We start from the raw sequence: 72089 nt of genomic DNA on the forward strand, positions 1-72089 counted from the left end.
AAGGACTGCTGTGTTTGATTCTTCCCCTCTGACTCCTCGTTTCCACAGCACTGAACATTGTAAGGCCTTTCATCAGGAAACACACCATTTATATGTTAGGAAGTGCACTGAATGATGGATATAAAGTCCATACGCCATTTATTAATGGATAATATTGATTTTGTTGTTTTGTGTACAGAAAGAAGTTGACAGCAGACTGAATAAAAAACAGAAATGGGCACAGAAACATTTTTGAAGACCTGTTTTTTTTAACTGGAAATTAGCATATGGTGTGTATTAGATTCTTGAAATTTGAAGTGTAATGAGTCCAAGAAAAATGTCTCCATGGAGAACATAGTCCTAAATAAAGGCTGACTCTATGTGAATGCTGCTATTTACAAGTGTCTACAACATGTTCATTTCAACCAAGTGAATGAGATCAGTAGGCTTCAATGCATCAGGGAAGTAAAAAGCGTGTCTGCGTCGGGAGGAGAGCACAGAGCTGTCTGTCTGTCTGTCTGTCTGTCTGCCTGACTGTGTGTCTTTCTGTCTGTCAGCTACATGACGCTCTTCTCAGCCGCTCAGTCTGTCGAGGTGGGAGCATCGAGCTCGTCTCTGGCATTCTGCGCGACGTGAGTTAGTGCGCCAATACGCACGGGCGCGACTCCGCCTGTCTCTTCTCTTTGCTCCTCCTGCTCACAGTCGACACCCAGGATTTGTCTGAGGCGCTGTTGTGCTGGTCGGCTGTGAGCTCCACGCTTCCTTTGATCAAAACAGTTACTGTGCTTGGACCTCACTGCGTGGACTGACTGATACAGGAGACTTTTCCATTCCGTTTCCGACTGGCAGTACCGACACTGATTTTTCAGCTTTTTTTGACAGTCACAGTAGAGAGAGACAAGAAGGGCAGGGGAGAGTTGTTCTGTGTACTGACAGAAGTTGACTGCAGACTGATGAAAAAGAAAAATCACGGACACAGAAACATTTTGAAGGACTGTTTTTATTGGATATGGACATGTAGATAAGAAAAAAAAAACAATCAGTAGGCTTCACTGCTTAAGGTAGTAAAATATTTCTATTCGGGGGGAGAACACAGAGCAGTCGGTCTTTCTTTCTTACAGCCACGCGACGCTCGTCACATCAACTCAGTTTGTCGAGGTGGGAGCCTCGAGCTCGTCACTGGCATTCTGTGGGCCGTGACTTAGTGCGCCATTACGCACGGAAGTGACTCCGCTTGTCTCGTCTCTTTGCTCCTCCTGCTCACAGTCGACAACCAGGATTTCTCTGAGGCGGTGCTGTGCCGGGTGGCTGAGAGCTCCATGCTTTCTTCGATCAAAACAGCCTCTCCTCAGCGGTGTCGCCGCAGAGGTGTACCCCAGAGTTATTGTGCTCAGACTTCACAGTGTGGACTGACTGATACAGGAGACTTTTCCATGTAAATACTCATGAAAATAAAGAAAACGCATTGAATGAGAAGGTGTGTCCAAACTTTTGGCCTGTACTGTATGTCAGACACCAATTGCCAAAACTAGCATTTTTTTAGGGCCGCTCACCTGTCAGATCCGGCAGACGTGACCGGGTGGGCGCGGCTGGCCTGCCTGATGCCGGCCGGTGGCTTTTTTTTTTTTATTATTCAAACAACATTTTCTCCATATAAAAAATATTTTTCCAAAAAAGTCTTGAAAAAGAGGGGTCGCCTTAAAATCAGGGTCGTCTTTTATGCGGGTTAATATGGTCGTCTAGAAAACTGGCGATTTGTCTCTTTTGTGAAGTCTCAGTCATACAGCGCCAAACAGCTGAGCTTAAGTTAGCCCACCTGCTTAATAAGCTAGTCATAATCAATCAATGGATTTAACGTAATGATGACCAGCACACGACCAATGACGGTAGGCTATACTTTAGCTGAATATTTAGTATTTTGTACCTTAGGTTTACATTAGGCTACATAATTGTCTAGGGGAATTTCAAGCTCAGATTTGAAACTGTTTATCTAATTTTATTGAAATATCTTATTAGTGGTCCACAATTTATTGTAACTACACAAAATGGTTTGGACATTCTAAATCAAGCATGAAGCTATATTAGCTGGATATTATTTCTATGGAATAACACTTGCAGTAATCTTGCATTTACCTTAATAGGCTATTATTAAACCATTGCCAATGACAAATAGCCCATTAAAATTTGTCTGCAGAACACAGCTATGTGGTAAGGTATTGAAGTTAGGCCATGGCAGTTACAGTCTGGTGTGATGACACCAAGCAGTCTTACCCAAATAAACATCATATTCTATTGTTGGTCTAGGCAGCTAGAGCAGGCATTGCAGGGAAGCAGCTCTCTGCTGTCTGCCAGCATGGAGGATGAGGGAGAGGAATCAGGGTTAGGGTTAGATCAGATGAATAAGGCAGCCGGTAGTTCCATGTGCTGCAGAAAGTGCCCTTTTTTTCACTTGAGCACCTGCCCCCCAAAATGTGTGCGCACACCACTGCATAAGACATCATACCAGGCAGTAATTAACCGACTGGGGTGTGTTTTTAAAATGCCAATCCAACACCGTTTATTTGAGAATTAAACATCCCACAGAACAAGAGTTCTTAGTCCCTCAACTTAATTAAAGTCAGTTTTTTCCCCACTTGCATGGGACAGAGAAGATACAGGTAATTTTATACCTGGAAGTAACAGGACAGGACCCCGTCTCCAGCACTCATCTCCAGAACAGGACCCCATCTCCAGCACTGTGTCCAATTCTCTTAATACATCAGTGGTTTAGAGTCTCCAGTCCACCTGTCCCTCAGTGTCTGTCCTACATTTTTTAGGGCATTTCTGACAGGACAGGCACGGTAGAGAGGGGTGACATGCACACAGATCGTCACAGTCATAGATTTGACAGGGTTTCTCCCTCAGCCCATATGCTCTTCCAAGGTGGTAGTGAGAAGGCAGAAAATATTGCTCAGTGGGACCCCAGCACACCCCCTGGTGTACTGTACAGAGGACATCCAGGCCTTTCCAATGATATCTCATGTGATAAGGTGGGATGAGGGGAACACCCACTTTCTATTGAGCCAAAATGGCAACTGCAGAAAAACGCACATGTCGTGAAAAAAGAAACAGGAAGTCAAATATTGTTTAGCTATTGTTTTTTACTTATGAAATTTATATATTTTCTTGTTAATGGCATTGATTGTCTGTAATTGATTATCTGTGGTTATTTGATTTTTTTTTTATTTAAAATTAAAATTAACTGTTTTTTTTTGTTTTTGTTTTTGTTTTTGTTTTTGTTTACAGTAAAATCCACTACAGTGGACGTACTGTAAAATCTAAAAATAAAAAATATTTTTGTGAAATTCTAAATTGTGAGTAGTTGTTTTAACTCTAAATAGACAAGAAATCACAAAAAAAAGTTAAATTGGAAGACACTTTTTTTCCTCGGGTCTTAGGAGGATATCCATGTTATTGCTGTTTTATGCTTTTTATTTATTTAATACATTTTCAATGTAATTTTTTGGCATTTAATGAGATGTGGGCCTGCATTGTTGCAATTGAGTTGAGTGCTTAGTTTAGACTGACTTGCACATCTGTAGGCTAAAGTGGATTTGTATTTGCACTTAGATTTTAATGGAAATTGGATGACATTGTCAATAATAGAAAACTACATTAATTTTCAAATAAATGTGTATGTAATCAACAGGTATAAGTTACATGACTATTCTTGTTATAGTTATTGTTATGGATTGTTTTTCATTTGAGGACAGTCTCCAAAGGTACGCAGAGCTAGCTATAGGACCGTAGCCCCATCTAGTGGAAAAATCACGCTAAGACAGTTGTTATGGAAGCTGAATTTCCCTCTCCCACAGGTCTGCTGCAGTCTTACCGTTTTGTTTGTTTGTTTGTTTGTTTTTTTGGGTACATAGGCACTAAGCAACCAGAAAAAAATGAATCAGCTATTTTTTGCAAAACTCTAGACTACACACTAACCTCAAAACCTTACATCAAACCAGCCAAACAACATACATCTCATGCAAAAGCAAAGAATTCTTGCAAGACTCTTTTAAAAACTTAAAAAGCACCAACCACACACTGATTGTAGAAATAAAAACACTCTGCTCTTTCTGTATGCAGGGCAGCAGTTTGCAAGTTTTGTCATACATGTAGTAAACACACACACACACACACACACACACACACACACCTATTAGTTCAGAGCTAAACTTGGTGAAAGGGAGCAGGAATAACAGTCAGCCTCTGATGTTCATATTTAGTTTGAGTGTTTTATTAAAGGTCTGTGGGAAATTAAGGCTTCATGTTCCATTAATGCCCGCTTTGCTATGTCCTTCCCCTTTCTAGAGAGTAAAGGGTACACATAGTGCTGTCACTTTTCCAAAAGTCAAGTTCGAATGAATTTGAAATGACATGCACTATGTTCAAATGTATTTGTTCATGTGTCCTCCATTTTATCTTGTCATTGTGGCAAGCATGACACTACCAGCTTTGTTTAGTGGTAGGTCGGTCAGACATGCAACAGGTCAAGTGAAAGTAAAGTCTTTGAGCGCCCTCTACTGGATCATAAAGCAAACTACTTTAAATGGTCCGTCACACCTTACAGACGAGAGATTTTGAAACAGGTAATTACAGTTCATATCTTTGGTTTGGGTCTGGTCCGTCGAGGCCCCCGGCCTCCACTGCCACCTAACTGGCACCGCACCCGACCCCAGCGGTTCTCCCTGTAGGTGGTGGGCCCGTAGGGTAGAGAGGTTTCCATGTAGCTTTTTCCAGCTGAGCCCAGCCGTGCTCCATGGCTTGCCCGGCCACCAGGCGCTCGCTGACGGGCCCTCCTTCTGGGCCTGGCTCCAGAAGTGAGCCCCAGGCCTCCTTCGGGCAGGGTCACGTCTCGTCTTCCTCGCTTGATCATGGGGTCTTCATGAACCATTCTTTGTCTGGCCCCTCGCCTGAGACCAATTTGCCAAGGGAGACCCTACCAGGAGCTCATGACTCCAGACCACACAGCCCTCAGGGTCATAGGGGCACACAAACCTCTCCACCACGATAAGGTGATGGTTCCCAGAGAAAGCAGCACAGAGAATATAATTAGGCCCCACCTGGACAACTGTCATGGGGAGGCTACAACCCCCCCAACAAAGAACAAATAGGCCTACTACAAAACAGTACTGGGGGGCCAGACACAATAACCTACTTCAAACTGACAAACCACAGCAGTGAACCCAGGGCATATATCTTAGCTTTAAATCAAGTCTTCACCCTAAAAAAAAAAACAGTAGGCCTACTCAGTGTTGTATGCTGGCTGCTACACTGGCCTGTTTTTATACACTGCTGTGATCTGCAAATTGGAAAATTGGTTTGTGGGTGGAGCTGCTACCTCACTACACCTACCTACCTACCAGGGTTGCATTCAGGGACAGGTGAGGAATGGGACTCCAAAAACCTATAAAGGACCATATTCCCTGTCAAAAATACTTAGCCATCATCTTTTCCTGCATGTTTACATTTCATCACATTAGGCGAATTACCTGTGTGCGTTGCTGTTGCTGTGTGTGAATATGAGAGTGTTAGTGTGTGTGTGTGTCCAGAAGACACAGAGATAAAACAGTAGGATATTATATACATCAGAGGATTGTTACAGCTGCTTTTGTTGTCTCCCCTGACACCAGGTCTCTCTCATTTCTCAGTTGCATATTCTCGATTCCTCTCCACACGTCCTGTTCCTGCCCAAACGAGATGTGAGCCGCAGAGGTGAGGAAGAGACACAACAGGCCCTTAACAAAATGAGATGTCCTTGCTTACTCCAGCCTCATTTTAAATGTGCCATTAATTACTTATTTATTAATTACTAATGCAGTATTTCACATCTGTAAGTTATTAGTCATTACGTCTGCCAACTTACACTACTCACAAAAAGTTAGGGATATTTGGCTTTCGGGTGAAATTTACGGAAAATGTAAAAAGTTCACGCTACAGTGATATTATATCATGAAAGTAGGGCATTTAAGTAGAAGCATGCACTGGTGATTTCCTCATCTCAAACAATTTCTTGAAACAAAAGCCAACAACAGTGGTGGATATACCACAACAAAAAATGTCAGTGTCAATAACTTGTCATGTGCCCTTGAGCATCAATTACAGCTTGACAACGACGTCTCATGCTGTTCACAAGTCGACTTATTGTCTGCTGAGGCATGGCATCCCACTCTTCTTGAAGGGCGGCCCTCAGGACATTGAGGTTCTGGGGTACAGAGCTCCGAGCCTCTACACGGCGACTCAGCTGATCCCATAGGTTTTCTATGGGATGCAGGTCTGGAGAAAGTGCAGGCCACTCCATTTGAGGTACCCCAGTCTCCAGCAGCCGTTCCCTAATGATGCGACCTCGATGAGCTGGAGCATTGTCGTCCATGAAGATGAAATTAGGCCTGTGTTGTTCATGCAGGGGCACAATGACTGGATTAATGATGTTATTCAGGTAGTATGGGCTTGTCACTGTACCTTTCACAAAGTGTAGGGCAGTTCTGTACTGACTAGACACAACTGCCCACACAGTAACACCACCACCACCAAAGGCTCATCTGGTGACAACAGTGGCTGATGCATAGGGCTCTCCTTGACGTCTCCAACATCGTTGGCGGCCATCATTTCTGCTCAACATGAATCGGCTTTCATCAGAGAACAGCACTGAGGCCCACTGGTCCCTCGTCCAGCGTAAATGCTCCCTGGCCCATGCAAGACGATGACACCTGTGCCTGGTGGTGTGGTCAGGTACCCTTGCAGGTCGTCTAGCACGCAGACCATGCTGATGTAAACGGTTTCGAATGGTCTGACGTGACACTTGGGTGCCTCTCACCTCCCTTAAACGTGCCTGGAGTTGAGTGGCATTCATCATCCGGTTCCGCAGGGCACTGTTCACAATGAAGCAGTCATCAGTGTGGGATGTGGCCAAAGGACGTCCACTTCTATGCCTTTCTGTGACTCTTCCAGTCTCACTGTATCTTTGTTGCAACCTACTGATGACACTCTGTGACACTCTAAGCTCAGTGGCCACTTCCATCTGAGAACATCCTGTTTGAAGCCTCGCAATGGCGAGGTGCTGCTGATCAATTGTTAGGTGTCGTCTTGGTCTCATGATGTCAAAATGTGAACAGCATGATGAGGAGGACTGTTTAAATACCAATTCTAATTGAACCAGGAAATTTATTGGTTGATTCATGGATAAAACACCTGTTGTGAATTTTGCCATTAAGCTCCTTGTTAGAGAACAGCAACTTGTGCAAAAAGTACTGAAACACTGAACAGTTGGACATGTGCATTCAAAAGTTAACAGAAGGTTACATTAAGTTCACCTGTAAAGGTTATAATGCATTATAGGTTCATCCTGAAATTTCACCCGAAAGCTGAATATCCCTAACTTTTTGTGAGTAGTGTATGTTATCATACAAAATTTCAGTTGCTCTGAAAGAAATAGGCCTACAATAAATCATCCAATATCCCCTCTGCAATCCTTTTATTTCCAATCCACTTTGTTGTGAAGCACAACAGGTTTTTATAAAGTGCTGTGTAAATAAACATTATGATGAAGATGATGTTGATCTGTCTGAAAGCTTTCAGACCTACAGTACAGGCCAAAAGTTTGGACACACCTTCTCATTCAATGCGTTTTCTTTATTTTCATGACTATTTACATTGTAGATTCTCACTGAAGGAATCAAAACTATGAATGAACACATGTGGAGTTATGTACTTAACAAAAAAAGGTGAAATAACTGAAAACATGTTTTATATTCTAGTTTCTTCAAAATAGCCACCCTTTGCTCTGATTACTGCTTTGCACACTCTTGGCATTCTCTCCATGAGCTTCAAGAGGTAGTCACCTGAAATGGTTTTCACTTCACAGGTGTGCCTTATCAGGGTTAATTAGTGGAATTTCTTGCTTTATCAATGGGGTTGGGACCATCAGTTGTGTTGTGCAGAAGTCAGGTTACTACACAGCCGACAGCCCTATTGGACAACTGTTAAAATTCATATTATGGCAAGAACCAATCAGCTAACTAAAGAAAAACGAGTGGCCAACGAGTGGAAAATTGCAAAAACTTTAAATGTGTCCCCAAGTGGAGTCGTAAAAACCATCAAGCGCTACAACGAAACTGGCACACATGAGGACCGACCCAGGAAAGGAAGACCAAGAGTCACCTCTGCTTCTGAGGACAAGTTCATCCGAGTCACCAGCCTTTTGAAGAAACTAGAATATAAAACATGTTTTCAGTTATTTCGCCTTTTTTTGTTAAGTACATAACTCCACATGTGTTCATTCATAGTTTTGATGCCTTCAGTTAGAATCTACAATGTAAATAGTCATGAAAATAAAGAAAACGCATTGAATGAGAAGGTGTGTCCAAACTTTTGGCCTGTACTGTATAACCTGATCTGTTACATTTAATTAAGAGTCTATTGTGATTGAATAGTTCTACTATATTACAATAGCATGGTTACAGCAAATGAATGTGCTGCATGTTACAGACAAATAATTTGATTAGTAAACTGCTGAGTGTCAGGCTCCAGTTGTTTGCTTTCTGATTCATTCTGTGCTCAAAATACATAACATAACACAACAGCTTGTTAGCCTAGTGTACGTTAGCTTCTTAGCTAATGTTGGTTAAATACTTGGTTAGGGTTGGGAACCTTTTAGCTAGCAAGCTAACAGTAGCAAATATGTTAAAAACAATCTCTGGTTTTGCTTGGCCTTGGATTTGAACGTCGGTCGCTCATGGCAAAGTCTGTGTTTGACCCATCCAGTCACTCCCTTTACACTACGTCACATTACTGCTCCTTCATAAAGTCATGCGTTTTTCTTGCCTTGGCAATACAAAATGGGACACTGACACACTTTCCTATGGTGGGTCTGTGGGTCTGTTACACGCTTTGCTATGGTCTTTGTGTGTGTCACTGCTCCCCACATGCACAGTGATCTGATTAGTTTCAGATTTTAAGTGCTCTTGCACACACACACACACACACACACACACACACCTCTTGGGAACACTGTCATTGATTGCACCTCCTGTAGGATCGCAAGTGCTGTAAGCCAACAGCTCCCCCCACTGACCCATTTCTGTCACTGCAGTTTATATAAAACAGGACTGGCTCTCCAAGCGTGAAGATGTACTCCTTCCTGCTGCAGATTGTGTTTGAGGTAGATAGTTACATGTCTTATAATACCACTTGGGTCTTATGTTTGTTTTATATAATATCTGTCCTCTGTTGCTGAGGTAAATGGGGTAGTAATGCGCCCAGGATGGGTTACACATTGCAAGTAGGGTGCTTTTTAGCACCTTAGGAAACGTTTTCGGGTAATTCTAGTGTTTTCAGGGCAACCTGTAATGTTATCTAGCTGTTTTGCCTCTATGTACATGTTATAGTTTACAGTTTTAAATCTTCCAGGTAAGCTGAGCGCTGCATGGTGGGATTAGTCACCTGAAAGGGGTCTCCTTGGCTGCATGCTGTGATAGGAGCACTGGACACCACTGCTGTACTGGGTTTGCTGTCATTGTGTGGGCTGAGTGTTTGCAACCCTGCACACCCATCTTTAAACCAGCCTACCCTGTTTTGAAGGCCTCAGCCACCATTATGTTTTAACTGGTAACACTTTGTAGTAAATTTAATTTCCCTGAGGCTTAAACTAGATTTTAACATTCAAAACATGTCTTTGTATTATATATGTTTTTTTGTGATCATATTTTAATTTGTTTCATTCTTGGTTTAACCCCCTTTTCTCTTATTCTTGCCTCTCTTTTCCCATTTCACTGATAAAATTGACCAGTTATTTGGAATCCCATTTCTGTCTTTGACAGTGAGTGAACCTGTGTGATCTGCTGTGATTGCCCATTGGTGTTTAGTGTTAATGTGGAGTTACACACTGGGTGAAATTCACAAAGTGGTACTGTTGGTTTTGCCCTCTCCACTATGTCAGACTGATCAAAGGGTCATTTTAAACATTTGACTCAAGTGTTTAAAATGATTTGAGGCTACATTATTTATTCCAGAGTAAAGGATTCTCCCACTGACCTGTGTTTCTTCACCAAAGTATTGCTTCATATTCTTCTACAAATAAAGTTTTCTTAGATATTTAATTAAATTATGTACTAATTGTCCCTGTTGCATCTTCAGCAGTCATCGTCGACCAGCGTTTCCCCTTTAATGATGTATCGATTTGAATCAGCTTTTATTGCTTTTGGAAAATTGAGCATCAGTTTGATCAATTTATTTATCAATTTTTTTTTCGACAGCCTCCTAGTCTTGAGAAAACATCTTGCACCTTGCTCTACTGTGTGCTTTGCCTTCCTTCAGGTAATCTGGCCAGTCTTAGTGTCATGTCTTGTCCAGCACCTTAAGTTATGTTTTCTAGGCTTCATGTTTATTTTGCAGCATTTCCTGTTTTATATTGTCTAACCCTCCTCTCGTTTCAGATCACTTCGTGTCAAGTTTCCCTCCTGTGAGATTGCCTGCACCGCCCTAATGTGTTACGCCTGTGCCTTGTTGTCTTCCCCCTCCTTGTGTATTTCGTCTGTGTGCTCCCTGCTCTCTGTGCCAGTTCGTTGTTGCCTTTTGTGTCTTCACGTTCCAGCATTTTTCCTCGTTAAGCCCTGTTTTTTTTTTTTATACTGCTTCTGGTTTTTGGACACTGCCCTTTTCCTAGGCCTCTGGATTTGTCTGCCAAGATTCTGACGGCCTCCTGTGTATGAACTCTGTTTGGAATTAAGCACTTGTGATTATACTGCCTGTCTCAGAGTAGTGCAATTGGGTCCAATCCCAGCATCCCAGTCTTGACACTTAGAGGAAAATACTGTCATCTAAGGTAGACCATCTCAGACATGTAATATTTCTCCAAATTCTGTGCTGTCATCCATTTCAAATGTAAATATGGAGTTATACCTCAATATGTAAGTGCTTTTATTGGAAGTATGTACTAGAATGTGTGCAAAAAGCTCTGTACTGAAAACTGTTTTAGGTGAGGAGCCTGTGCCCTCCAACAGCAGGCACTGACTGGCATGAGAAATTATCTGTGGCATATGAATTTAAGTTAGGTGATGCAATCATACTTCCTATTGCACGTCTGAGGTGATTTACACCATAAGGTTGCAGTGTCAAGCCAGCTTGAACAAGCAATAAGGCTTCTGAACATAACCTTCAAAATAAAGCCCACTCTCATCGACGTTTTTGGAGCACAACGAAGTACACAAAATGTAAATAAAGAATGCAAATGTGGAATCTGTCGGCAATAAAAAATATAGATTTATAAGTTGTTTGCAGTTTTTGTCAAATTTCTTTTATTGTTGTCTCAGCTGCATATCGACATATATACATAAATTATTTAGCGATACAAAACTTTTCCAGGGTCAATAGGGCATAGTGATTAAAACAATCTTGTGATTCTGGACTAAAATCAGCAGGATTTCCTTGACAATAAATCCCATGTCAAAGTGGAATTTGATGATGTCGTCAGCTGCAGGCCTGAGACACGCGAGCAGCAGCATCTGCAGTGTGTAGCTGATCCAACCTCATAAAATTAAATTGTTAAAAAAAAAAAATCCCATAACTTTGAGACTTTATATGAATTTTTAGCTTTTTTCTCATAAATTTGTGATATTTTCCCCATAAATTTAGAACTTTAATACCAGAAATTCTTTTTTTTTTTCTCTGAATATTATCCACCTGCCCCGGCTCTGAAGTTTTTTTTTGTTTTTTTTTCTCCCAACAATGGCCCTAATACGCCGTCGTCCAAAAAAAAAAAACTGTAGGCCTACTTATTTTGAAGGCAGAGTGGTTTTATTTCCGGTTTCGTTGTGATTGGCCGGCTAGATGCTGCTGCTGTAGTAACAGTTTCATCAGTATCGTGAGGTGTCATCCCTGCCGCTGAAATCATCAAGAGAACTCTGCAGAAATCACCCGAGGGTCAAGGTAGGACTGCGTGTATGTCTGTGTGTGTGTATGCATATTTCACATTTTCTCACAGCCGGTCATTATGTGAACGGTTGGAGCCATGCAGGGTGGATGTCCGAGGCGGATGCTGCCTTTCCGCTGCACGCCGCTCTCGTGTGAAGAGCACGGCTGACTCCTCAGTTGGCGTGCGCATCCTGCTCTGCCCACGCTGTTACATTTTAATATGCATACATCTTGTATTCAACCGGTTATCATTGTTGGTCAGCAGACAGGGCTATTGACATTGCGATTAATATTATACTTTACTATTATAGTATACATGTTAAATAATGAATTAGCTTTTGAATTTACACTGTAGGGGAGAACTGGGTGACACGAGCCACTTTTTACATTTGATGGTTTTACTGCAAAACAAATTTGTGTTTGTTTCAAATGGCAGTTACTACAGACCCGTTTACAGCCTACGTCATCGAAAAGCTGCGTGCATAGTTTGGTAACAGAAGTACTACTATTTTGCCCTGGGCCGGACAAGTTAACTGTTAAATAATACCGGCAACAACATCACGATGTTGGTTTGTTGTGTGTACGGTTGTCAAAATCGGTATTATACTATACTATTACATGATAGTATACATGGTAAATAATGAAATAGCTTTTGAATTTACACTGTAAGGGAGAAATGGGTGACACGAGCCACTTTTTACATTTGATGATTTTACTGCAAAACAAATTTGTATTTGTTTCAAATGGCAGTCACAGTTAGTTACTGATTCAGCGTGTAGCGTGTAGACTACACTTGCGCTCGGCTAAATTTTGTAAATGACTATCAAGTTTACAACTTTTAAATTAATAAACATTTTAGCATGTATCACACCTAAGTGCAGTCAGGTTTTAGGTGCAAATAAAAAATACTGGCTTCCGAAATTATGGCCAAATTTCCACTATGTAAAGATTATGAAAAACTTAGCTTCAAATCCTGATTATGACTAAGCTGCAGCAGCAACGCACCCTTAATTTTTAATATGGTGAGGAAAGTAATAAGTGAAATCTGAAATTACAGAAAAACAGTTGCAGAATTCATGTCTTTGGCTGGGGAGGATTTCTGACTTCTGATTTCTGTGTATCCATGGAAAATAAAACATGTTCTCTAATTATTATGGTTTTAGAACAATGACCCATCTAAAAAAAAAAAAAAAAAAAAAGGGGTCCTTTGGCACAATTTGCCCCAAGGTAGGGGTAACATGAGCATGGGTACGGGGTAAACTGAGCCCTCTAGGGGTAATTACTGCCTCTGTTAAATACTGATATAAAAATGACCCAAAATAAATTTGCGATAATCACGAATGTTATGGCCATCAGTTTATCAAAGGCAATAACTCACACTTTAAGTAAAACATTTTGTCTTTTGAAGGCATTGGCTCTTGCCTGTGATGTTGCCTCTGGGGTTTAGCATGATAAATGGTGGTGCTTTCTGATGAGCTCAAACCAATCATGACTTAGCTGAGAACTGATTAATGTAATAATTAAAATAAATAAATACAAACATACATAAAAAAAAACAATCTAAGGTTATAACTATGTAATATAAGAACAACCTATGCTCTCTTTTGCTTCGTCCAGTTTCCAGGCATAGAAATTACATTTTGGCTTGCTTAATACAAATGCAAGTTCTCTGCATTTTAAGGGTGTTAATCCATGAGGCTGGTCTGCAAGTTTCTTCATGTTTCTGGCAAGTCCCAAATGATATCATCAAAAATTTAATGGGCTTCTGCTAGGCTGGCATAAGCTGTTCTGGAAATTTCCCCTGTGTTTTGCTGATATACCTCTTGATTGTCATTCTGTCTACACTGTATGGACAAAAGTATGGGGCCGTACCTCTTCATTCATTCATCTTCTAAACCGCTTATCCGCACTAGGGTCGCGGGGGGGTGCTGGAGCCTATCCCAGCGCTCATAGGGCGAAGGCAGTGAAACACCCTGGACAGGTCGCCAGTCCATCGCAGGGCAGGCCGTACCTCTTAATCACTGAATTCAGGTGTTTCATTCAGTCCCACTGAATTCCAGTGTGCTGCTGTAATAGTAATGTAATAGGATGCCACCACTGCAACAAATCAGCTGGTGAAGTTTCTTCCCTCCTAGATATTCCACCATCAGCTGGAAGTGGGATTATAGCAAAGTGGAAGCGTTTAGGAACCACAGCAACTCAGCCACCAGGTGGCAGCACCATGTAAAGTTACAGAGCAGGGTCGCTGAGCGCTGAGGCTTATAGTGCGTAAAAGTGGCTGACGCTCTGCTGACTCAGTAACTGCAGAGCTCCAAACCTCCACTGGCATTAACATCAGTACAGAAACTGAGCGCCGGGAGCTTCATGGCATGGGTTTCCATGGCCAAGCAGCTGCATGGAAGCCTTATATCACCAAGCACAACGCCAAGCATCAGATGGAGCGGTGTAAAGCACGCTGCTACTAGACTCTGGAGCGGTGGAAACTTGTTCTGTGGATCGACCAATCACGTTTCTCTATCTGGCGGTCTGATGGAGGAGTCTGGGTTTGGTGAATGCCAGGAAAACGTTCCCTGCCTGACTGCATTGTGCTGACTGTGCAGTTTGCTGAAGGAGGGATAACACTATGGGCTGTTTTTTTCTGGGCTCGGCCTCGGCCTCTCAGCTTTAGTGAAGGGACAATTCTCTGTTTCCAGCTTTGTGGGACCAGTTTGGGGAAGGTCTTTTTCTGTTCCAGCATGACTGAGCCCCAGTGCACAAAGCAGCTCCATAAAGGCATGGCTGGCTGAGTTTTGTGTGGAGGAACCTGACTGGCCTGCACAGAGCCCTGACCTCAACCCCATCCAACACCTTTGGGATGAACTAGAACAGAGATTGTGAGCCAGGCCCTCTGGTCCAACATCAGTGTCTGAGCTCACAAATGCTCTTCTGCATGAACAGGCAAAAAATTCCCACAGACACACTCCAAAATCTTTTAGAAAGCCTTCCCAGAAGAGTGGAAGCTGTTGTAGCTGGAAAGGGGGAGCAACTCCATGTTAATACCTAAGAATGGGAGAAAGCTCCTGTAGCTGTAATGTGGAGGTGGCCCAATACCTTTGCCCACATAGTGTACCTTGTGGTCCTTTGCCACAAACTGAATGGACCTTCCTTGCTTGACACTTGACTTGCTGCCCTTTTTAGATCATCCAAAGAAGCTGAGCCTCTATTTGTCTTTTTTTGTACTGCCTTACAATCTTGATCTCATCTCTAGAAAATCAGAAAAAAAAATACACAGTTTCCTGTGTACATATGTAGCCTGTTTAAACTTCTGGGGCTACATTAAGGCAAAGGCTCAACTTACCCCAACATCACTGGTTCGTTTTATTCTGCAACCTCCATTTTGACAAAAGTTGCTCAGATCCACAATTACAGTAATTTTATGACCTTGTTTTGAAGCTTACACTGACTTAAAATAACATAATAATGTCCAAAACGTATCTATTTTAATTAAGATACAAGACTGATTACTTTAGTAACATGATTAATTTATTTGGCATGACAAACATTTTTTGGCTCTGGTTTGCTTATCACTCTCCATGTGCTTGAGTCCATGATGGATTCCATAATGTGAGCTATACTTTCTTAACTTGTGGTCACATGACTACTTTTGTTCATGGTTACCTAGATACAGGAAATGACTCATCTTTTCCACTGGCTTGCTGCACTCTGTTCTCCCCTATGCTATTGTTTATGTAGATTTCAGTGTTTTTACAGATGTTAGATGTTAGTACAGATGTAATGCTTTCATTGAATGATAGGCTAATAAATATCACTTATATCACACATTTTCTCTCTATCTGTCCACCTTCCACAGCTTTGAAATGTGTGGTATATGGGCTTTATTTGGCAGTGATGAGTGCCTGTCAGTTCAGTGCACCAGTGCCATGAAGATAGCTCACAGGGGCCCTGACGCCTTCCGCTTTGAGAATGTCAGTGGCTTCACCAACTGCTGTTTCGGCTTCCACCGGCTGGCTATAGTGGACCAGCTGTATGGCATGCAGCCCCTGCGCATCAAAAAGTTTCCTTTCCTGTGGCTTTGCTACAACGGAGAGATTTACAATCACCACACGGTAAGAATGTCTGCCGCCAATCTGGGACCATTTGCAGGTATCGCTTGTTTGAGAAATTTCCCAGTGAGAGATATCAAGCAGAAATGAACGCTTCTGTGGTGGGAGGGCTATATTGCAGTTTGTGTGATTTTTTTTCTAAAAGATATATCTTATATTTTATCCTTCACTATTGTTTTTATATATGGAAACATAAACCAAAACCACTTTTTTTAAGTGAAGTCTGGCAACATTTTGGTCTTAGACTTCTATCTCTTTGAGTTGTCTATATCTAATGTTTTGATATACATAGAGTTGTTCATATTATATATTTCTGGAAAATACTGTCTTGTTAACAACATAGAATGCTAAAATTTCTTTCAAAGGACACCTTTGTCCTTTGTCACCCTTGTCACAGTCCGGACTGTGGTTTACAGTCCTTTAATCATGTCATGTCACACAAGCTGGCCACAGGTAGGAATATGACAGGATTAAATTATTGCAAATGCAATAAACACAGCTCTGCAGTTGCATAAAGCTGAATGTTTGTTTGATGAACAGTTTAGATGGGACATTGGTCCTAAATGTTACTCCGGTGATCTCTAGATATGGCTTCCAAACAGATTTCTGGCCTTTTAAGGTTAAATTATGGGGAGTGCTGCACCTTGCCACAAAGAAAATGAATGAGCAAATATGGACTTAAACCTCATTTAAATAATCATTCTTTTGCAATTTCTCCAACTCTTTCACTCAGCTGAAAGCAGAGTTTGCATTTGAATATCAGACAGAAGTGGACGGTGAGGTTCTGCTCCATCTTTATGACCGTTTTGGCATCCAGAAGATGGCCTCTCTCCTCGATGGCGTCTTTGCTTTTGTCCTGCTGGACACTGCCAACAGGAAAGTGTTTCTGGGAAGGGACACGTATGGTGTCAGGCCTTTGTTCAAGTTCCTCACAGACGATGGATTCCTTGCAGTCTGCTCAGAAGCCAAAGGTAATAGTATAGTTTATTACCATGCCAAGAAACAGGCTGTTTAAGCCACTTTCAGGGTAAGAAATGTGATACGCCTTTTTGTATTTCATGAAGTCATTGTTATTCTGTCCACAGGCCTCACTGACATTACCCATTCCATGTCCACCCCAGCCAACATTGTTCCTTTTCTTCCTGGGCACTTTGAGGTCTTCAGTTTGGAGCAGAATGGTAAAGTGCAGTCCATTCAAATGGATCAGTTCCACTGCTGCACAAAAGAACCCTCTCATGCCATCTACGATACTGTGGAGAGACTCCCCTCAGGTGCAGGAGTAGTCTGTTTATTTCACCTTTTGTTTGGTCTGTTTGTCCTGGTGCACAGTGACTGAAATCTGCTACCTCCGCCTTAGGTTTTGATGAAGAAACAGTGAAAAGCAACATCAGAACCCTGTTTGAGAACGCTGTAAGGAAACGCCTCATGGCCCACAGGAGAATTGGTTGTCTTCTGTCAGGTAAATGTTACTGTACACTGTTATCAATATTTAAGAGCAAATGAGCGCATCTAACACTTTCTTAATAGAAAGTGCATTAGTATTTACATTCGTGAATACTTTATTCACACATTTAGTATTGGCCTATTTTAAAACAGTGCCTATAAAACAGTGCTTGTTTATTCATTTGATCAAGTTATACTCTTGTATATTCCATTTTATAGCAATTCTCTCTTTTTCTGTGGTAGTTGAATATGTCACTGATAGATTGTCAAATGGCCTATACAGGTTGGATAATAACAGCCATGTATTGATTATAAAAATAGTGCATTAAATAGTTTTTGCACGATATTGCTGGATCTTGGTGACTGTTTTAACTGGAATATGCATCTTAAACGTTTGTTCTGTCTAGCTGGTGGCTTTACCCAGTCAAAACATAAAGCTGCTACAGTGCCAAAGTGCATGTCATTAATGCACTGATGTTAAAAATTGAAACAGTCCTGATATAAGTACTCAGGGGCTCGATCATTGCAGATCTGTACACTATTGGTGTGCCTATATTGTTCAGTTTGCCACTAGATAGGGAGCTCTGATGCATGTTGGCTTCTTTGTGAAGAGGATATTTTTTTGGGTCACAGGGAATGGGAAGTTATTAAGTCAGTAGTAGTTCTTGGCAGATCTAGAGGAACAACAGAGAAGAAGCTAGAGAAACTGAGGGATATTATCACAACAGGAGATTGATAGACTTATCCACAAAAGGAGGCGTCTTAGAGGCGCCACATCTCAGGAGGCCCTCTATCTTTCCCACCATGGGGCCTCAGGTTTTCTATCAAAGTCCTTTAAAACTGTAACTGTGATTAAGGGCTTTGAATAACTTGAACTTGAGGAGGCAATGGGGGAAGGCGAGCATAAGTGAAAGAGCCGGCATCAGTGTTCTTAAAACAGAACTGAAGAATTAGTTAGCTTTAAGAGGAGCTGAAAATCTTAGTATAAGTAGAAGAATGAAAAAACAAGCCATGATAGCCTTTTGTAAAGGTTGGTTGATATCCACCCAGTGGGCCAATGGATTGTAAGATCAATAACCCTGCCAAATGGCGTGAGTTGCAAAAAGTGATAAGGTTTGCAAGGGCTTCATCAGTCCCAGGGCCTCAAGATGTACCTTTCCAAGTATATAAAGGCACAGTGGATGTTGAGAGATTTCTGTTGGAGCTAAAGAAGATAGAATGGAAGATGGAGGCCTAAGCACATGAAAGTTTCTAATTCCAACAGAGCAGCTTTACAGAGATAAATCAGTTTAGGCCTATTTATCTTTTTAACACAGAAGGAAAAATTTCTTCAGTGTCATTACAACCAAATTACTTGGAACAGAACTGGCTAATAGATGCATTTGCAAGGGCCAGGGGGCCTTTTTGGTTTGTATTCTATAACTCATGGGCCTGTAAAGGCCTTTGAGACTTTAAATTAAGTTAAAAATTAAGTGCTAATTAAGTGGTAATTAAAATTGAATTAAAACTTAATATGACTACCATAATGACTACAACTCCTTGTGCAAAAAGGCTGCTGATTAAATTGAATGATAACCTGAATTGGGCTTGGACAAAAGTTAAACCTAAGTCAGAGTCCATTAATTAGTACATCAGTTGTGAGGGGAGAACTGGTAGGAAAAAGGTTTTGCATAGACAGGGAAGCAGTTCCAGCAGCTCTAGAAAAGCCTTGCCCAAATGTCTAGGAATGTGGTTTGATTCAAATCTGAATTACAGTGAGCAGGTTCAGGAGATAAGGGACCAGCTAGTTATTGATATTGCAGATGTGGTGAGTTCAAGGTTGCCAGGAAAAATAAAGTTGTGGTGCTTGTAATTTGATCTGTTGCCTTCGCTAATGTGGACTTTGACAGTGGACGAGACACCACTATCAAAAGTGGAGAAGCCAAAGAGGTTAATTGGCTCAAAATCTATTGGACGGACAACCATAATAAATGTAATGAGTTTGATTTCATGGTCCTCAGAGGATGAACCCTGTGACCTTGGTGGCCTCAGTCTTTTCTTTAGCACCACCCTCACGTTAAACTTTAGATACACTTTGCACACAAGATTTCACAAAAATGTGATTAGTGGATTGCTAGGATATTTGGCGTATGCATTCATATTCCTTAAAGGAAGATTGTAGTGACCCATGACCCTTCCTCTAGTGCAGGAGCGGGGACCCCTTTTCCTAGCAAGGGCCTTTTCAATTTGTTGAACAACCTTTGAGGGTCATACAAAATTCCTGAGTTAAAATTTATCTCAATAATTGTGTGATATTATAACATTAATGATACGAATTTGATTGTTAAATTCACATGGTTTTTAATTGGTCAAACATCACAGTAATATTAATGTGGTGGCTGGAGCTGCTTCACATTAGCAAGGCGTCAGATGTCAGATGGTATTGATGATAATGCTGATAGCTGCTGGTTTTCGAGGTTCCAGTCAGTCTTGAGCAGAACTGAGTCTTAGCAAGAGTCAGTTTTGAAAAGAACTGCTCACAGACATAGGTTGTCCCAAAGCCTCATGTCTCATTGTCTGTTCGCGATGGGAAAATCCTCAGGACATACACAAAGTTTCTAGAACTGGAGCAGAGGGAGGTTCTTGTACCTAGAATTAAGCTTGTCATTGCTTTGCAGCTAAATGATTTCATGTTACAGGTCGGCAGGCACATTAGCTGGTTTCAAATGAAACAGTGTAGCAAATATGTTCAGTTCCCTTTGTTCATTTTGTTTACTTTGCATGTCCTGAAATCTTACATCAAATACCCGAAGGAGTTATGCACACTCACCAGCATATTCAGATGTTATAGCAGGACTTTGTTCTTGCAAAGCAGGAAAATGCACATTGGGCAGCGTTCCCCCTTTCCAGTTGCACATGCCCCGGCTTTAATTTAGCTTTCAAATGATTCGGAGGAAGAGAGCTGATAAGCTGGTTGGGACCTTGGTCACAAACTCTCCTTCTGAGCTAGTAGCTTTTTAGCTACTAGCTCACTCACCACAAAACCTCCCTTGATCAACTATAATAGATATCAGTCTTGTGGGCTAAGAGTTTTTTTTGACATTTTTCCCCAGTTGATATAAGGTGTCGATGCAGTGTGGCTGACCTTATGGTGTAGGCAGCATGCATTGTGGATGCCATGCACTTCAGTTCACTCCTGTTGAGACTAAACTCATTTATAGGCAAGTTGAGCAAGTTGCAAACAAAACAAGTGGGAAGCCTATTAATTGTGTATGGCACCCCAATTGGCTCACCATGTAGAGTGTGCACCACATGCTACTGAGGTTAACTTAGCTGCAGTGGCCTTGATTTGACTCTGGCCCAGTCTCTTTGCCGTCTCTCTCAGAAGTGCCCAAGAAACAAGCGTTGTTTTCTTTATTCTGTGTATTGTCGTTCCACGCAGTCTTATGAAAGCATGAAGTTTGTGTTAATGATCATAATTCATTTTACCTATTCACCAGGTGGACTGGACTCCAGCTTGGTTGCAGCTACTCTGGTGAAATTGGCAAAGGAGGAAAAGCTGCAATACCCTATCCAGACATTTTCAATTGGGGCAGAGGACAGCCCGGACATCATCGCTGCCCGCAAGGTAAATATCTGAAACAAGCTTTGAGGTGATAAAAAATTGCTTATCAGAGCATTCCATCACCTCAACACCCTTGCACTTTTCTTGCAAGAAATTTTCTTGTGTATATTTCAAAAGGATATTCATCTTACCTTACCTCGCGATCAGGAAAGATAAATGCTCTCATGACGGACTTGTTTGACCAAAACTAATTGAGTAAACTTGTCTCTGTGCCTGTGCTCTGCCCTCTGGTGGTCATGATGAATGGATACAGGTTTTTGCAACGATGGCTGAGACCTTACTGTATTTCCAAACTTTGAGACAGAGTGTTCTTTATTGTGGTTGAGTGAGCTGGTTCATTTCAAGAAATTACAAGAAAAGGGAAAGAATGAGGGTTCACCACTAAGCAGAAGGTGCAGGCAGCCAAGCAAACACAATTCATTTCAAAACATAGGAAAGCTACGCGCTCCAGCTCCTTTACTTAGGTTTATTTTAAGCAGTCAACCAATATTTCAGGCAGAAAGTTTGGACAAAATCTTCGGGCCCTCTCCAGGATTTCCATTTAGAAGGCTCGAAACGCTGGTTGATTTGGTTTGCAAAGCAGGAGATAGAGTATAGCCATGGTTACAGCCTAACCCTAACTTTTCAATGCGACTTTTGTCATCCGTTCATGTTAGGATGCATTAACTGTCATGTCCGTACGCTCAAGATCAGATCTTGCTGAGGTATGCTGAGGTCGCCTGGCTCGCATTGAATTTGGATCTCAGTGAGGTGTGAAGAATTTATCAGTACATACAGTGGAATATATGTGCACAGGAATATATTCAATGACTGTCCAATCAGGCAGGTTGCACTGAAGTGTGAAGTCTGAAATCACTGTCACTTTGTCATGTTTTTCCTGCATTCTGTTGTATGAAGCGGTTGTGGTTGGTGCCTGGGAAATAACAGGGGCTTGTTGCATTTCTTTAAGTGAGATTTCTTTGTGTTTGTGAGGTGGCAGCTCACATCAACAGCGAACACCACGAGGTGAACTTCACCACTGAGGAAGGCATCCGAGCCGTGGAGGAAGTCATCTTCCACCTGGAGACCTATGACATTACCACCATACGTGCCTCTGTTGGTAAGTTAAGCAGTAATTCTCAAAAAGTCAGCAACAGTGGTGACAACCGGAAGGTAGACACCTCACCTAAGGCTGGCAGAAGTGGATCTGTTTCTCTCTGCTCTTAGCACTACAATATTAAATGTCTGCAAACTGGTGTATTCAACTTTCTATGCAGCACAATAATCATAGCTAGCTTTAAGGCAGACTAACAAATGTCAAGCAATACAGGTTTCCAAGGAGTAAAGCTGCACAGGTGGTGGTCTGACAAGTAAAATACTTTAGACAAAATTTTAGACAGCACAGAATTAATTGACTTAATTTGCAAACAAATGTTAGAGTCCTGAACAGGTCCTTAGTTTCATTCAGCAGTTGCCTCGCATCTCCTGCATCGTTCCAAGACTGAACCAATAGCCATCAATAGGAAAGAGTCTTTTCCTGACCCATGAAGTATACAGGTATACAGACAGCCTGATGAGCAGCAAAATGCAAAATGCAAAGCCCTACCTGGTAGGTAATATGGCATGATCTATCAATATTTAGGGTGTGATTGCAGGACTCTGGGCAAGACCCTGAGACCCTGAGGAGAGCTTTTCAGATTCCTAAAGGGAACAAAAAGAAAGAAAATAATTTTTTTTATTTAAATATTTTGTAGGTTGAGTGCAAGAGAAGACCCACAAAATTATGTAGGATTTCTCCCCATTCTCCTTTTAGCTTCATTTAAGCTGAGATGTTTTAGTACTACTTCACAAAGTAATTTCTGAAAACAGGCATATATTTCCTTTGCTTTGCAATGGACGTACTAACTTGACTCGGTTCGATTTAACTTAACCCATTAAAAGCTTTGACTATGCGTCGTCAGTTGCCACGTTGCCATTGGTCGACGTGTTCACTGACCTGACAAAATGTGCTGGGGCACGCTGCATTCCATTTCCTCCTGACTGACTCCTATGAATTACCGTTGAATCCACTGAGATTAGTACATTTATGAGCAATAATGTGCCATGAAGCACTCAGAGCATACAGATTTTGACTCCAAGCAAGCATTATAAAAAGTGATTCCAGTCATAAGCACATTCTCAACCAGGAACTAACCAGTGAATGGTCATGGTGTAGTGTTTCGCTTGGAATGAAAAGTTATACATATGCAGCTTTCAAATGGCGAAAAAAGAAACGCAGCACTTTTCAACCACAAAGATCTTTCTCAGGACTGGAAAAAAAGGAGCGACCACTATATAAATAGAGAAAAAATGTAACATTATTATTATCATTATTTTTTGTAGTAGTAGTTGCATTAGTAGTAGTATTTGTATTATTATTGCTTGGCAAATGGGAGAGGCTCAGAGAGAATGCCAAGTATATGAATAATATGAATAATACATCACAAAACATCATGTGCATTAAGCCCATAGAAAAACCATAACACATGATATGAAATGGAAAAATTTCAAGAGCATGTGAATAACTGCATATGTAAATACAGCTGTAGAAGACCAAAGGATAGGTTTAGTCAGTAGGAGGAGACTGTGGAGGAGGTGTATCCAGCACACCTCATGTTGGAGGAGCATCCTGTCAAATAACTAGCAGCTAAAATGTCTAAAATGTCAGTGGCCCAGTTCTCAGCCGTCCCTGGATTATTAGAACGGTCAACCAACAGATATCAATAGACTAGTGATTTTCAATTATGATCATTGGGACTCAGCGTGCGGGGGTCGTGAATTGTCAGTGAATCAGACATAATCTTCATTTTCATGCTTACAAGGAATTATTTGGACAAAACAATGAACATATAACATAATTTAACCTTTCATTTACATTTGCATAACGTAGACAAATGCAAAGGGACTTAATTGTTTGACCAGAGCTATTAGGCAGCTTTTCACTCATTGCGTTTAGTGAATGGCATGTCCTTCTGATTTGGTCATTTTAGTGATACAGCACATGCTCTTACATGCACAAAAGTGGAGTGAATCTGGGCCTGAGGACTCTCTTTGTCTCTCACTTGTTTGATATGTTGTAATGGCCTCTAGATGCATTATTATTAGGACCAGTTTACTATGTTTTTTTTTTTTCTTGATCCTCTATTTGTTTTCTACATTGTAGCCATGTACTTGGTCTCAAAGTACATCCGGGAGAAGACGGACAGTGTGGTGATCTTTTCTGGAGAGGGCTCAGATGAACTAACCCAGGGATACATTTACTTCCACAAGGCAAGTCATCTAGAGTCACCAATCGTGTTTGACCAATGGCAGCTACTATTCAAACTAGGCTTCAGCTAATATGTATTTTGATATGCATGTATTTTGAAGGCAAATACAGATATTTCCTGGACGGAACCTTCTGATAGCTAATAATTTGTGCATTTATTCAGTATGTCTAAAATTGACAACTTTCATACCAAAAATGATAAGTGTTTCATATAATAGGACACTAAACTCATACTTATGAAATTCTTAGGCGGTTAGCTCCTTAAAGAGTCTATAGTGTTTATTTATACTTTTCATATCAAGGTTCAAGATAAGAATAAAGTTCTTGATCATGCATCGGTTGAAGTTTAATTAAATTAGTTCACTGAATTTGAGGACTATGTTCTGATTATACTAGCCCATGATAGGCTGACAACACCCACTTTTCAAATTCAAACCAGGCAAATTGTGGGCTTTCCGGTTCAAATGCTGCACATGGGTGGATTTCAGTAATTCTTTAATTAAGTGTGCTGATGAGGAACTCGTCCAGCTGTGATGTGCATCTTAAATAGTGTGAAATGGCCTGTACAAATAGAGTTAATGGACAAGAGTGGAAATGCAGTCACTTTTAGTGTCAACACCGAAAAAATCAAATTTGATTATTGCCTTTATTAAATATCTTTGACCATAAAAACAGCAACCTCAGTTTATTTAATATGGGTTCTTTAAAGCAGAGTCAGGGAGGTTTTATTGCAGGTTTTATACACTAACACTGCTGAAGAAAATCCTTCTACACCTGACCAAAATGCCACATAAAGGTTAGACTGATATACAGACTTTAACTAGTAGCGCTCAGAGAGTAACCTCCATCAACTTATTTTATAGTTTAAGGGCATTAGTGGCCCAAACTGGTACATCAGTCTCAGCTGTCCTGCCAGTGTAAAAGCCTTGTGTGTTCTTGCTAACAGAGCTGTGTTCCTCCTCCAGGCTCCAAGTTGTAAAGCAGCTGCGGAGGACAGCGTTCGGCTAATGAAGGAACTCTACTTGTTTGATGTCCTTCGTGCCGATCGCACCACTGCTGCACATGGGTAGTGCTGTTCACCTCATTCAGTCTGTCCTCTGTGGGACAACATGAGGAATCAAACAGTATCATTTACCCTAAGTTTTGGTTCAAATGTTCACATTCAACACACAAGACAGGGCTTTTGCTGCAGCTTTAGCTTGTCTCTCATGACTTACCTTGACTGAATAGCTTTTTCAAAATCGCCTTAATTAGAGCTTTTTGGGTCACTTATGGAGTTGAGAATGCTCATGCTCAGCATCAAATTAATCATTCATTGATCATACTGATGTTTCAATCCTGCTGGACCTTTGTCAAGAGTATTTTAAACAATTCTTACAACAATTTTAAATAGGTAATGCTCCAGTAATTCTATGTGCACAAAAGTGGATAATTCTCCTGTAGGAGTGTGGAAGAAAAAAGAACAATAGGGTTAAAAAGAAAAAAGAGGGTATGCACAATATATGGGGATGTTATGCACAATATAAACTGCAGTATTTGTATCTTGAGTGGACCATGAATACACCTATTTGACCCTGAACCCCTTAGAGCATGACATGCCATGTAATCTCATCATTCATTCCTTTGGGGACAAAGGTTGCAGATTAAATATCCAGTATATTTAGCTGCTGAATGTCATCAATATCACCACCTCTTTCTGGCAAAGTAATATTCACTACCTCCCTTCACTTATGGAGTTAAAACATTTGATTCCAGTTCCACTTCAGTGAAAAGATAAACTATTATTTATTGTTTTTAAAAGTAGATAGAGTACTGTCAGTCCACTCTCCCTTCTCTATTTCTACACTGTAAGGCAGTGAACAAAGTAGACAGAAAAAGCCCACTCTCGTTTATATTATAGTCCCAAATGTTGATAAAGGATTTCATAATTAACCATTTGAGTTATAGCTGTTGTACAAGAAAATGTGCAAATACAATGAGGTATTAAAGTGGTGTCATGAAAAATCAATTCAATCTGTAAATCAAATTAGAGGGGGGAAAAAAACAACTGTCCAGCCAGTCAAGCAGCAGAGCCTTCAACCTAGTCATCTATCCATTTAAATCCACTAGGTGTCAGTGTAAACTAGCCCTCCTCTTTGACTTCCAAGCTTTGATGTGAAACTTGAGGGCTCTTCATTATTAGACCTACAATGGAACAGCCAAACTTGAATAATAAATATCTGGAGAAATAACAAAACAAATTATAGAGTACATAAGATATAACCTATGCAAAGAGATCAAACTGAAGAACCTAGATGTCCTCCAATAATTGGCTAAGAAAGGCCAAGAACCTCCATTTATAGCAAACAGTTACTTCTTGAAGCTGATCCAAGTATATCCAGACACAAATAATAAAACCATTGTTGCAAGTCATTAAAAAAAAATCAATAAAAAGCTGGTTCTTGGGGGTGCCACATTGGCTCACCAGATAAGAGTGTGTACCATGTGTTAAGTCCCACCTCAAGCCATTTGCTGCATGTCTCTCTCCCCTGCCTTTCCTGTCTCATATTTTATGTGGAATTATGTGTTTGCTAGATGTCTTCCAGTCATCAAAACACTTGCATTTTTATTTGCATTTCTTTGTTGTAAATGCCACTCAAACTGTTGACTAAAGTTACTTATTATTTGCTTTCAGTCTGGAGCTCAGAGTGCCTTTCCTGGATCACAGATTCACAGCGTACTACCTTTCCTTGCCTGAGGAGATGAGAAGTCCTAAGGTTAGTTGTGTCATATGGCCATAATTTGAGTGTTGCACTGCATTCACACCAGATACCACATCACTGCAGGTGGCTGATATTGTCCAGAAGATAAAACTACTCCCAGCTGTCTCCCTGGCATGGAGTTGCTCCTTGGTGGTGCCGCTCTGGAGATAAAATCAATGTTGTTTTGTAACGGTTCTGTATGTTCTGCGTAACCAGCATGGAGTGGAGAAGCACCTTCTGAGGGACTCCTTCAAAGGTCTGAACCTAATTCCTGATGAGATCCTGTGGAGGCGGAAAGAAGCCTTCAGTGATGGCCTGATGTCAATAAAGAAGTCCTGGTATACCAGCCTGCAGGAGCACCTGGAGTCTGAGGTATGTGGTACAGCTTGATATGGGTTTTTTGAAGCTGGAAATGGATACTAATAATGTGGACTGAAGCTGCCAATAGCTGATGTTTTGAGCCAATATTTAAAGGCTGTAAATTTGCTCAATGTCTTGCCAAAAAATTCCAAAAGGTATTCAGAATTTTGTTTTTACTAGGGTGGAAAAGCCTTTCAAACAACATTTACCAGTTCTCCCAACTCATTTGTCTCCACTGCTGCTCTTTGTCCTAGTGCATTACAATTTCCAAACCAGCGAGGTAGGTGGAGCAGCACTGAAACTGGGGGTACTGTCACGCTCTAAGGACCGTACTTATTAAATTCTTGATGGTGGATTAGCAACACCTGAGGGCCACGATAAAACAGGAGGCTTTTATCTCTTTTTTTTCCTGCTCATATTCAAAGCACTCTGTGAATGTAACAGACAGCAAGAGCTCAACAGGCACAAAGAGCACACACATATTGCCAACTGGCAATGCATGTTACAAACTCAAGGGCAACGGAATTGCATTGAATCCAAAAAGTCTCCTATGTGATCATGACCTAAGGTGGTATGAAACAGGTTTTATTATAGACTGCCACCCCAGCTGCTACTACGTGAAATAGGCTTACTTCCATCAACTCAAGTCAATTCTGTGGTCAACTCTCTGATATAAAGATAATAACATAATCATCACAACAATCATAATATAATCAGTAGTTGTGATAGTCAGGAAGGAGCCTCCATAACATTGGAGATACATGATGTTGATGGACCAGTGTTGTCCCAATACATTGGCAAACCAATAAATCAATCTGAACTTAGCACACACACAAACACGGGCACACTCCTCGGTCCCATAGCATGTGACTATTCCTTTCTTTTCTATCAGGTGAATGACCTCCAGCTGGAGAAAGCTCACAAGACATTCCCCCACAACCCTCCATCTACCAAAGAGGCTTACTACTTCAGGCAGGTGTTTGAGAAGTTCTTCCCAGGCCGGGCCACCTGGCTCTCTCACTACTGGATGCCACGTTGGATCGACGCAACGGACCCATCAGCTCGGACCCTGTCCATCTACAAACCTGACAAAGACCAGTGATGGACTGGAGCGACCGTGAGAGGTTGACTGCCTGTGTGCCTGTACCTGATGTCAGTCACCAGTAAAGTAGCCACCTTAGCAACCTTAGCTGTACTTTTTTTTTTTTTTTTTTTTTTTTACTTAAATGGAGCTCAAGCATAGCAATACTTCCAATCCAATCCAATCCACTTTATTTATATAGCACGATTTTAACAAACACAAGGTTTTCCAAAGTGCTGCACAGCAAGATAAAACATAACTAGATAACACAATAGAACCACAATAAAAAGGTGAGGTACACAATAGGATAAAATAATAAAATAAAATAAAATAATTTAAAATAATTTAAAATGCACTGCCCGCACAAGATAGAAAACATGCACATGTACACATAAAATTATAAAATCAATACCCTACATGGTGTCAAAAGCCAAAGAAAAGAGGTGGGTTTTAAGAAGAGTTTTAAAATGAGACAGTGAGGAGGCCTGTCTAATATGCAGCGGCAATCCATTCCAAAGTTTTGGAGCTTCAACGGCAAATGCTCGCTCCCCTCTGAGCTTCAGCTTAGCTTTAGGCACTGTCAGGAGCAGCTGGTCAGCTGACCTGAGAGAGCGGCTGGGAGTGTAGGGGTGCAGCAGCTCAAAGAGCTAAGGTGGGGCAAGGCCATTCAAGGCTTTGAAAGCAAATAAAGGAATTTTAAAGCAGCCGATGGAGTCAAGCTAAAATAGGTGAAATGTGCTCATACTTGCTTGTGGCAGTTAAAAGACGTGCAGCAGCATTTTGTACCAGTTGAAGACAAGCAATGGAGGACCCACTAACCCCCATAAAGTGTATTACAGTAATCCAGCCGAGTGGTCACAAAGGTGTGGATTACTGTTTCAAAGTGCTGTCTCTGAAGGACTGGTTTAATTTTTGTCAGCTGCCTCAAATGGAAAAAGCTTGACTTCACCACAGCTTTAATCTGGCTGTCAAATTTAAGGTCTGCATCCACTTTTACCCACAGATTTTTTACAATTGGCTTTTGATACTGTGCCAAAGAACCCTGATCAACTAAGGGGGTCACAGAAGTGCCTCCAAAGACCATGACTTCTGTCTTCTTTTCATTAAAATTCATAAAACCTTTTAAGGGGGACATAGACCTGACTGTCATCCACATAGCAGTGAAAAGAAATGCCATGTTTCCTGAGAATGGAACCAAGTGGGAGTAGATAGAGGGAAAATAAAAGAGGGCCGAGCACAGAGCCCTGTGGGACCCCACATGAGAGAGGAGCAGTGGAGGACACAGAGTCATCAAGGCTGACACAGAAGGTCCGATGTGACAGGTAGGACCCGAACCATTCAAGTGCTGTGCCCCTGATGCCCACCCACTGCTCCAAACGAGCAATCAGGATTTCATGGTCCACTGTATCAAATGCTGCAGTCAAATCTAAAAGTACAATGAGAATGAGAATGACAATGAGATGAGATGGCTAGATGCTGCGTGTCACTTCCATCTAGATTACCTGTTCAGGATACCCTGATGTTTCTGCTGTTGTCTGCTGTCCCAGTTTGTCCCTATCTCCCTGTCTCTGTCTCCTTGTCTCTCTCTCTCCCCTCCCACCCAACCGGTAGAGGTAGATGACCGTCCACCCTGAGTCTGGTTCTACCTGAGGGTTCTTCCCGTTAAAGGGGAGTTTTACCTTGCCACTGTCGCCAAGAGCATGCTCAGGAGGGAATCTGTTGGGTTTCTTGTTTCTGATAATTTATAGAGCGTGGTCCTTACCTGCTCTACCTGTAAAGTGTCATGAGATAACTTCTGTTGTGATTTGACGCTATATAAATAAAGTTTGATTGATTGATTGATTGATACAAGGACAACACAGTGACCAGAGTCAGTAGCTAAAAAGATATCATTAAAAACTCTTAAAAGGGCTGATTCGGTGCTGTGCAATGTTTTAAAACCGGATTGGAAAATCTCAAGAATATTCTGTTCATTTAAAAAGTCCATGAGCTGAGAATAGACAATCTTTTCTAGGATTTTAGAAAAAAGGAAATTCAGAGATAGGCCTGAAATTTGCCAAAACAGTAGGATCCAGCCCAGTTTTTTTTTTTTTTTTTTTTTTTTTTTTTTTTAACAAGGGTTGCACAACTGCATATTTAAAATTTACAGGGACCACTCCAGAGGACAGACTGCTATTAATAACTGTGAGAAAAGATGGCCCAACAGTGGGGAGAACCTCCTTAAAAAGTCAGGGAGGGACAGCATTATCCGGAGAACCTGAGGGCTTCAAATGACCAACAATCTCCTGCACAAAGGGCAGGGTCACAGGCTCAAACATGTACAAAACAGCAGAGCAGGGGACAGACACTGAGCGACAGGAGGTGAAATAAGTGAAATAAGTGCTCTGGTAGAAGTGACTATCAATGAAGAAGTGAAGAAAATTTTCACACACAGCAGGGAAGGCCTCAATTCCGACAGTCTGTGTTGCATTCAGAGCAGAGTTGATAACTTTAAACAACACGCGAGGCTTGTGGCAGTTTACAGAACAATATCAGAAAAATATTTTCTTTTAGCCTCTTTCACAGTGGATTGGTCATGACGCCAGCAATCCCTCAACAATACTTCTTCAGACTCAGAATTTTTAGCTGCCCTTTGTCACACTTGAATGATTATTTAGCTAGATTTTTATTAGTGAAGTGCTAATAGTACCGTGGAAGGAGTTGCTCATCCATTTGGAAAAAGCTGATATTATTTCACTCCCTCCTAGTGGGAGGAGGTTAACAGTTAGCATTTCAGCAAAACTATCATCTGTATGAACTTGGCAATCATATGTACATTGTAGTTTTGGAAAGCAACTCTTGTAAAGTGATGCTAAACCTTTAAAGCAGTAATTGTGAGGAGCGTTAGCTGGGGGGGGAAATCAAAATCAACGGCAGGATGGCAGCATTTGGAACATCCAGCCAGTGTCCAGTACTCAGTAACAGTGAGAGGAAGATAGCACCACTACTGTCCTACAGAACAGCTGGAGGTTGAGGGAGTGAAATAATGTCCCATTTTTCAAAACAGGTGAACTACTCCTTTAACCTCTGAAAACTCAAAGTTTGTGTGATGCATTGTAGTTAGATGTCACCTGATCAGATTAACTGGTTACTAATGCTTTTTACTTTGTGCACTTGCTTATTATAGTTTTGAGGCTTGTGCTGTAACTATTTCTATGCCAAAAGCGAACACAGCGACAGTCGTCATTCAGTCACCGAAGTGTGTCTTGTAGCCAAAAGCTTGAGGGGACCATGTGGTGGAGTCTGTCATTCACAGCTCAGACAAACTCCATCCCAGGTTTACAAATTACAGACTGCCGAAAGCACTGTACACCTAAGATTGTCAAAGGTGGCTGATGATGTCCTAAAAAGGCCATTGTATACCAGTGTCATCACTAGGGTTAGACTGATGTATCAGGCTTTTTGCTTTTTATTTTAAATCCCATATCAGCCAGTCAATGTCGTCTACCTCTGCAACAGTGGAGGTTTTATTTGATTCAAAGATAATGAATACTTGCTATTGGCAGTTTGAATGAAAACATGTAGGCCTTTTAAACGACATCAGTCTAGCCCTTGTCGTCGTCAATAAAAGATATTGCTTGACCATAGAAGAATCTCTATTGGGAGTTAAAGTCTTAACACCCTAACTGGAACGAATTTAAATGAGTCTGTCAGCTTTCTCTGCTGCTCCTTCTTAGACAGCCTCATAAATTAAAGATCCTAATCTAGACATGACAGTATATGCGTTCAGACAGTTCCAATCACTTTAATTCATTTAAATTTGATCAGAAACTTGTCTGTGTGCAGTAGATGCCTATTATTTTATGTAACAATTTTATATAACAGTATGTGGTGAAGGAAACTCAATCATTCTCAGTCATTTATATTTGTACTTGGATGTAGGATTTTGGATTAATAAACCTTTAATAGATTATTTAGAGCTGCTTATACTAATGAGGCTAATGCATCCAACTGTTTGACTAATACATTATGCATTTTAGGTGAATGACAGCTTTGCAGTTGGGGGTGAGTCATTTGATACGAACGCTGCCACTGACACAGTCGTAACTTTGATGATATCCAACAAACTGCATAATGCCATCTCAGTTGTTTATTTATTTATTTATTTTTTATTGTCAACTGTTGGAGAGTACAACTGGCTATGCAAACTCACCCTTGCACATACACACAGGTATGCTAGGCATAACAGATGTTACCTGTGTGTGTATGTGTGACTGTGAGTGAGTGTGTGAGTTATATCGTGTGCAACTAAACGATACATACTAATGCACGAATAGGAATGTGTCGCAAGCTTTTCCTCTGTTTTGCTCTTTTATGTTGGTAAGATTTTCCGCCCTGGGGCTTTTCTTCAAGAACAATGTCTTTCTGTAGCTGCAAGCAACTGGATAATTCATTCTCTTATTAATCATTCGAGTGCCTCGTTGAGATATACTGGTATTGAGAAGATGTCGCTTCCCCCTCATAAGGAAGTAACTTCTTTTCCAGGATGAAACACTACTGGATTTATCATTTCAGAATCTGGTCACCTCATGTAGTTTCCTGCAGTGTATCTGTTTATGGGACATTCAGCCTGAGTTGGTCATGATGTTCCTATAGGATTAATGTATATAACTACCTATATCTGCTGAATTTTGTTTCCCTTCTGTATGACTGGAAAACAGCTTTTCCAAGCAAATATGTATTAGTGCTGATCCTGTCACTATTTTATTTGGCTACCTGTTTGATTGCTCGTCTTCTCCTGCTCAGCTTGTGTTCACATTACTGCACCAGGTATGTTTCATATATAGTTCATGAGAGACTGTTTTGCCCTGATCTTGAAAAAGGCTCTAGGACCAAAACTTAATCCAAATAAAAGAGGAATACATATGGAGCAAGTGAGTGTGACACTTTTTCCTAAGTCCTCTTCCAGTGAGTAGCACCCCATTAGCAACCCATTGCAGCTACTTGCAATGGGTTACTTTCCCATATATGTATAATGCATAATGTGAACGATGACAAAAACTGCTTATAAGTATCTTTTAACTAATGATATCTGGGTAAAGGGTGCATCTGTAGTTGCTTCATGTGTATTACTGCTAAAGAGGTCTTACACAATCTACAATCATGTCTGTAAGGTGTGTGGGTTATGTAGTATCTTCATAATCCACCAGAGGGCCCTTAACTAACTGTACTATAAGACTGGCTGTGGACAATATTGTGGACATTTTCAAGTATAAGGAATTCACAACAACTGGCATTCACAAAACTTTAGTTTAACTAATAAAGAAAATAGTTTTAATATATTTCAAGCCACGTTCACACTCAGACTCATATCATACCATTGTTTCATAATGTCTAGTTTGACAACATGACAGCATTTCCAAAACCACTTGAGAATCAAAATGTCCTGTCAGAGCAGTATACCTGTCTCAGAGTTTGTATTTTCAGAACAATCAGATGCGATTAAACAGTTATGAGGCACTATACAGTGGATTGGCAGTGCAATTTTCTGCATACCCAGGGGGTATGGCCTTGCTTTGATGGTCCACAACAACGGGAGTTTCTTTGTGGCATGGCAAATGGCTCTAAGAAAGTCACATATATGAAATTACATATGATTCTGTGAGAGGCTGATATCATTTTCGCCTCTCTGTGTATTCCCTGTCTGCTGGGACAAATCAAACTGGTACAGGTACAGCACTGCTACATCACTACAATGTGGAAACAGAATTGTTTATTAGACTAACAGCTATACATTGTTTTGAGAGAACAAAAAAACAGCATCAGGTACCCCTCCCCTGTATGAAGACTAGCTAGATGAGAAGCAGGCAGGTGAGGAGATGACTGTTTAACGGCGCTTGTCGTACGTCTGTATTGTGCTCCACTCATAGGAATCTGCAATTATGGAGAAAAGTTTGTTAATCAAACCATAAACTTTTAGTCATTACCCCATACTTTGTCATCTCTAATCTTTAATTAATTTCTGAAATATTAAAATATTAATAATGAAATGTTAAAATGCTGCAGAATGGCACACTGTAATGATTCTAAGAGCTTTTAACAAAGAGGAACTAAATTACCTGGCTCCTCCTGGCTCCTTTTCCCCATCAGTCCAACAAAGGAGTTGATTTTATGCCCTTAAATGAAAAGATATTGTGATTCTAATCACACACAGATAATAACAGATAATATAATATTATGTAATAACGGCAGATTGCAAAGAGTGGACAGAAGTGGTATATACCTAACTGTAACAGATGAAGCACTAGGCTTCCCAAAAACATTTTGTCACCATGATTTCAGCTCTGTGAAAGCCAAGCCCAGTGAATCACTGGCCTGTGTTAGGTTAAAAGTGATGTAAAGCCAAGAGTCCTTCCATTATTGAGCTGCTAAAGAGGGTGAGCCTGTAGTTGGAGGTTGTTTTTAACAATGTGAAGAATGCACATTGTGCATAAGCGCCAACCTGAGGGACAACTGCATCACAGGCTACTGTCAATCACAGTAATGGACTCTAATATAGTCATGACGGAGGGGATCGAACGGGATGTTATAAAACTGCAATGAGACCCAAGAGAATATCCATACCCTACAAATCCCAATATTTCAATGATGTTGACAGGATTAAATCATAAATGCATAAATTGTGTTCTTTTCAATCATCTGGACAATGGAATAAATACTTTTGCCTGATCCCATGAGGATGTTTATTTAAATTTGTCCTTCCCATTTCATCTAAGAAATTGTATCAAAGATTATATGGGTTTCTGCGAAGGGTCAGATATTTAGCTCCATCTTTCCATCAGAAGCGTAAACAATCCAATTTAACTCTCAGATGTCCTTGGAGCATTGATCGTGGCACTCCCCCCCAACCCCTAATGATGAGTGATTTACAGTCATGCCTGCATTAAAGGAATAAACTGGATGTGCACTTATTCCGCACTGCATTAAATGTGAATGTAACGTGGGAGAGTAATTTAGAAAATGCCATTGACAGAAAGGGAAAATCCCCTCCTCCTCATTTTTGCCTCTGTTTTATCTCTTTTCCTCTCTCACACATACACTTCTCCATCCCAACCACTTTCCTTGCTGACCATTACTGACAAATTATAGTGGCCTAGCCTTCAAAGCAAAGAAGAAACAATAATATCTACAATGCCTCAAATACACAGTGAGCTGTGGGGGTGGTGGTGGTGGTGGTGAATTCATTAAAATATGTGAGAATGTATGCTCCCTCCAATTTACTTACTCTTCCTTAACCAGTGACATAAATATGAATGTTCAACTCACTGAATATATTCGCACAATTTGAGAGGTATTTGCTGTGTTACCATGCTGGCCTTTAGGAACTGGGTATCTGAGACCTCTTGGTCCCTCAAATCCACACTCACTGGGAATATGCTCTTGTCTGGAGAGCAACACTGTTCAATAAACTGCAAATCCTGAACAAAACAGCTTCTTTTAGTGGCCAGTTTTCTGGTCAGAGAGCAAACACTCCTCTTTACTGCTACTTGCCTCCCTCTGGCATTTGTTCTGTTGCCTATAATAACAATCATCATATTCCTAATATACAAATTATGATGGAAACTCATGGATATTGACTTTATATTTCAAGTGTGGTACTTGCCATACACTGGCACACATTTTGATCTTGTTTAAGTCATTATAATAACAAGAAATCACGTAGAAATTGGTGGAACCTATGTGCAAATAATATCAAGGTCAAAATCACATCAGGGCCAATGAGCTGACCCACAGCTTGTTAAATTGACCACATAATATTTGACTTTTTACTTGGTCTCCAGTTAAATGTATATGAACTGATTTGGGAAATGTTAAGTGTTGTTAAAAGCAGAAATATCGCCATAGCCTGCTTTCCAGTGACTTTTGAATTAGAGGCGCAAAAAGAAGTGTATGAACGACTGAAATGACTGGGACTTACTTTTGCGGGTGATCTGTGCGTTTGCTGTTGGAGACAAAAGGGAGAACAGTGTTTTTAGAGGGTAAACGATGGGAAAAACAACGCCGAATAAAGGGGGGATGACTGCGTGGTGTTTGGATATGGCGTATGAAGGTGGATGAAAGGAGTTCTTACCCATGGAGCGCTTCCCCATCAGACCGATAAACTGGTGCGGCCGAGGTTTCCTCGTCATCCTCAGGAGGATTTCTCTGAACGGGTCGGAGGAAAGCCATCCGTCCTGCTGGAGAAACTCACTTTATATTGCTGCACACACCAAGCGGGAGCCTGCTTACACTGGGGGTCTCATAATCCACGCATCAGACATCATTTGCCAACAAAACTCTCAGACTCCTCCATCCATTTAATTTATGGGAAAGTGAAAATAAAGTTACTGAAGACATTAATATGTGACTAATATGATAGTATGTCACCAAACTGTAATCCTAGTGGGAACATCGGTCATAATTTGATTTGATGTTTTAGATCTAATTTTGTGATCTAATTTGCTCTCCATCATAGTAAGCCACACCTTGTTGTACCCAGTTGACACCCATGCCACTACAAAACTGTGCGTAAAAATGTCTCATTAGCCCGAAAAATATTAATGGGACCCCCCGCCCCCCCACCCCCTGAATATTCACCCTGCACCCTACACCTTACCCTACACGCGCACTCGCACTCACCTCACTAATCCTTCCGCTTGCAGTGAACTTTCACGAAGGGTTTCTATTTTTATCTCAGGATATATTTCTAGAGTGCGCATTAGTCTGACTGCGACGCGGGGCTGTTACGGCTAATGCATTAAGTTGCAATGATTTATCCGGGCCTATCCAGGTCTTTCTTCTAAGGCAATTCATCTGGAGAATAGCCCCAGCCTGCAGTTTATGGGCAGAAGAAAAAAAAGGCGCTTGGCAGGAGTCCAACCCGCAATGTCAAATGCAGGACGTGCATTCCATATGAATGGAGACAGTCTGGGATGCGCTAATAAGCATTGCATTCAACTTACAGCCTATTACCTTATGTCAAAACACTTTACATTTAATATAATTGCATATGAACTCCTATAACATGAGCGCCAACATGGTATTGCAAAGTGCCACCCGGTCCAAACTGAATTTTTATTTATTTATTTATTTATTTATTTATTGTTTTGTTTTGTTTTTTGTGGTCAAAGATCAAGCAAAATGCATGCAATCCCAAATTATTTTTGAAGCCATAAACCAGACCAGATGTTCCCTGATAACTTAGTGACTTCATAATTTATCACCCTGACCAAATACGGATATCATGCCAGTCATCAATTAATAATCCAATTTGTCAATTTTTGCTCTAATTTGATAACGTTACATGTATGCCCTAGTCTTGGGCATACATTAGATAGGTTTTAATGAACTGACTCCACTAATTACAGCACATCTTGGCAATTTTATAATCTTATACCTATCAGTAGCTACAAAGCTGTTATTAGGATATATCATGCATCCGGGGAGCAAAAGCCAGTGTTAATTTTTCCTAAACTAACGTAGCGCCAGGGTAAAACCCGTTTATAGTGACTTAAATGACATCTGTAAATAACTAACTGACGGAGAACACATAAACCTGTACGGCACCTGCATTTGACTACTGCTCGTCCAATAGTCAAGCTCTTCTTTGGGGCCAATTTCCTCGCAAAAAACTTGGGCGACGGCGAGAAAGGCCATTAAAAGTGGCAGCAGGAGTAGTTTCATGATGCCGAACCTCTTCTTTTTGTCGTCGAGGTTACTGTTCGATACACCTTTGTCTTGCAATTCGACCTAAATTATCATTAATTATCAGCGGCCAACAAAAAGAAAAGAAAAACAAAACTGAGAAGGGATGAGGCTCGAGCAGATAGAGTTGTACACTGTGCGCGCGCTGCTTCTTCCCGTTAGAACTGTGTTACTCCCGATGTCACTCCATGCCGCGTGCGTCAAAATGCCCAGCTACCCTCTCCGAAGCTGTCCGCGCGCTCTGCCTCTGCCTCAACTTCCTCTCTCCTCGTGACCAAAACGCCTCGCGCACGGTCCTATATAGTAGCCAAAGCAGTGTTGCTTAGTAACGCCATTACAGTACTGTGATTACTTTGCGCACAATACCGACGTACTCTGCTTCAATTACAGCGATAACTTTAGTCACCAATCCAAAACATGCCTCAATTTATTACATACCGAACTGACTTCAACCCTGTTCGTCATCAGTCAGAGCTCCATTTAACCTAAACGCCCATTCACATCGAGAACAAAAACTACAGAGGTAAGTATAGCTCTAAAAACTTGTAGGAGGAGGGTTGGGAAGTGGGAAATCACACCAGATGCAGGCTTCTGCCTACACCCGACTGTCTTTAAATGATCCTAAAACGGCATGTCCCACTTCCAACCATACTTTTCTTTAATTAGTCACCGGCCTCCTCTCACAGCAGTCTTGCATCTCCCGCTGGAAGTGCACCACTTTTTTTTTTTTTTTTTTGTAATGATTTTATGGGCTATTTTGAGGACAATAGAGAACATGACACGCCGGTTTTGGATGTGACAGAAAGTGTTGAGTAGTGTAACAATAAATAAATAAATAAATGAAAAAATAAATGCTGCTCCCACGGAGTATAATACGCCTAAACAAATCCTTACGAACCAGCCAAACACTTTGGCTACACATTAAGGCCTTTACAATGAATGCAAACTGCACCAAGAAGCTGTGTCAAAAGATACTGAAAAACTTTATTTTATTGATTTTAAGGAATTTTTCATTCCTACTCAGCAACAGGCAACCTTTATCAGGATTTCTGATAATACTAAACCCTGAGTTTCAAAGTAGCATTTACTGTGTGAATGCTGAGGCGGCTTCTCATTGGGGAGCTTGTATCAACGGTCTTTCCCCCATGACGTCAGTATGTAATGACGCACTTCACTTTACATAGCCTTTTTGCCTAACCAGAGTTAAGGCTTCTATTTTTTTAAAATTCTGAAATTACTTTGACATTGCTATTGTGTTATTTTTATATGGACTTCACTGAATTTTTTCACTCCATAAATCCTTTCAAAAACGGAAAAGTAACTTCCCAGTTTACTTTCTTTCACTGTTTTTACATGGTTTGAAGAAGTTGGGATGCATCTGACCTATGGACCTACAAAATGTTCTGGGATGAAATCCACTCGGTCTATATGTTCCTCTCATATCAAAGCCTTTGGTTGAAAAAAAGGAGAATGGCTACCTGGAGGTGTATGTGACCTCACCCTGCCACTGATTTCCATTAGAAAAGCTGTTTGCTTAAGAGAAGGGTGCTCGTGGTGGACACTGACATGCCAAGTTCAGTGTCCACGCAGCTCAACATGCACTTGATTGCTCGAGTGCCTTTATTCCATTAACAATAAATCCTTTTATTTACCCATGTGCTATTGGCAAATGCAAATGTTGTCTCTTGGGGGTAGGGGTGGACTGCAATCTATCTCCTGTGTGGGGACATATCATTCATCCATCCATTCAAATTAATCCAAGACACACTACCAATTTACATAAACACAGGAGTATTTGTAAAGGAAGGCTTATATTGATCAGCACTGTTATACACATTTGACCTTGATATCCATCATCTTGTGTGGAATACACCAGCCAAAAGCACATATGCAAATTGTATACATGATTATATCTCTTCCCTGCCATGCCTATAATTGGCAAATTCATAGGAGCAACAACCTGCATCAGCAGTTATTGTTCTGGGTATCAAAGAGCAAATCAGTCCTGTGAAACTTTTCTCTCAGGTCTTCTCTGAGCAGGAACTGTGGACGTTTTTACACTAATATTAATTCCTTATCTCTACCCAAGGGGATCCATGGCCACAGAGCCACTCTGGACTGGAATTTAATCATCCACACAACTGTGACAGCTCATCCAATTAACAGACGGAAGGGGGAGGTGAGAGGAGAGAGAGAGAGAGAGAGAGAGATGATGGAACTGTGGAATCTATGGAAGGGAGTTACCACAGACATGGAGGATTGAGAAGAAAAGACGTAGGAGGTAAAAGAGCAAGGAGACACACTGTAGAAGGGAATGCTTAGAGGGAAAGAAACAGATATGCAAATTATTTAGAGAGAGCTGGACAAATAGGACATGAGTCCAGAGAGACCAAGAGATGTTTGTGGTTGTTACCGCTGTGTGCGTAATAAAATCAGCTGGATTCCCTAGTAGGTCACTGTGGACTCTTTTCTGTATGAAATCCTGCATGCCCTTATCTAAAATTGATAAGGGCATCAAGGACCAAATGGCACTTTGAGATTACAACTGGAGACTTTATTTATATAACTGTCACATATGAGTTCAATGCGTGGGAATATTTGAGAAAAAGTTCATTTTGTGCATGGACTGAATCCAAAGCAGATAATTTGCTATCAGATATGGTGCTAAAGATTAATGCATTGGTGAATTAAATGGGGAAATCCCTGGAGTCGAAGGGGCTATAATCTGTAAACAAAATGCAAAAATCTTGTCAGACATTTAATTTATATTCATATTAAAATAGCTGGTACTAGATGCCAAATCATATCGAAGTAATGGAAAAATGAATTACTGCTAAATAATTAAAGGACTTAAAATGCCTACCTCCCCCAGGCTGACATGACTGAATTCATTTCTTGATTTTGGTGAATTTGTGGTGCTCCTAGCCATATATGCAGTGTAATGTTTTAAGATGTTTTAAAATGAAAACTAGTGAGAAATTTTGACTTGTCAAACTTCAGACTTACTTTCTGAATTCTTCTTCTAAAGGATTCATCGTCTGATGCCAATTTTTGGGGTTGACTGAGATTTTGACAGATGTCAAAGGCTTTGGTGGAAATGACAAGAGTGCCACTGTTTTTTGTTTGCTTGTTTGCTTGTTTGTTTTGAAAAAACAAACACACTGTTTTTTTTTTTTTGTTTGTTTGTTTGTTTTTACCAATGCTGGAGGTGCTTGCACTGAATGATGAAGAAATAGATAGATAGATAGATAGGTAGATAGGTATACTTTATTGATCCCAGACTGGGAAATTCATACTCACTGTATGTCACTTGTCATCTAGGAACTGCAAGACACTGGGTGCTTGTGGTGTAACTGTTGAGGTTTATCGAGACACATTTATACATGTTGCATCAGAGAGTCCAGGGAGATATTCCACCAACAAGAGTATGTGGTTCCACCTCCAGGGGGCGATGTAGAGCACTAAAACTTGTCTAAACTGAGTCAAATGAACAGTGGTCAATGAGACTTTTCCAGAAAATCAGCTCTCTAAATGATACTTTTTCCCCCCATGAGACTTAAAGGGATAGTTCACCCATTTAAAAAAAAAAAAGGTGATATTATTTTACTCCCCCCTCCCCCTTCTTTTTTTCAGAATGGGTGAACTATCCCTTTAAATAGGATAGGTTCAGTATTTATCTACTTTTCAAATGAGTGAACTTATCCTTTAATACAAAGGCTAACTCTAAGTCTTTTCAAAAGACAGATGCTTTACAGTGAGTGAGTTGATGTAAATGTAACAGGCTATCACGTCATGTACTCTGTGGGCATAACTGGTTGAGCAGATAGGGCGCAGCAGGGGCTCCGGCACTTCTTTTCCTGCATGAGTCCCTTGATGGCTGTGACAGATATGCTGCTTCTACACTCACTGCCTATAGTCTGAAAGGTTTTTTTTCCATGGCATCGACTGCTGTGCCGAGTCAAGATAATCTGTCCTCTTGAGTTTGGAAATTAATGACCATTTCACTGTAAGAAAAAAGGACCCTGTAGTGTTTAATAATCTTTGCATAATTTAGATATTATTTTTTTCAGAGCAGCATTACCATTATTCAGATTCTGATAACGAGACAGAAATATTTTGACTCTTGCCTCCTCTCCTGTGTTGCGATTATCGTATAGGTAGCTCCATACACAACAGCAGACATTCAGATTATTCAGTAATTTGTCTCATCAGCGCACTGTTAGTTAATGAGTTCCAAAGGAAGAATATTAAAAATAAATAAATAAACATCAAACAAACCAAGTACTTGCTTTTTCCTAACTTTTACAAATTCGGGAGGACTCAACTGAATCATCCAAATGAAGTCATTAACATAAAAAGATTTCTCTGTAGCCTCACTCTGATTTACATGCTCATGTGTATTCATCCAGGTCCAGGTCCAGGTCTAGGTCCAGGTCCACCCATTTGGGGAAAAGATGAAGATAATACATGTTGTAGTTTGATTTGTTCCATTTTAGACAGTGTAAAATGTCATTAGATTAAACATGCAGGCCAGCAGTACAGACAAAAAGGCAAGCTATGTGTAGAGCTGTGGTTAACCCTCCGAAAGCCCGGCAAATTGTCTTGATTTCTTTAAAAAAAAAAATGGAGACAAAGATAATTAGCAAATTAGTAAGAAATGACCTGAAAATAAGGCCTGAGAAACTCAAATTAAACAATGAAATAAAGTGAATTAAACACTGAATAAAAAAAGAAAATTCTCAAAAAGTTCCCCCCAAAAATTAAAAATTAAAAGAAACAGTGAAAAAGTGAAAGAACTGAATTTGGGGTTTCAAAGGGTTGATCCTTCCCTCCTAATCAAGCTGCCCAGTGGCCCCTGAGCACTTCCTCTGGCTCTTAAGAGGATCCCATGGGGGCTGCAGTAGAAGATGAATTTCATTTCACCATCATATTTATTCTCTCAAAGTTTGGTTGAATTTCTTCCCAAAGGATCCCACCTAAGAAGATTGTGGTTGTCAGACATAACCTGGTATAGGAGCACAAAGTGAGTTGATCTGATTTTTTTTCCCCTCTGACAACATAGAAATCAACAGAAAAGTCCTCTCTTTGTTGGTAGCCACGGAGTGAGTCTGGGTGGGTTTTCAATGAATTTCTGTGAATTTATTTCAATATAATCTCTTGAACTGACATTTGAGATACATTTGTAGCTGGGTTTGTTTTATGGCTTCATCAATGTATCCCACAATCACAAAAAACTGGCTCAGACATCCAAAAAAAAAAAAAAAAAAAAAGAAAGAAAAAAACACACACACACAATTGTTTGAAATGAGGGTCTGCGATGTAATGCCTAATTATCAGTCCATGATGTAAAAAGGTTTTACAGCCCCTGCCTTGCTCAAATGGTTCATCAGCTTAGCAGCTGTTGAAAAAGTGTCACTTTATCTGCCATTATTCCTGCAGCTGATGTTGGAATTCAAACCACACAGCTGGTCACAAACCTGCATTAAAAACACATGTAGCTGTCAAGTTCTATCAGTTCTCCCACCAACGGCTCAGTCAGTCACTTTGAGAGTGAAAACAACAGCTTCAGCTCAGTGTAACACTGATAAAGCCAGATGGCATTATATCTGGATAAAAGATTAAAGCACCACCGCTTGTGTGGTATTTGATAAAATTGGTTTTAAACTGATTTTGATTTTCATCCAAGCTTGCTCTGCTCTTTTTGTGGCTGAACGTTTTTTTCCTCTGCAAAGAGTTTGGTACCCTGAAGAATACTGTGACCTTCTGATAGATCTGCTCCCCTGAGCTCCAGCTGCATCTATGTAATGGATATTCACTTGTGGGTGGGCCCATGTGAAAGGAATGCTGATAACCTGACTGTCTGAGACACAAGGAAGAACAAGCTTTACCATATATTGAAAATGCTTGTTCTCCTCCGATAGATAACAGGCACAAAAGGCTGAATAATGCGTTTTAAGCCCCACCAGTGATGCTGAATTCAATATTTTAAGTGCCAAAGACAAATTTTGGTGTGTAGAGGTATCTTTGTCCTATCTTGGTTGCAGACCAGGCCCAATTTTAAAGACAAATGCAAACTATGAAATATGTCGCCAAAAAACCACACTGTTCCAATCTGAGAATTATTGAATGCTGGCTCCTAAAAACACCCACTAGTGATGATTTTTTTTTTTTTTAAGCAAAGCAACACAAAGCAAAGTGGTCATACTCGGCCTCCATGTTCTCTTAGGAGGTGGGGAGCTGTGGCTTGTTTGCAGTTTGTTTGCCGAGTCATTTGAACAAATTAACAGGGAGTTATTGTATGATGTACTTCACATCAACTTCAGTTACAATTGCTACCAGCCAAATGTCAAGTACACCTATAGAACAGGATGACGCATGTAGCAATGTGGGGATGAAATCAAATCGTGTAGCAAACACAGCTGTTATTCTTGTTTATAACATTTACCTTTGCGCACCTCTCTCTCTCACACACATGTACACACACACACACACACACACACACACACACACACACACACACACACACAAGCAACACAAAATGAAGAGATTTCATGTTTGAATGTGCCACCAAGGCTATAATGACATTTTATTTTCCTTAGACACTGAAAAAATGAAATCATACTGTGTAACTTACGATTTAGTTCCACTTTGCCATAATGTGTGCATCCTTCCCCTGCCTTTCTTCACCATTCCCACACACATGCACTTTAAAAGATTACTATCCCGCTACCAGTTCAGTGAAAGAATGAATCACCCTGGCTTTTGGAAGTTGCTTAGGGGTGATCTCCATTCAGTGGTGCTAAAAACCCTATCTAGAGGGAGTTTAATCAAGACAGTCTACCTGGGCTTGTGGAAGATGTCAGTTCTAATCGGTGCTCTCTAATCGGGCTCTGCAGAGCACTCTCTCATTGTCACTCTCATTTGCGACATGACCCAGCCCTCACCTCTCAACCCCTTCCCTCTGTACCTTTCTACAAGCATGCTGACAAATGAAAAGAAGAGGCACTAAAATGCTCCCATGGTTTGCACCAGCAGCTACGGATAGATCCTTAAGGTGATGTCTAAGCCTCAATAAACATTTTATGTTACTCTTTCCATTTGCTGCTCAAATAAAATGTCTGGAAGCAGTGCTCGGTAAGTGTAAAGTTGGGCAATATATTAATTAGGCTAGATAAGCTATAGGGTTATCTATGTTTTATTGTTTGCCTGTCGCAATTCAGCATTTCCTCAACAAACAGTAGCAGTAGGTAATAAACTGTGAAGTAGGGCTCAACCAATATGAGCTTATAAAGGCAGTGTTTTTGAAGTGAAGATGTCAATTTGTAATATTTTGAGCTGAAATTCTCTATTGGATTTGGAAACAAACAGACAAACAAACAAACAAACAAACAAACAAAAAAACAGGGAGGAAGAGCCTCTGAAGATGCATTTGGAAAACCATGAAATGAAAACTCATCATAAGAATAATTATCAGACATACTGCAGAATTCAGTTCATGTTAATGTGTCTTTATTGTCCCATCATGAAGGAAAATTGCGTCCAGTACATAAAGGAAAATATGAAACATAAAAGACCAACAGACACAGCTTCACCATGGTCGGAGTGCAAATTTGCATTAGAGTCCTGTGTTCAGCATTCTGATTGCGGTGGCAATGAATGAATCCCCCGCTCTCTTGCCCTTTGCGATGTCCAGATGGCAGCAGTTCAGTCCAATCAAAACACCTCATTTGAATCGATTCAGGTTCAAGTGTCCCCACAGACCATGGGTTTTTCAAAGTTTTTCAGCAGACTTTGATTAAGACATGGACGTGGAAGTTGCGCCTGGGGACCTTCATATGAAAAGATAACTTGGTTTGTGTTGTGTTAAAGTGTTTCAGTGTTGTGCTTTATATGTTTAAAGTGGTGAGATTAAAACATACTTTTAAAGCAAACTTACAAACATTGAATGAATGAATCAATGAAAATAATGGTGCACTTTGTAAAATGGAGGATAGACTGAAGTGAGCATTGTTTAGACTGAACTGACAAAAAATGTGCAGTAAGTACACAGTTGATCACTGACTCAGGCCAGTGACAAGAAACTGTGTGCGTATATCAGTGTTTTGTGTTTTAGCTGAGTCTCCTCATTACTGGGTCTGACAATCTGATCCCTTTAGACTCAACCATCAGTTTTCATGCTTATTCCACATTATTTGTTAGTCAAGTCTGAAGGGTCCTTCAGTGCACTAATTCAAATTATATTTCATTTTGCTGAGGGCCCCTGGAAGGCCTGCAAGGTGATGCTGGACCCCACTGCCACATAGAACCAATGTAGTGCTGATTAACTCGACAATAACATGGACTTAATCAAACTGCATTATATCCATTGTATCAGCTGGATCATAGACTGGGTCAGATCTCAGTTTTGAAGGAATACTTAAATGTTTTGAGCACAGCTTCCCCAGACTGAGACAAGATGATGGATACCATTTTCACGTCTGTATGTCCAGTGGTTCAGTTCCTGTGGGTAGCATTTCATGTTAGCTTAGCATAAAGACTTCAGGTCTATGTGAGTCGTTAGCCTGGTTCCGTCAAAGTGAAAAAATAGACCTTACAGCAAATTTGAAGCTATCTTATTTTCACAGTGTATCACATGTATTTGAAATGTATGTCTCGGCTATTTTTTCTTAAAAAACGAGTCATGTCAGGAGAAGTGAGATGGTGTAACTGTAACCACCAGACACATCTATCCTTCCGTGTATCGCAGTCATCTGCGCATCGCTGAAGGTGAAGGAAGATCCACCACAAATTAACCACAAAACCACTCATGTTCTGTTTCTAAAATTCCAAGATGTAGATTTCAATACACATGATACACTGTGTAATTAAGACAGCTTCAGAGTTTAAGTCGGAAAAAGGGTATTTTGCCCAAAATATTGGAGTGTCCCTTTAATAAACGGCCTCTGCCTCGCCCATATCGGCAAAAGGACACAGCATATCGGTCTAATCCTGAGACAACCATCATTACATACAAATGAGAACAAATGAAGTTACGCATCTCTTAGTCAAACTTGGGATCAAAATATCCCTTTGGCATCCCCAGCCAGGCTGAATGACTGTGCCACTCGGTGAAGTCACTCTGTCGTGTCTACTAGCAATGACGAAAAGGACGAAGCCCAGACGTGATCAATCACATTCAGACGGGGAATTACACAGGAGCTCCGCTGACACCACTGACACTACTACACAAGAGAGAAACAGGGGAGAGGGAGAGAGAGAGAGAGACGGAGCCAGACAGAAAGAGGGAGGGTGTGGTCTTCATTCATCCATTCCTGTTGCCGCAGTCTTTAACTGGATTACGTATGACAAGAAACCCCTTGTGTCTGTAGAGGGAAAAGTGGGCAGCATGTTGAAGCATTCCAGTAACAGTAATTGACATCCATCAATCACATTTTTATGTTCGTCCGCTGTTCGTATTGATAAAACTCACTCAATTAGACTGAACGAGAAATATTTTGTGCTTGCTGATGCGTTTGGAGCCCTGTCACAGCAGGCTGAAATACTGGCTGCATACCAAGAGGATGTTGTTGTCATATCTTGTTAATGAACCAGTCAATACTGATGCTGTTGCCTTAAAGCTTAACCAGAAAGTCAGTTTATGGAGGAAAAACTGTGTGGAAAGATCATTTTCACTTTCAATTTGAGTAAAATTGAACAAGTGAGAAGGTTTTCATCCAGTCGCAGCTTCATACTATAGTGAGTGAAATCTGAACAGCTAATCTGGTTTGATGCCACACCTTTGTCATCTGAAAAAAAAAAAAATGTTTTTCTCTTTTCAGAGAGCAGAAATATTTAAAGGTAAACACTGATTGTGTCCTTGGTGCCAAAGAGGGCAACACATCTGATATCTTAATTCATTAGCAACAAATTGCAAAGGCTGCAGTTATCAATCTAGTTAAAATGACGCACATCACATGCAGCAGGTTGACTCACTTTCACACTAATTACAAATTACGCAAGCCTGTTGCCCTTGCCTCTCAAGGACATCCAGTTCCATATCAGCTGAAGTATAGCTTAATCTTCTTTGTTCTTGCACCGCAGGATATGTATACGCTTCAGCTCATCCTTTTCTTTATGTATGCACAGGGCAAGATCCTCCTCTGGAGTATTTTACCTTGAATAGTGTGGAGATTTCTGTCAATATCTGATTAAGGACAATGTTTGTCCCTGGCTCCAGGGTTGTTGTATGTCCAAGATTTTCTGTCAAGACCTCTTGTTTGCATTCAGTAAACAATGCCATTTCCTAAAGGCCACAAAATGAATGTGGTTTCCAGAGGAATCGTTGCACCGGCTCTTTTGTGTTTTGCAACTTGTTCTCTTCCTCAGTTTCTAGACATGACACTTGCTAGGTTCACATGTATCGTGTAACATACTCACCTTGCTCCTGCCAGCCACCATTGTAAGCGAGGACCAGCACAGAGAGCGGCTGTCCTGTATAACAGCTAGGGGAGAAGCAAAACTACATCAAAATTGTCAAAACTGTTGAATAATTCCTTTAATAAATATAAAATCAGTTACTTATACAGGTCATGAGTTTCAAATGATAAGGTTATATATCTTGATGGAGTATGGTTGTGATGTACTGTTTTTTTTTTTTTTAACCAGCTTTTATAAGGATTATTATGTTTATTGTTGAAATATTTTAGCACAGACCATATCCTTGTTGGTTGCACAGAAATTCATGCTCAGTTCAAGGTTCATGTTTTAAAGGTTCAGTATTTTTCTTTTTTTTTCCACTTTTTTTTTTTACTGACAGTCAGTCATGGCTTACATAAAATGAGCTCAGCAGATTCAACTTTCAATTATATAGTGTCAACAGAAAATAGGGCTTCAGTAGTCAGATTTATTTTACAAGTTGAGGAGAAGTAAAAAAAATAAATGCTGTTCTTTTAGTGGAGGCCTTAGACATAAAGTCTGACATGTTGTTCAGAGCTGGCGCATTTCCCCCTGTATGTTGACACAAAAACTTCATTTCCTGGCTGCATGATGAGTGCGAGCGCTAGGTAGTTAAACAGGTCTCATAAAACAAGAAAGCTGCCTGTATTTACAGTTAAGTCAGTAGGCTGGGAGATGATTTCCCACCAGATCATGGGGGGAATGAGGGGTGGAGTAGATTTATAAGTAATTCTATTACCCATAAAAGTAATGTCATATTTTAGTGCTCATCTACGGAAATTACCATGTCTGTTCATTCATTATATTTATCACTTGGTGCTTCATTATAATGGCCATAAGATCTGACCATATTGTGGATGGTCAGTGTCAGATTGTGTCCTGTGTATCTCCACACTGAGATTCAGAAATAAGACAAACAAACCTATCAGCTTAGTTTGTTTGGCCTGTTTTAACTGTTCATTCATTTTAATTGTTCATAATGGTTCATTCGTGATATCCAGCCAAGCAGAGTTTAAAAGCAACCTGTGCATTTTCCCCCCAAATGTCCAAGCACTTTTGATTTCCAACCAACAGAAAAATGAAATACGTGTTTTGAATGTATCAGTTAACATCCGAATCTTTGAAAGATGAGATCATGAGCCAAGATTGATATTAAATTATATCTTTTATCCTAGGAGTATTCAAACTTTTCTATGTTCTGAAACCAAAATTTCATTCCCCCCCTGGACCCCCACTTCAAGTGATTATGGTCTCGAGACCCTGATATGATATGTGATAATTATAAAGTGATCTAGGTGTCATATTTGTCAAATAAATTCAAAGTGATGAGAATAATACATAATATTAAAATAATTACTGCAGCGATGTCTAGTAAATTAACCCTTTGAAACATATTCACTTGAAACAAATTCTTTCAAAAACATGCAGAGGAAAAAAAGATGACTAGCCAATTAGCAGAAATTACTGGAACATAAAACATAAATATTGAAGAAAGAAAACAAGAAAACTATATTTACAATTATGATATATTTAACAGTCAGATCAGTAAAGCTGGATCAGGTTTCATCTATTTAAGTGCTTTTGTGATCTATTTCTCATTTTGCTGGGGACCCCATGGAAAACCCTCAAAGACCCCTAGGGGCCCCACACCCCACTTTGTAAACCTTTGTCCTAAGCCAAAGTAATGACAGTAAAAGCTCTTGGCATGGTGCTTGTGTTTGCCTTCAAGCTGTTTAAACCAACAGTCATATGAGAGGCGGTAGATAGCAGCTGCATCCAGTTAGTGACCACACTTCCAGTTAGCAGAGCAGGAAGTTCGGCAAGTTCAACAGAAGAATTAATGGCAATAATTGTTCATGTCAATTTAACCAGTGTGATCATTTCAGAGAAAGGGTGAAAAGGAGCAGGAGGCAAACTACAAATATGATGCTCCCTCTGGAAGTCACATTCATCCTGTGGCCTTTAGGAAACACTTCCAAACTATCAGTCTACCCCACATTACTATTCATCACATCGATAGGTCGGTGTTATGTTAAACATAACGTTGACTGTGATCTCGATGTGACCTCTGCTCTTTCACTAATGAAATGCTTTAGCATTCCACTGATGGATTACTGTTGCTGGCAATGATTTCTCCTGCCTGCATGGCTGTGATATGAAAAGGCTAAGCTGTTTCAATACTCCTCTCCCACAGTGGTTTAATGATTCAGAACACTCTCACACCTGTTTAGTCCTTTGAAATCCAGAAGTCAATTCACAGTTTTTTTTTTTCCTGGAATATTTTACCTATTTATCTTTTTATTTATCTTTTCATCTTATTTTTCTTTTACTTTTCTAACGTTCTTGTATTTTTTGATAACTTTTATGTAAAAACAAAATAAAATAATAATGATAATAAAGTAGGTGGGGGAATAATTTTCTTCATCTTCTTATGTTTTTTTTTTTTTTTTTTTTTTTTTTTTTTAAAAATAAATTCATCACTATTTTCCCCAAGTGAATTTGCTCAGGTTTCAAAGGGATACATTCTTTTTATTTTTTTCTTAATTTTCAGGTATTTTTTGGATAATGTTTTTTTTTTTTTTTTTTTTTTTTTTTTTTGCTGTAGTTGTATTATTTTTCTTTTTCTTTTTCTTTTTTTTTTTACAATTTTTTTTTTTCCTAATTTGTTAATCACCATCTTTTTAAAAGAAATCAAGAGAATTTTTTTTCAGGTTTCAAAAGGTTATGACAAAACTGTATTTAGAATGAGTATCAATATTAAACACATTAGCCAATTACAAAACATTACAAACAGACTAAGTGCCATTACATGGTGTAGCACCTATCTCTGTAGGCTTATCACATACAGACAACACACTGTTGAGCTTCAAACACATGGAGCAAAATGCTACCATTCACCCCATAGTCTGCGTTAGTTGTAGCGTAGCCTGGGGTTCAATGTAACATTATGGGTAAGTGCAATAGTTATGACAAAAACATCAGATACTGAAAGCTATTTATGTAACACTCTAGTGGCATGTTAACAAAACTGGTGGTGTGCATGTATGTGTGTGTGTGTCCTCCTGTCAATCCCCCACTCCACTTCACCCTCACTTGTGAACAAGACGCCAAGATACTTGAACTCCTCCACTTGATGCAGTAACTCACCGACTTTACTGCTTCACACTTGGCGGCAAACTGCCCCAGTGTGTGCTGAGGGTCACAGCTTGATGAGGCCAGCAGAACCACATCATCTGCAAAGAGCAGAGACGCAACCCAGAGGTCGCCATACCAGTCACTCTCCACACCCCGACTGCACCTCGAGATGCTGTTCATGGAAATTACAAACAGTGCAGACAAGAAACAGCCCTGATAGAATCCATCACCATTCTCCATGTCAGCAACGGATTATGAAGTCTGTATATTTCTGATATATCTTAAATGAAGAAAGGACTGTACCATTTTTTTGACATGGGTGTTGAAGCCAAGGTGCGAATCAAACAGCACCCCTAGCTTTCTAGCCACAGGTGTAACATCTATTGACAGTCTGCCAAACATATTATGGACCACCTGAATAGAGTCTGGTGAGCCAAATAAAACAATCTCTGATTTACATGAAAATGATAGTGTATGTAATTGTATTTATGTACCACCCAAATCCAGACCACAATTATATTTGTAGTTAGACACTGTGTAGGCTACAGTAGAAATTCCATTCAAGTTGTAGTATAGCATACTGATCAAATATTCACACTCTCATATCGATGGCATGTATGGTTTATGTTATAAAATGCAAAGAAGGCAATGAAGCATCATCCACTTCCATTGTATTTATAATTCATCAGCTATACACACTAGAAATCCCATTGAAATGTCCAAATGCTTAGTATGACATGTTGATCAAACCTGCATACTTTCATATTGATGACATGTATGGTTTATGAGTTCTGAAATACATGGAAGTCAATTAAACTCCACCCACTCCATATGTATTTATATGTCAGCAACCATGTACAATAGAAACTCCATTCAAATTTCTAAATGTATGACAGTATGACATGCCTTTCAAACAGCATTTTGGCATTTATATTGTATGAGTTCCAAAATACAGGACTCTGGTTTTTAAATGCTCAGTATGACATGCTGATCAAACATGCACATTCTCATATTGATAAACAAATGAATGCAAAACTAATCAGCTTATCAGCTCAATGCAATCAGACATTTTCTTCAGGAAATGCTCTGTTTCTAGTTTTGGCTTAACCTTAACCCTTATACTTAAGTTTAAGTAATTAAAAAAAAAATCAGCATGGTTACTTTATCACTTAAAATGTACTGTCTTTAAGTTCCCATGTGCTTCAGAGCCGGAGTGTGTCCAGGGCTACCCCTGGAGTATGATTGGCCACCCTGCCTGGCCACCCCCACCAGAGCTGCCAATCAGTTTGTCCGAGTCGACATTCAAAAATATGCAGGATGCACTCTGGTTGCACTTCAACTCATGCTTGTACTATTTCTGCTAAAAAGGAGAAAACAAGGGTAAGTAAACAGTCGCTCACAATATGTAGTGTTAAATGATTTACAAATGTTTAAATTAAATTGATAAGTAAGTCGTATCTAGAGTTAGCACAGTGCGCAAGCTTAGCATAATGAATTGAGTCTATGGGAAACATTAGCCGGCACAAGTAAAGGTGGAAAAAAAAATACGTCACAGCAACCCCAAGCTAGACTAATAGACTATATGTCAGCTTCACAAAATACAATATCATATGTGTCCTGGCGAGGCTTTTCTAGAATGTACACGTTTAAACATTGTTTTCAGTCTTCAGTCAAAAAGATTTATTTCATACACGTGCAAACAAGACAGCCTGGGGTTGCTGTAACATATCATTAGAGGATGATATAATTGCATGTGATAGCTATCCTGTGTGTTTCAGTTTAAGGAAAGTGATTTTCTGACTTAACAATATTATTTCTAACCAAACAATATGCATGACTTCCTCAGGGGCAGACAGTGATAGGGAGAGAGAGAGAAAGCAGGATGAAAAGGATTCAAAACATTGAGACCTTTTTCATGGTAAAGAAAAAAAAAAGCTGCAGATGGTGATCAAGGTATCAGTCACTGCATCCTGAATCAGTCACACTCAAACTCACACACCACCTCTGCCACAATTGGGCTGGACTGTGGAATGGTCGATTTTAATTTAATCAGTAATAATGAATTCAATTCTGTTTTTTACTTTACGTCTATTTTAATACTCTTTATTGTTGATGAGTGGAAGTGTGGTTGTTTTTATGAGCTAATGGACAGTTGAATCTATCTGTGTCTAACTGTCTATCTATCAAATAGGAAGGAATAGACTATTAGCCTATAGCATAAGTAGTTTAAATGAACTGAATAGGATATGTCCACAATGTCCAGAAAGGCAGCAGGATGTCTTTAAAATTGATCACATTTGAATAAGTATTAGGCCTAAAAGTTCAGTTGATGTTATACTCGTATTGACATTTTGGGCTCTAGTTTCGCAGACCAGGCGAGGCGGGGGCGTAGCGCAGATGCGCTTCGCCAACTGGGTGTGGCCAGGCGGATTTTCCAAGTTTGGCACGCCGTTCTCGGTGGCGCAAGTACTCCGCCGTCCCTCCTACCGGCGGAGGGGAGGAGAGAAGGCATGGAGTGGGTTTGACACAGCCGATTCACATGTAACCAATCAAATGAGCCCCTGTCCTTGCCTTTAAAATGCGCTGCGCGAAGGCGTAATGAAAGTTTACACAGCTGACATGGAGGTCTACTGCCGCAGGCGGAGCGGAGCTCAGGAGACAGGCGCGGAGCGGAGACCGGCGAGCAGTGCGGACATGTCACCAAAACCTCACAGGCAGGCTTCCGGAATGTCAGGCACATGAACGATGCAATAAATACCGAAAAAAACACTATTCAATGCTGCGATCACAATCAGCACATACATATATCTCCATATCAACTGTCCCGTCACAGCTGATGTCAGATCAAAGGAGATTGGCACCGTTTGTGCTGATTGTGAGGTTTTGGTGATGTGCGCCAGGCAGCCAAACTTCCACTGCGCCGGCTCCGCTCCGCCTTGTGCTGAAAGTAGACGTGGTTTCAGATGGCGAGCTTTCGGCGCACCTCGGCGAAGCCTTTTGGCACCAAACTGTCACTGCACCAAGCCGAATCTGTCGGCACCTCCCCCCGCTGCGCCGCCACTCCCATCTCGGCGAACCTCCGCCTGCGAAACTTGGACACTGTCCGCCTCTGCCGCTTCGCCGGTCGAAACTAGCTCTGCGCGGGGTTCGCCTCACTGCGCCACCCCGCGCTGCGCCGGGAAACTAGAGCCCTTTGAGTAACTGATACAACTTTTCCCAGGAAGTTTGCATAATGATGAGGTTGAGGGCCCATCATCCGCAATTCAGCATTCTGCAGGTAGGCTAAATATTTAAATCATAATGGATCACCCTAAGCAATTAAGTATTGACATTTTGAGTAAATGATGCTACTTTTCCCAGGTACTTTGCATAATGATGAGGTTGAGGGCCCATCATCTGCAATTCAGTATTCTGCAGGTAGGCTAAATATTTAAGTCAGAATGGATAACCCTAAGCAATTAAATAAAAACAGTGTGTGTTTAAATAACTTCTTGATGCAATAATTGAATATTTCTTTGTGTGATCAGACACTTCTCCTAGTGTGTTGAGTTGACTGTTTGAGTAGACCATTGTGTCTACAGTGTAAAAAGGGAAAAGTTTTTTTTGTGTGTGTGTGTGTGTGTGTGTGTGTGTGTGTGTGTGTGTTGTGATGATCTGCAGTATTGTAATTCACACTGACTCCAAAGCATTGCTTTTGTAGACCAAAATATACAAATATAGACTATTTGGGTCTGTGGGCTCAAACAAAATGTAAGTCTTAATGACACAATGTGTCTCTCTGTTAAAAAAAAAAAAAAACAACTATTTGTGTTCAGGGTGGCTCAGATAATGCAGTTTTCTTACATGTTGTTAGAGTTGCAATAAAGTTATTCATAACTAAACTCCACTGGTTGTTTCTGTCTCTGTACGTTAACAGAGAGGTAGGCTATACCTATGAAACACCAGCGTTTATCTTGCTGAAACTAAAACTACTACTAGGTTACTAGTACTAGATACACCAGTATACTCTTCCGGAGCACAGATCAACCCACTCAAACAAACAAAAAACATTTTACTCAGTCAGATAAGATTTCTAAATGCTGGATGCTACACTATTCTGTGCATTATTTGGGTAAATAAAATAGTTCTATTATTCATACCTCAGCCTACCATTTATTATGATCTAAGACTGTGGGACATTTAAATAAAATGTCATTTCAGTGTGCCACCCTTCCACAGTCTGTGCCCGTAGCTTGCCCCTACAAGAGAAAAATTCTAGATACGCCCCTGTTCATTAAACAACGGCAGTATTGTGGATTTATGTTTCTTGTCTGTCAGAGGAGCAGTAGAGTCTAAGATAACTATACAAGTACTGTTAAACTGACCAGCGAGCTCTTCAGTGGTGGGAAGAGTTGTAAGAAAGGTGCATTGGTGGTAAATTTGACCACCAAGGCAGTGAGATCAACAACGGCAGACAGTTAATGTGTTGTAATTTTTATGCTATGTTCTATGTGTGCTAAGGAGTGACACATTAATAATTTTTTCCATTCTATTCTATTTTATTCTATTCTATTCCATTTAAAGAAATTACAAGGACTTATTTCAGTCCTCATATTTTACACACAGCCAGTTATTCACAGAGATGCCTCCCAACCTGTGATCCATTTTTTCCCAGTCCACATTAATTTGATTCCCTCTCGCCTTTAAGAAAACATTATAAATTTGTGTCTGGCACCATCCCCATCATTTCATTGTATAAACTACCGATGTTGATGGTGTTAATCATTGTTGCCACACAGGATGCCATCATCCAAGCCATTTGGGCAAGCGTGAGTATTCATTACTTAATGCACAGTGTGTATCCTCATCATTTCCCACGGAAGCTAAATGACTCACTCGGTCTCTGAGGCACAACTCAGGCTCTGCTATAATTTCTGATAAAGGGGCTGCTTTTATCCATTCCATCACGCTCTCCCATGTCATCGCTCGGCCTGGGAGGCTTATTAGATTAAAACATGTACACCAATATTTTATATCACATGAGGATATAAGATCATTGCAAAACAGAACAATTTCCTTTCACTCACATTCAAAGCTATTGTTTGAGGAAAAATAGATCACAATCCATTTCTTTCCCTTCTTTGCTTAGGCGCAGATGCTATAATTTCAGCTGCTGATCTCCACTAAATTTATCAGAATTACAGCCTCAGTCGAGTGGTGCATTGTCTACCGCCTCTTAAAGTGCTTTTAAGACCCTCATTCTCCAGAACAGGGTAATTGCAGTGACGAGAAAACGTGAATCCCCTGCTATTTTATGGTCCTTTTGAATACAAAATGATTCGTCCGTCTTTTAAAGTGAAACCTCAATTACACAAGTAATACATACATAATATGAACTGCAACATTAACCAGCAGTCAAATCATTAGCAATCCTTAATTTTTTTTTTTTTTTTTTTTTTTGGACTTTGTTATTGACACTTGCAAACTGGCAAAATTATTTCTTGAAAACTATGACACAAACCATCAAATAAATTAGGAGGATTGCATTAATATAGTTTACATGCTTAAAATATAACCTTTTGGAAAAGGTAAAATGAATAATCACTGAGCTAAATTGATGTTTTTGGCTTTTTGTTTATCTGCTTTATAAAAACAATTTAATGTTTTTCATGCTAATTTCATGAAATATTTCTTTGTATTTTATTTTGCTGCTGCAATAGCCCATTTCACCATGAGGATCAATAAAATGTCACCTACTCTGCTCTAATTATTTAATTAGACAAGCGCAGGCAGAGGTAATGGAACTACTGGTGCGGCAAACATACTACAGCAACCAGTTTAAAAAGATGTGGTCTTTTCCAGCAGGCTGCAGGGGAATTCAAACAGGCGAATGGGGTTTTAGCCAGAGGATGGCGCTAGGCAAAAGGTCACGAGTTCATCATTCTTTGGGTTGCATGAGTGTGCTCACCAAATGTCATGGCAATCTGTGCAACAACTATGAGATATGAAATTTGAAATTTTATTTTGGCCTCAGAGTGACACTAGAGGGAAGGTGATGGTGACACCAAAAATGATGTGGTTCATTCTTTTGGAAGCACAAGTCCAATCTGTCCACTTATTCCACTATATTTAGAGATATATATACAGGTAGAAGGAACAGACAGAGATTCTTCTTTCCTTATAAAATATATTGGTACCCCACAAATTAATTTGTCATCTTATGTGCAAACTTGATATTTTGGACCTAAGGTTGGCCATGAGGAAAGGGCATGAGGTCACCAAAATCGACAGGGTTCATCCTCTGGGGAGCATGAATGTTCTCCCAAATGTCATGGCAATCCAAACAATAGTTTTTGAGATACACTGCCAGTTGAACGGATGGATGTATGTATAGACAGAGCAACCATACTCTCTGCTAGTGGGGCAGAAAAAACACAAAATGTTAAATCGTAGTAGCCCTTTTATATAAATGCAATTTCTTGGCCCATCAAAGCCATAGATCAGCAGTGGCAGTTCTAGAGCAATTTTACTGAAGGGGCCTGGCTGGGGCCAGGGCTTTTGTCAGAGGGGCACATTCAACCCGGGGCAAAAAAGACAAAGACTCAAAATTATATCTGATTTTTTTCCCCATAAAACTAGTGATTACCCATTGTAACCAAACTGAATGGTTCAAAATATCACATTTGAGACACAAGTATAAGAGACAGAAACAGTGGAGACATCCTATTTTTCAGTGGAACCTTAGTACAGACAAACTCCTCACTTAGTACAAACTCCTGCTTCTAAAATCTTTATCAGGCAGTTTCATCAACATCATCATCACATCTTCATTACACCACTGTCTTCTTATCATCTTCATCAATAAATCATCATCATATTTACACTCTAAAAGCTTATTGTTACCTTGTAACAATAAAATATTGTTCATGGTAGTCGCTTCTTGCTTCTGACTGCCTCTCGTCGGGTGGTTGGTAACTTTTCGAGCTCGCTGTTTTCACCGTAGATCAACAAAACTGACCGCCGTTTCCAGCGGTGCAACGCTCTGAAGCGGCTTTCACAGAGCACGCGCACGGCGCAGACCGCGGCTGGCTCAGCCATTCATTGTGTATGTGATCACGGAGCGCAAGAGCGCACTGGTCTGCGTTTATTTTTAGAAATCTAGATGATTGACATCATTAGATATGCACTACTCTTGCAGTATAGTCATACATTTATTATAAAATTCCATGTGAAGTCACACACACAACAGGTAACAGGTGAAATCACAAGAAACGAGAAAAAAATACAGCCTTTGTTCATGTAACATAATTTATTAAGAAGTATTAGTTCAGCTAATTCATAAATTAAAAAATGGATTTGCCTCTTTACACGGTGCATCCGACGCTGCTGTGCTGTCCACCAGAGAAAAATTGCCTGCTGGAGGTGCTAGAACAAAGCAAGGCTCAACAACAATACACACAATGACAGGAAACACACTGCACATCATTGGAAACATTACAAACTCAAGCAAGGAGCACAAGTGGCAAAACAAAAGGTCCATACACTCTACAGTTACAGTTGTTTGTCTCCAATTTTATTCTGGATCACCTCATAACAATGTTCATCTTAATCGCACACAGACTATTTCATCGTCATTTCAGCATCAACTGAGGCTGAGACCAAATTTCAAACTCTAGCACCACAGCCTGTTTTAACTGAGCGGATGTGTTACCTGCATACTCAGTGTCCGTGGACACAAACAAAAAACAATCAACAATGCAGAATGTAGAGCTGTAGCCATTGTGACGTCATGCCGTCCGTCACAAACAAGTATCTGTGCAGGTGACTGTAAAGTACTGAGCACTGTCCCAGGTGTTGTCTATGCTGCGCGTGCGTCCTCATCATCTGGTTGACTGGTGACGTCACTGGCCGGAGCAGCAGAGGTCATAAAAGCCAGCTCGGCAGCAGGTGTGTGTCGCACATGCTGGAGTTGGTCTTCGGCTGGTCTGAGACCAGGTTAGGCTAGCCTGTATAGGGCTGGCCGCTCGGCAGTGTGTGTCCGCTCTCCAAGTTCAGCGGGGGGGTGTCCACATCTGCTGGATCTGCTCTCAGACTGAGCAAAGACCAAGGGAGTCTCGCCTCTCCCAGGCGGGCTCTCCAGCTGGCTCTGCTAACTGCACAGCAGGTGCGCCCCTCAGGCCGGTCTCCGGTGGTCGGTGCAGCCTGCGCAGAGACTATTAGTCCAGTCATTTTAGGAAAAAACCTAGGACAAATTGCAAGAGAAAAAAACTCTTGCAATTTGCTTCTCTTGCAATTTGTCCTAGGTTGACCCCAATTTTGGGCTAAAATTACTGGATTATGAGGGTCCACAGACTGGTGATGCTGACGGATGCAGGCTCTCTTCTGCTAGGAGGAGCCAATGCCTGCATCACGGTTGTCGTGGAGACGGTCCATTGGCCTGCTGAACATCTGGTCGCAAGGACCGTGCTGTTGTCCAGACTGCGCCACCATGATGTGCCAAGAACTGCTCCGTGGCTTCTGGTCAGGGTCACCGACATGAAGACTGCGGTCGTTGCCGTTAATACCATACCGCCTGCGCCTGCTCCTTGATACGGGGACGGGACCTGGGGTGTGTGTGTGTGTGTGTGTGTGTGTGTGTGTGTGTGTGTGTGTGTGTGTGTGTGTGTGTGTGTGTGTGTGTGTGTTGTGTGTGTTGTGTGTCTTGTCCTTTCCAATTTTGTTTATTCAGTTTCAGCTTTTAATTTAAAATGCTCCAATTCAAGATCCATTTAGGGCTACTGTACCTGTTGCCCAACGATAAAAAAAAAAAAAAAAAAGAATTAATGTATAAATAAAAAAAATTTAAAAAGTAACATGTCTTCTATTCTTTGTGGCTGCAGTGAACCAGTTTTCCCTCCAGTTCATTTGTCTCATTTCTTTGTCAGTAATAGGAAATAACAGCACCGTCCCCCTGACGCCCCTATGTTTGACACAGCATCTCTAAAGTGTCCTGTACAGAGCCAACAACCACAAGAAGAAATGGTGTCAAGTGTGTCAATGCCTATTAAAATCAACTGTAATATGTTTCTATCAGTTGATACACTACATCAGGTTTTATATATTGCAGATGGATTTATTGAAAATGGAAGCAGTTTCTACCAAATTATTTTATCGAATCTTACCATAAGCACTGTTGATGGGACACTCTTTCATATCGACAGCCATCCTAGAAATCATTGCTGTCAAAAAGCCTCTCTCTTGCTTTGGGTCATAGATATGTGTCTATGTGCCCTCACTGACACAGTTTACAACCATTTCTAACACATTTAGCAGACCCATCAAAGCCTTCTCTTTGAATCCTCTGACGAGCGGTGAATGCAAGCATTCATTGAAGGTTCAAGCAGTGCAGTCGTAATAATAATGGGTTTTCTTATGGCTGTCTTATTTCATTCTAGTTGTACATAACTGTCCAGTGAGGTGTTTGGCTCTCTCTCTCTGTGCTATCAGTCAGACTGATTTTGACTGAGGAGGCACTCTCCGTGGACCCATCAATCCTATGTGTCAGATGGCTTGGTGATGAACATATTCACACAGAAAACACAATGAGTCCATGGAGCAAAGACTCTATTTATTTATATAATTTGAAAGCCTGTTACCACTGCCATGTATCTGCAGGGCGTATGATATATGAAGAAATAAATCCTGGAAATGCATTGTAGAGTGTGAGAAACATTTATCAAATTGTGTTTCCCATTGGAATGCATCTGCAGATTCTACAAATACAGTGTTTGTGCAATCTAGAGGGCAAGGATTATTCATTGACCTCAACTGTGGAAGGTCATTTTCACTTTATACATTGATGTGTAATAAAAATACAACCAAGTTGGTGTTTAGTCATGGATCACAACAGGCTGTGGTGCACTGCCAAGTCCAATGTCCATTTCTCTTTTCAGTAATTTCATAGAAGGTTATTTCTGCTTCCTCAATTGAATTCAGTTGAATTCTGATTGAAAATATACAAAAAGGTCCATAGAAGCTCCTCTGGATGAATGCTTTGAATGATTTTGTTTTTGATATGACATTGCTCTTTTGTTTCGCAGAGGATGGATCAAGGCTATGCAGCTTCTGTGAAAGCAGGTAAGGAAGGTTTTTCTCAGTGCGTGTGTAGGATTGAAAAGCATGTCCATAGAAGTGGGCATTCTTCTTGTTCAAGGTTACGCTGATGGAACGTTCACAGCCTTGGGCGCGTGGGGACAATGTTTAGCATGCCTGTTAAATAGAGATGTTATGAGTGGTGTGAAGCCTGAATGCCACAAGAGAAGCTCCTAGTTCCTCGTGAATTTGAGGAATTTTCCATTTATACAGTGCCTAAGTCCACCACTAAAACCAGGCACAGAAGCATGCAGCCCTCTGATAACTCTTTCCTTCGATATTAAACAAACAAAATCTAACAGACTGACACATTAACCTTTGCTTTACACAATGTAGCTTTTACTTTTGATATGTCACAATGATTTTAATGGAATTGCTCTCGTATTTACAACTGAAATAGGCCTTATGAAACTACCATGGGTGACCTGGAACTTGCCCGAACCTGTGAAGTTTAAGAACTGGCTTCTGTTTCTTTTTCCACTTTACAAACAACTGAGTGTGAAGTGTCGGAAGTGCCTCATAACAACTCTTAATTTTAAAAGTCATTATGTGTCCCAACTGTTTTCCCACTCAGTGCCCAACTCTACTACATTCGGAGAAATTTTCATGTGTTTAAAGAGATGAGTGGAGTTCCCACCAAATACTGTAGTTGACTGTAGTTGATACTGGCTGCTTTGTGCAGTAGTTCCCTGCATATTTACAGAAATGTTGCCAAGTCAGTGCTTGACTGATGAGGACTCCTGAAAGCTCCAGGAACTGAGGAAGACTCCTGAAAGCTCCAGGAACTCCTGAAAGTTCCTGGAGCTCAATTTTAATATCACCTCCTGAGCAGGGTGAAATTAGAATCCAGGAACTTTACCTGGAACCGTGTCACTGCTAGTGGAAACTTTATCAGAATCCAGGAAACAGGCTTCACAGCCCCGCTAAGTTCTTGCAGTTAAAATGGGCCATAACACAAATACCACTTGCACTTTGAACAAGACCTTTGTGGAACTGAATAGCTTATCCATCCAAAAAAAGATGCAGTGATGGAATTAAAACAGTTCCCGTGGACAGAATACAACACAAACCCAAATAAAGGACACCCAGTATAAAAGGAGTTTGTGAAAAGCTTGCAGCCTTTGATGGAGAAAACGTCAGGCACATTCTTTTTATGTACAATGATGTTTCATTTAAAATAGAAATTCCATTCACGCAGGAAAGAGAAGACATAATGTAGCACCACAACTGGCATGACTGAAATCTGTCGCGCAGTAATGCACTTTTGGTTAAATCTTTTTTGTCAGAAGTGCATTCCGAGGTGTAATGGTAATCTACTCAGAAGATATTCAGATGGTGGCTGTAATTGCCCTTGAAAGCTTAAACCTTTTCAAATAATTAAGCTATGAAAGTGAAGAGAGAGAGAGAGAAAGAGAGAGGTTATGAAGAAGAAATTGCTCTGCACTGCATCCCACACCACGTTGTCGTTTTTGACATAAGGCTTACAAAGCCTAAGAAAAACAGCACGTGGCTTCATAGTGTAATGCCCTTCCAAGTTGACTATTAATGCAAATGCTCAAAAGGACTTTCGTTTTGAGATGTTCTGTCGCTGCTGCAGAGAAGACTTTTATACTGAACCCATTATACTGTATCTCTACTTTTTTACATAGTTTAGACCATCCTCCAAAAACAACTAAATTAGGCCAGGATACAATGAATAGAATGTAAATTTAGGTAGTAAACCTGAATTTTAATACTTAATATTTACTATTAGTTCAATAGGGAAAAGAGGAGAGAGAGAAAAACCCTTCAAGTTACAAACAAGCAATCATCAGACAAAAAAACTCAGAGTCCTGACACCAAAAAAGTAGTCTTATGCATTTACTGTAAGTATCATGTTGCTTATAAGCATATAAAGTCTGCATAGAGCTTTATGTTTAATTTGGAATATGAACTGTATATTGTGTATATTGAACTCTTTCCAATATATTCCTGCTTATGCTGACGATACCCAACTCCCCATCTTGTTCCAGGCAGACGACCCCACAGTCTTGACTCAAATTTCAGCATGCCTCGTGATGTCTCTGCATGAATGAAGGGACGCTGCCTTCAGCTCAACCTGTCAAAACACTGAGCTCCTCGTCTTCCCGGCCAGTCCCTCTGTACAACAACAGCTCAGTGTCCAACTGGATTCCAGTCAGCTCATTTCCACAAAATCTGCCAGAAACTTGAGTGTCATCATTTCATGACCAACTGACCTTTAAGGAACATGTGGCGTGTGTGGCTTGCTCATGCCGATGTACCCAGCACAACATCAGGAAAACCAGACACCTGTCTGAACCTGCAGCACAACTCCTGGTACAGGCACTTGTGATTTCATGCCTCGACTACTGCAGCTCCTTCCTGGCAGGGCTCCCGGCGGGCATGCTCAGGCTCTGCAGATGATCCGGAATGCGGCAGCGCGTCTGGTCTTCAACCAGCCCAAAACAGCACACGTCACTACTGCTCCCAGTTTTCTGCTCGCATCAAATTCAAGTCCTTGACACTTGCCTTCAGAGCAGCAACCAAAACTGCTCCTACCCACCTGGACACCCTCTTCCAGGTTTACGCTCCCTCACATGCTCTAGCACGGCCTTGTAGCTCCTCTGTCCTTTGGACCAGAACCAGAGCTTTCTGGCACTTAATGTTGTTCTCTTCTGAATTGATCATTGCTTGTTGCTGTATAAAAATCTCATATATACGTTCGCTTTGAATAAAAGCATCTGCCAAATGTGAATTGTAATTGTAAATAATGAAATATGATTAATTCATATAATTTTATGAATTTCTTTGTATTTTGATTATACAAAAAAAAGATGCAAGAGCAGTTTGTGAACTATATGTGCTGTTTTTTGGCGCATAAAACTGAACATAATTTAGATTATGTTGAATGTACTGTATAACTGACTGTATGCACTTGTATGTCTATCACCAGTTGGTCTGGTGCAGGGGTGTTCTTTCAGCAAAAGCCAAGGTATGACAAATGAAAAATATTAACTTATCTAAAACTTCATAGTCCCAGTTAATGAGTCCCGCTGAGTCCCTTTTACTGGCTGGGTATATCTACACATTTTGACAAAAAAGACTGGTCTCTAGTAGAGGCCAGGTCTGGATAAATTGTTTATGCAGTTCACCACCACCACACACACACACACACACACACACACACACACGGAGAGAGAGGGAGAGAGTGGGTGAATTATTCAGTTGTTGCATGTCAGTGGGGGGCCCTTTGAGAGGGCGGGGCCAATTTCAGTTGAAATGACTGAGGGATGTCAAGAAAGCTTTGACTTCCCTGTCTTCAGCGAGGTGAAAGGGTTCAATCTTGATATTAAAATTGAAAAGTGGTTGTGAGGCAGATGGCCAGACATTTTAGTGTCATTTTTTCCACATCCAGGGAAAGTTATCCAGACCTTGTCTTACAAACCAGGAAATACTGATCATATTATTGCTGTGAAAAAGCAAATGTGTGTCTTTGCTTATTTTGTTGAATATAGCAACATTTGATTGACAGTTTGTGAAATGGTTGTGATCAGACAGGGATCACAACCATTTCACAACCATGTCACTCTGTGATGTCTTCTCCATGTAGAAATAGTTGCCCATTTTCTAAAACTAAATATATATATATATATATATATAAAAACATGTTTATACTGTTTAAGTATATCTACATGTAAATTACATGCCTGTCTCATTGTTTTAAGCCTGTGGTGTTTGTAGGAGCCTAGTCTTTATCCAAACTGGTTTTGGTGCCGTGATACACATGGCATCATATATCAGATGACTGAGGCTGATTTAAACAAAACAATCCTTTTCTTTGTTTGCTAGCCTGAGTCTTTCAATATAATGACAGTAGAGGTGAGAATGTGGCTGGTGTGAACCAGATGAAGCTGGAGCTTAGAGGTCAGTGAAGTGTGCTTCAATTGAAGATGAGTGGTTTGATTCCACGCTTAAGTGAGAAAACTCTGAGAGGTAGAGTGAAAGTTTGTAGTATTTCATTTTTTTCTTTTCTTATTGGACATATATTATGTACACAGCTGCTGAACACACCCCACACTTTAGCAGTACAGCTGAATAGGACCGTTCCTGGAACCAACATATTTTGACATTGCTACAAGATCCAGGAAGGATGTCCAGCTGACGGCCAGGTGACATCTCAACACTGGCACCACTTCTGTTTTGGAACTATTTCTGAACCATGATGGGGTGTCTTGATTGGATGTTAAAACAATGGTCATTCAGTGTTACAGTGTTTGCTGCTGGGATCCCTTTCATGCAGTGGTTTTCAAATTGAGGCCCCCCAAAGGACCCATAGGGTTCCTTTAGGGTCTTCCTGGCCCTCAGTATAATTTGGAATAGTTCACACACAAGAAATCTGATCCAGCATCACTGATCTCACCATTACATATATATTTTTAATATTTGTGAATACAGTTTTTTCTTTTTTTTTGTAATTTTTTGAAAAATATTATATTGTTTCGGGGTATTTCTTCCCTAATTTTTTATTTTTTGAAAGAATTGAATGGATTGGCTGAAAAAAAAAAATACTGCAACATTAGTAAAAAAAAAAAAAAAAAAAAAAAAAAAAATAGAAAACATCAGTAAAATTAGAAAACAACAACAAAATAAAAAAAATAAAATTACCAGAAAATTAGTTGAAAAATGAAAATTTGCAAAATAAATAAATAAATAAATAAACAATAATAAAAAATAAACAATTCAAGGAAACCATTTTTATTTAAAAACAAACAAACAAATAAACAAAAAACAAAACAAACAAAAAGATCGATCAGGCTTCCTATGTGGTAACATCACTTCAAATGGGGGCCCACAGCTTTCTGAAAGTCAACTTGGGGGTGCAGACCATGCTGAAGTTTGAAACCCCCTGCACTTTGGCCTTTGGAGTGAGGATCTAAGGCTGCACACTGGCTAAAATGGGTCACAAGATCTGTGTTACACGTTGAAATATGTGCTTCAACAAAATGTTTAATGGGCAAAATGTCTGATAGCATAGTCACATCATTACTGCCTTGTCTTTCATCATCAGTCACCACGCTGTTATTATGAAGCATTGCCTCACATTCAAAGGTCTTTGGACATCTTGACTTCTTGGCACACAAGATGTTCATTGTTAGCTGGTCACATTGTATCACATTGTATCACACAGGGAAAGTGACAGCATAATTACAGCTACATGGCACCAAGTGGGTGGATGCTGAGAAAGTTTTTTCTCTCCATGTCCTCACTGTCAAAGACAACACATTTAGGCCCCCACCCCCCACCCCCTACACCATGCTGGAATGAACTAAACCAGTGAAATTAGCTGTGAGCACCATTCTGGTGAGCACAGATACACCATGCACCACTTTGATGCTCACTCCTCCACCTTATTTTTTCTTTCAGTTGCAAGTCATTTGAAAAGTTGAAATGAGTCAAAGGAAAAAAAAAAAAAGAGTCAATTATGGATGTTTTTGCAAAGAGATTTTAATTACCAGAAGCACTTTTCATGAATAGTGAGATCTGAGAACACAGTGGTACTCTGGCTATTCAAAGAGCCCTGCACAGGAATGTAGCTCCTTCCTCACTATTCGCAAGTGCAAGCTGCTTCAACTATAAGAGCTATAACACGCCGAGGCTGACTCTCTCATGTCCTAGAGTGCTCTTTACAGCTGGAGTGTTCTCTGATCTGACCTTCAATGGAAAACTTTATGTCCCTGACTCCCTTATATCTAGTAGTACCATACCAATATTAGCAGCCGTTCTGAATGGAGAAATCTCTTCGTGTTAAATCTTTACTACACCTTTCACAGGATCTTCTATACTGGCTAAGTGTTAGTGTTAGTCATTTGAGTGCAGTCCACATGTGCCTGGTTCAGCCTAAATAATAAATAGTACGTTCCTCAAGGAATGGCATTTGCATAGAAAACCACATATGCATGATAGCATACAGAGGCTTCACTGTAAGACCAGTGTTTGGCAGCTCTCTACTCACATGGTTAATGTATAGCATGGTGCTGTGACTGGGTTATCTCAGTGATTGGATGCATAAAGCTGCAAGGCTCCTGGGCGCTTGCTGGTTTCTGGTACCCTATGCACCTTGTGGCGTCTTAGGTAGAGCTCGTCTCATACTGACTTTTTCAGTGCTGATACTGATGGTGATTCTTATTAATCCAGGAGACTGATAATTGATATTTTGGGTAAATATTCAGTTGTGGTAAATTTGAAAATTGCAGTGTCAAAATTTGGATTATTAAAACTGCCAACACAAGCTTTACTTTGAATTAACAAATGTTTAAGCAACATTAATATCTTAAAAAATTGAGCAGTGAAAAATTGCAAAAACAATGAACATAAACTTACCAGAATATACAAAAAAATACAAAAAAAAAAAAAATGGGGAAAAAAATTACACTATTAAATTAAATTATTAAATTATTAAATTAAACTATTTATATTTACTGAAATTATATATTTCAATGTGAGATCAGTGATGCCTTTCACCAGCATTTAAATCCAGTGCAACTGAATAGTGCATCCTGATAACGGAGCTGATAATCCAATAATTTGGTGCTGTAGATCAGAGCTAACCAATAACAAATCCCTGTCTTGCTTCTCTTCAGACAGTGAAGCATACAGTATTGTAACTGATATTAAATGATGAGTAGATTTGAACCGTAACAATTACTTTTATTTTTTGTCTCTTTTTCAAGCCTCTCGGGCCTTGTGGGATCAGATTAGTGGATCGAATCTGACCTTTGCATGGAGCTCATCACGCTTCACATGCTAATCCGTTGCATGAGGCCGCGGCACCTGCGGGAATTGAGTAATTACCATTGTGATGAGGAGGGTGTCTCCTTCCTGTCAAACAGGTTCAATATCTCAGATGAAATATGGAACAAAAGGAATCGATACTGAGATGCTGCTTTGAGCCCAGGTTGCTTTTATCATGGTTTCTACCATGGAACCATCCGTGTAACACTAACTGTATCAGCTTCGCTGCAAATCAGTACAGAAATGTGAAATTAATGCAATAAATTTAATGAATCTGAAGACATGGAAACTGAAATTGGCCTGGGACACTAAGCTATGTGGGTATATTTGTATTATTTGTATTAGTATTTATTTATTTTATATTTTACACCTTCTACATTGGGTATATTTTAATATGAGCAGTATGTTCTGGGTTGTATGCACTGTTTGGCATTAGAAAAAGCAAACCAATGGCTGCATTTGTTTCTCATTGGACAATTAGGCCATCACACCACCTAACATTAGCAATATTTCAATTATTTATCTTAGAATGAAATTTCAGTGTTTCTTGTTTTCAGAGATATCAAAAAAAATGAAAAAGAAAAAAGTCTTTCTTCCTCTTACCCCTACTTTACATTAATCCAAATGGGGAAAAACTTCCTTTTTTTAAAAAATTAAAGTGTTAATTTGGAAATGCAACTGGTCAGTGTGCTCGTGGTCTTCACGTGGTCTTCACCTCCTGCACTGATCTGCCCAAAGTCTAACCTCCTCCTTGCTTACAGCAGATGTGGCAGTTTGTCCCCAGTTTACTCCCCATCACATTTTCATTCATTCAGGTTTAAGTTTTTCAATCAAAACTTCAAATTACAATAGTGCATTGTATTGTCTTATAGTAATAAGAGCACTGTTTGACGAGCTGCCTGTCAACTTGATTGAAAGCCATAAGGAATGCATTTGCCTGCCAATTTTGGCACCGCTGAGTGGGTGCTGCTTGTGACCAGAGTCTGTTCACCCCCCCAATCCCCATCTCCCCACCTCCACCTACCCCATTCTCCGTGCTCATCATGAAGCAAATAGATTGAAGATTTACTGAAAGAAAAGCCATTGCATCGCTGGTGATAATCGGCTCCCTCGGAGCACTTACGCAATATCACTGTCAGTGTCACAGCGTCATTGTGGAGTTAAAATGCTTTGTGCTGCTTCTGCACACCAACTCAGTCTTTCTTCTGAATGTTCTAGTCATGGCACTGCTGTGATGGACATGCAGGGGCGTAGATTTCGGCTGGACAACTTTGGGTGGACCCCCCCAATGTTGAGATGGGGGTGGGGGGTTGGGGGTTGGGCTGGGAACAATAATAGCATGCCATGATGTAAAAAAGAACTAAAAATAAACACATCAGATTAATCATTCCGCATGTCATTATCTGATCTATTATGAATCAGTTTGTTAAATCCACAACAAGAATATAAAAGAAAGGAAAAGAAAAGGAACTACAGTATGAATGCCAGAAACATAAACCGCTGAAGTTTGACCTTTGAATGCAGGTGACGTGATTTGAAGTCTCTCCGTCAGTCATATATTCTTTTTTTTAAAATTCACAATTAACTTGAATAGTGTAAGAGGTAATAAGAAATAGTATTAACATTTGTTATGTGCAGAATGCAGATAGATCATAACAATTGTGTAAATCTGTGGGTGCACCAGTTTGAAACTGAGGTGTCACATTACTTTCCCCTCTTGCCGAAATCACAGTATGTTGTTGTTTTGCCTCTGTGGATATGTATCTGTATTTATGACTGTGAAGGCAAGAGCTTTGATTGACAGATGCCTGGGAGTGTGTATCTTTCAAAGGAAAAATAGCAAATGTGAGTGAACGTGTTCATCTGGATCACTTGATGGATTTCCCCTCTGCTGTATTGGGTGTGGAGAGGGCCTTCATGTCGGACGGGCTCCTGAATGGGCTACTGCCATGGCATTTGTCAAACTACAGAGGTATCAGAAAGCAGCCTGGTGTCTATGAGTTAATTAGCCTCCACGGACTTTCAGTGCCTGGTCAGATACCAGACTGAGTCCCTTTGATGGGCTCAGCACCCACTGAGGGCTGACCTTTCACTTGGTTTCAGTCTACATCAGGGGCTCTTTAGGTAGTACAATTAGTCTTCAAAGCTTCTGCATGCTGCTTTATCTGACACAGATCAAGACAAGATAGGACTTTCATATAACTGGTATAAAAAACATGATAAAATAAATAGATATCTTGTTTTGAGATCATGAATAAAAATGAGCAGGGATTAACCTAATAAGGGTCACTCATTAGCAAATGCTAAGTGGTATTTTCTCTTAATAGGAATGCATGCAAGAGAAGAAGAGTTTACTTATCCAGACTGGGCCTGATCAGGAGGAGCTTCAAAGTTAGAAAAAAATATTTTTTCCTCTATGTTGTAAAATAATGTCACTACATCGCTACATCGCGTACAGTACTTCTGTCCAATGAAAGATTCATACCCAAGATGCCATTGTTTTATGGCTGCACCATCACATCCAAAAGGAAAATATCTAGATGGCTAATGCATCGTTTTATACACAACAGAAGTAAAAATGTAAATCCGGTGATGATTTAACATGATTTAACAAAAAGGTCTATGGGTTTGAAGAAAGTAGCGTTGGAGAGATGAACCCACTGATGGGATTAGCTGAGCTGAAGAGGATAAATGACATGCATCTCACATAGCTGTTAACAATTAAACCCTTGTCATACTTCAAATGTTAGGAAATGGAGGGAACAAAATCAGGTTAAGCCAACCGTGCCTCCTAAACATTACATTCTCACAACTAAACTGTGTTCTCAGTTATGTTTTGAGTCCAAATATTAACATAACTACTAACCCTAACCGTTCCCTAATCTTAACCAAGTGGTTTTGGTGGCTTAAGGCAACAAAACTGGCTGAAATGCCTCCCAACATGATATATAAAACATGTTGATTAGAAACGTATTTGTAATTTGTCAGAAACAAACATAATCTATGTCAAAAATATGTTTCCCTCTAAACAGGAGAGCAATTTTTAGAAGACTGTGTTTGGTCAAGCACACAGCTAACTATTGATACAAGAGAATCAAAATACAAGAAAACACAGTTTCGTTGTTGTTTTGCCTTTCATTGTTTAAAAGGTGAAATATTAGCAGGGAAGAGGCAATTTATTTTAGAATTCATTGTCACTAATATTGAAGACCTGAAGTGTTTTCAGACTAGTATGGGTTTTTGAGGGCCAGTACCGATACATGTGTTTTTGTAGTGAATAGATAAAATTTTAACCCAACATTCAATTCAATTTGGTGATTTTTGTGCTCATGAAAGCCCAAGGAACACACAAAGA

General features: G+C 40.3%; 2 protein-coding genes across 4 annotated transcripts; one reads left to right on the plus strand and one right to left on the minus strand.

Annotated features, from left to right (window-relative positions):
• Positions 1–11808: 11808 nt before the first annotated feature.
• On the plus strand, positions 11809–28888 carry asns (asparagine synthetase). 2 transcript variants are annotated; one of them, XM_030064249.1, is made up of 12 exons: positions 11809–11937; positions 15773–16028; positions 16759–16996; positions 17111–17296; positions 17383–17484; positions 20948–21075; positions 22045–22171; positions 24254–24360; positions 25324–25424; positions 27033–27114; positions 27316–27471; positions 28352–28888. In XM_030064249.1, exons 2-12 carry the CDS (start codon positions 15780–15782, stop codon positions 28559–28561), a joined length of 1686 nt encoding a protein of 561 aa, XP_029920109.1. In that variant the 5' UTR covers positions 11809–11937; positions 15773–15779; the 3' UTR covers positions 28562–28888. The 2 variants fall into 2 exon arrangements, with proteins under 2 accessions (XP_029920109.1, XP_029920108.1); XM_030064248.1 differs by lacking the exon at positions 11809–11937 and having other exon boundaries at positions 15406–16028.
• A 4937-nt stretch (positions 28889–33825) lies between these two features.
• Positions 33826–38514, minus strand: tac1 (tachykinin precursor 1). Of its 2 annotated transcripts, none has more exons than XM_030063783.1 (5): positions 38126–38514; positions 36651–36753; positions 36498–36521; positions 34639–34695; positions 33826–34453 (listed from the first exon to the last, which is right to left on the minus strand). In XM_030063783.1, exons 1-5 carry the CDS (start codon positions 38240–38242, stop codon positions 34407–34409), a joined length of 348 nt encoding a protein of 115 aa, XP_029919643.1. In that variant the 5' UTR covers positions 38243–38514; the 3' UTR covers positions 33826–34406. The 2 variants fall into 2 exon arrangements, with proteins under 2 accessions (XP_029919643.1, XP_029919642.1); XM_030063782.1 differs by having other exon boundaries at positions 36651–36756.
• Between the last annotated feature and the right edge of the window lie 33575 nt (positions 38515–72089).

Source organism: Myripristis murdjan, chromosome 11 (genome assembly GCF_902150065.1).
Source record: "Myripristis murdjan chromosome 11, fMyrMur1.1, whole genome shotgun sequence".
Taxonomy (NCBI): Eukaryota; Metazoa; Chordata; class Actinopteri; order Holocentriformes; family Holocentridae; genus Myripristis; species Myripristis murdjan.

Coding starts and splice junctions, on each gene's coding strand:
- asns (XM_030064249.1), top strand. CDS start 15,780: ATGTGTGGTATATGGGCTTTATTTGGCAGTGATGAGTGCCTGTCAGTT. Junction 17,485..20,947: donor AATTGGTTGTCTTCTGTCAG/GTAAATGTTACT, acceptor CCTATTCACCAG/GTGGACTGGACTCCAGCTTG. Junction 25,425..27,032: donor CGCACCACTGCTGCACATGG/GTAGTGCTGTTC, acceptor ATTTGCTTTCAG/TCTGGAGCTCAGAGTGCCTT.
- tac1 (XM_030063782.1), bottom strand. CDS start 38,242: ATGAAACTACTCCTGCTGCCACTTTTAATGGCCTTTCTCGCCGTCGCC. Junction 36,522..36,650: donor GATGGGGAAGCGCTCCATGG/GTAAGAACTCCT, acceptor TGTCTCCAACAG/CAAACGCACAGATCACCCGC. Junction 34,454..34,638: donor AAGGAGCCAGGAGGAGCCAG/GTAATTTAGTTC, acceptor CCATAATTGCAG/ATTCCTATGAGTGGAGCACA.